This window comes from Melozone crissalis, unplaced genomic scaffold (assembly GCF_028551555.1).
Source record: "Melozone crissalis strain CALT ecotype California unplaced genomic scaffold, PUWL_Pcris_2 ptg000061l_1, whole genome shotgun sequence".
Lineage (NCBI taxonomy): Eukaryota > Metazoa > Chordata > Aves > Passeriformes > Passerellidae > Melozone > Melozone crissalis.
In genome coordinates this window covers 20,021,580-20,092,752 of record NW_026535839.1, presented here as the reverse complement: position 1 = coordinate 20,092,752, position 71,173 = coordinate 20,021,580, and the positions used below count along the sequence as shown (strand labels likewise).

At 50.1% G+C, this 71,173-nt stretch overlaps 2 pseudogenes; one reads left to right on the top strand and one right to left on the bottom strand.

Moving 5' to 3' along the window:
• Window positions 1–23,312: 23,312 nt before the first annotated feature.
• Window positions 23,313–28,847, bottom strand: LOC128944498 (cell division cycle protein 20 homolog; annotated as a pseudogene).
• A 24,337-nt stretch (window positions 28,848–53,184) lies between these two features.
• LOC128944497 (PHD finger protein 7-like) lies at window positions 53,185–55,808 on the top strand (annotated as a pseudogene).
• Window positions 55,809–71,173: the final 15,365 nt, after the last annotated feature.

Below are 71,173 nucleotides of genomic sequence, written 5' to 3'. Positions count from 1 at the left end.
TCTTCCTTCCATACAGAACAATTGGCAGGTGCAGCTGCTCTCCATACTGCTCTTCCGAACACTGGTGACTCTTCCAGAAGGGGAAAAGGAAAAAAAGGCCCTGAAGACACCCCTGCACCAGAGCCTGCTGCCCCTCTTCTTTCACTGCCACGATGAGAAGCGGCTTGTGGCACAGGTGAGGGCTCGTGGGCTGCTGCTGTCCCCCTGGCAGGGGGCTCGTCTGCCTCCTGCCCTGGTACCTGCCGGGCTGCAGCCTCCTCCAGGCCTTGGCACAGGGGACGCGGGCCTTGCACCCTGGGCTGTGGGGCCATCTCTCCATCTCTGCGTTTCTGCTCTTCTCCAGGCTTCTCAGGAAACTCTGCTTTGTGTGGCCGAGTTCCTGAAGAGGAGGAATCTTGAGAGACTGGTGAAGAGGCAGAATCTGTGGAAGTTCAGCGAGTGCCTGGTAAGGAGGGCCTGCAAGCCCCAGCCTCAGCCCGGAGAAGCCCCCTGAGCGCGGTGCTCAGTGTGTGGGGCTGGCAGCTGTGCCCCTGCCCAGGGCTGCACCCAGAAGCCGTGAAGGCTCTGCTCCAGGCTCCCTTGGGCCCGAACCGGGGGCCGATGGAGCCCCGGCCCGGTGGGGCTGCGGGGCTGTGGGCCGGCACCGCGGCTCCCCGGCAGCAGCCGGCCCTCTGCCTCTCCCCTCGGGAGCCCGGCGCCAGCGGCTGCTGGCCGCGCCTCAGGGCTGTGCGGGCAGGGAAGGCCGGCGCTGGGCGCAGGCAGCGCCTGGCCCAGGGGCTGAGCCCGCGCCAACCCTTCCCTCCTGCCGCTCTCTGCAGCGGGCAGAGGACAGGAGCCGAGCGGCCGAGCACCTGCGCCGGGTCCTGCCCTACCTGCAGAGCCCACAGGAGCCCCTGCGAGCGGCAGCCGTCAGGTTCGCGGGTGAGTCCCGAGCCCGGGCTCCCTCCCCGGCCCGGCCAGCGCAGCTCGGCCCCGGCCCCGCCTGCTGCCCCGGCAGTGCCAGCGGGGCCTGGCGCCGTGAAGCCCCGCCTGGCCCGGGCATTGCTGCTGCCGCCCTCTGGCAGCCGTGCCCTGGGGCGGCAGCGTGCAGCAAGGGCCCAGGCTGAGCCCTGCCGGGCCAGCAGCCCGTGTGGCCACAGTGCCGGCAGCGCCGCTGGCAGGGAGCTGTGCCGCTGGGGCCATGACAGGCTCTGTGTTCACAGGCATGGCCGCGCGGCACCTGAGGGGGAAGAAGGAAGAACTCTGGCTCATCTGCCACGGTGAGGGCAGCGGGCTGGCAGCGGGGGCTGCCGGGGGAGCTGCAAGCCCTGGCCTGGCTGCAGAGGGCTCTGCTCCCTGTGCAGACGAGGGGCGGCGTGGGGAGAGCACACAGAGATTTCAGGGCCACCTGGGCGATTCCTGGCCAGCAGCTTTGGGCTGGTCCCGTTGGTCCCTGCTCCCTCCTGGCCATGGCTAGAGCCGGCTGCGATGGCCCTGGCAGGGGGCTCTCCTTGGCTCCCTGCAGATCCGCCATCTGACCATGGCTCTGTTCCCTTCTCTTTCAGCCCTGGAACACCTGACAGAGGACATCAGCAGTGCCGTGTCAGATCTGGCACTTGAAACATTGTATGTCCTCCAGGCACTGCAGAGTGAGCGATATTCCGTCTTCCAGAGGCTGCAAGATCAGCTCCGCAGGGCATGGAGGACACGGCCTCGTCTGTCGGGGCTCGGCTGGCTGCGCTGCTGGAGCTCTGCAGAGAGCTGATCCCAGAGGCTCTGTCTGCTTAGGCCACCTGAGCCAGCGGGAATTTTCCATTTCTGAAAGAATGTTCTATTTCTTTTCTTCTATTTGTTTTTTCTTTAGTGTATAAATATAGAGTATGTTATAATACACAGACTCCCAGGGGCTTTCTTTTGCTGCCCAGGGTCTGCAGGGCATTGGGGAAGAGGGGGAGAAGGGTGCCATGGCTCAGCAAGCTGCCCAGGCGTGCAGTGTTGCAGGGAAAATGGCCAGAAGCCCCTTGGCCTGTGGTGGTTCTGCTGAAGCCTTTGTGCTGGTGACAGAGCGGCTGGGCAGGGGCCGGGGCTGCGGGGATCCCTGTGAGAGCAGTGCCTGGAGATGGCCACAAGCCCTGTGCCGGGCAGAAAGCGCATCCGTGTCCTCCTGCCCGTGTGCTGCTGGCTGCCTTGCTGAGGGCTCCCAGGTGCCTCTGGATAGGGCTGCTCTGGAGCTGCTGTGGGGCTGCGGCGCTGCTGCCGGGCAGCTTGGCGGGGCTGGGGCAGCCCCTGAGGGGCTGGGGCGCTGGCAAGCCCTGAGCAATGGGCTGTCAGAGGCCACAAGCAGCCCCCTGCCAGCCGTCTTGTTCCTACCAGAGTTGACTTGCAAGAGGGATCCCGGGCACTCTGGAACTAACAGCATCAGTGTTGTTGGAAATCCAAACGCAGGGAAATCTCAGACCTTTGGTCTTGTCAGCAAAGCTTTGAATTAAACACAGGATTTGAAGGGAGACCTTGGAAAGGGCTTCCAAAGCTAGGTGCTAGAAGCGAGAATGTGGATTTCTAGTTTATTATAGCAGAGACACGGGGAGGAACGTTGAAGTGGAGGAAAGTTTAGAGTTTTAGGGCTGAAGATCTAGAAAAAATAAAAGTAGTAACAATGGTAAACAAGAAGCTTAGGATGCAGTGCTTTGAGTTTGTGTGTCATAATTGGCTAAGGAAGCTTACACTGTAGCATGAGTCCCTAAGACGAAATATTGAAGGATTGGTGGCAAAACATAAAGATTATTGTTGGCAGTGTCTTCTTGGCCAAGAAATCCTTCAAAGCTCTTGTAACTACAAGTCTTGCGGGCCTTGTGAGCCATGCAGTGCAGATGTGAGCCAAACTCACCTTTCCTGTCTATGTAGAAGAGAAGAAAAAGCAATGGCATCATCTAAAAAACTCGGAGGTCTGCTCTCTAGCTCGTTCCAAACTCCCTCAAATCCCCCAAAGTGGCATTTAGCTACAAAGAGATGACAAAGACCCTTAGTGCTAGCTCTTTGACTCCACAGCAGCTGCTTTAGAATCTTTCACTTAACCCTGTGTGGTCATGTGCCAGAAATGGATCATTTGAAGAAACTTTCCAAGTGACTTGCATGGAGGTTTGTTTGAAGGGTATTTGAGGAGAAAGGCTCCCAGCAGAGGCCTGGGCTTTGGCCTAGCTGTGTCCCCTGCTGATTGTGAAGTGTGCCATCAGCTGAAGGGCTTTCTGGGCTAAAAATATCATCAAGTCACTTGGACTTGCTCTTTTAGGCCTCTAAGAGCTGGACCCAATTTCGGGCACATTTGGAGACCTCATCTGTGGGTGGATGGACCACCTAGGATTTTCCCAATTGCTGGGAATGGTTCTCCGGGTCCCTGGTGTAAAACGGGGCTCCCCAGCAACTGCGCATCTGCAAGATGATAAACAATTGTCTTGGTTTGAAGAGAGAGGTGCCTGCTAAGGAAGGCAGAAGCCTTCTCTGAAATGGAAAATGTAAATGTCCTCCCTTCAAATGATTCTCATTTAGTAATTCAAATGCTCTCAGGGAAAGATATGGGGATAGGACTGTGCCCGCAGAGCCGGGCAGCGTTTGCTGGTGGTCTGAGCCCTTCCCAAAGATCCTGTGCGGGCTGTCTTAGACACCTGGGGGGGCCAGGCATTCCTTCCAGCCTGGGCCACTTTGGCTGGGCTGGGGGCGGCCCCAGGGCAGAAGGCAGTGTGTGCAAGGGCCCTGGGTGGCACACTGCAGCACGGTCAGGCACTGGGACGGGTTCCCCATTGATGCAGCACAGCGGAGCCCGGGCTGGCTCTTGGGAAAACTGCGGCGCTGCGCCAGGAGTGTGGAACGGCCAAGGCGTGGGTCCTGCCTGCGGCTGACCCTGCTGAGCCACTGCTCAGTGGTTCAGGATCTACTAACTGCAGCACGGAGCAGCCAAAAAGAAGGAGGAGGCTCCTCAATTGTGAGGTTCCACAGGCAAAGGTTTATCCCAAGGGAAGGATTCAGCAGCATAGAGCCACCAGCACTTCTGTGCATGAGATTTTATTGGGGTACAACTCAGGGGGGCGGATACAAAGGATTGAGCAAAAAGGAATCTGCAGGGGAGGAGCGAGGGGATTCCATCAGTTGCTTGGCACTTATTAGGACAGATGAGAGGAAAGGATAGGTCACATGGGCCAGAGGGGCTTCCAGCAATAGGGAATTCCAAAGGGTTGTGGAGTCAGGGTTAGGTCCAAGGCAAAAGTGACAGGGAAGGTTCAGGAATAAAGAGCTGGATTATCTTGAGAGGCAGGGAAGGAGCTGGAACAAAGAGCGGGGAATGGCATGAGGGACAGCTTTGAGGGAGGGAAAAACCTAGGGGTAAACCAACTTGGGGAAAATACGGGGTACATGAAAAGAAACCATTCTACCATAACTGATAAATAAACACGAACCGGAACACCCCAGGGAAATGGGCACAGCATCAATCCCGTCTGAGTTTGAGAAGTGTTTGAACAACTTGGAGCAGTCACCCAAGCTTTTAGACACTACATCCAAGGTCAAGTGTTGTGACCTCTAGGTTTACATGATACTCCTGAGTATGACTTTAGGCAGTGTTTTAAGAAACTCGTTTTATGTCCGATCATACCCCAATTCCTTGTAGATTGTGTGGAATGTGGAATCCTTTTGTTTTCACTGCTTGTTAGGACTATAAAAAACAATATTCATGCTGGGTGAGTCAGAGACAGCCTGTGTATGTTAAGTGTAGTCTACAGGGGATAAAGAGAAGGAAACAAGAAGTACTAATACATCCGGCTAAGTTTGGAAATTTAGATAGCATGAAGAATGAATAACACAAGAAGTAAAGATGATATTAAAAAGAGTCCACTAGAATGTAATTTAGCAGATGAGAAAGATTTGGGAGGAGTCGCAGAGGGTAATTTTTCATGTAAGGTAATCTGATGAAATACTCTTACCCAATGGTAGGCTTAGTATCAATTAGAAAGTGGTGAAAAGTGACCCCCTAATGGAACGTTATGATCCATTGTTACAGTTGATGTTATTTTTAAGACAAGGAGAAAAATGAGATCCAGTGATATATGCAGACGTGGTTTTTACCCTGAAGAATAAAGCCAAGTGTCAGAAAGAATGTGGCTTTGATTTGGCCCCATGGGACCTTTAGTCCTAACTTTGGAAAGAGATAAGAGGCAGAAAAGAAAGAGATGTCATTTAGCACTCAGCATAAGGCAGAGATGTTTGAAATTGGCTGAAATACACCAGGAAGATTGTGTTCTAGGTGTCCAAGACTTAGAGCTGAGTTAGCCCAGGCCAGCACGGGTACACTCCACCTCAGGCAACCACTCCGGCCCCTGAATGAAAGCCAAATGGCCGTGAGGATGAGATGAATAATCCAGGTGAGGGGACAATTTCAGGGACCCCCAGTGACAACCAACCCAAGGAATAAAACCAAGAAAGCTTGGCCTTTAGTCACCCCCTTAAGGCAAGTCTTGAGTTCCCCAGGAGAAGCCATGTGGGTGAACATCTGCTTTTCTACTAGTGACCTCAAGAGTTGGTGGCAAAAAGTTGAAATGGATAGAGAAAACGCTAGCAAAGCAGCAAAAAGATTGGAGTTCATAGTCAAGAGTCAAGAGCCAGACTGAGGTGATAGTGATTTCATATTGACAGAGCTAACCAAACCAGCAAGAGAGTTGGTGATCAAGGTGGCCAGAGCACGTGTGCAGGGACAAATTGCTAGTGGAGCCTCGCAAGGTAGAATGGACCAGCTGCGTCCTACTGCAAGCCCTTTGTGGGACGTGAACAATGCAGGCAGCTGTGCAATGTTAACCAGATACCAGGACATAGTCACATTGGAATTAAAAAATGCCATTCCAAAACCAATAACTTGGTCAGTAAGAGATAACGTTACACAGGGACAGCACAAGTCACCCACTGACTTTGTGGACAGGCTCTGATCAGCTGCACGTAAAGGCACAGCCCTGCATCCCTGGTCGGATATGGGAAACAGCAGTGGGTTTCCCTGATGTCAGGGCAATCTAGCCCAGATGTCAGGCAGAAGTTTCAGAAGCTGAAAGAGCCTGTCAAGAGAGACTTAAAGGCATGAATGAGAAAAGCATAGAAAGTGGATGATAATCAAGAGAGAGAAAATAAAAAAAGAGCTCCCTGCAGCCATGGTGGCAGCTCTGGATCGGCACCAGGGAGAGGCCGGACGTGGGCGTGGATGAAGCAGAGGCAGGGACGAAAAGAGCAGAGGCAGAGGAGGTTCAAAGCTGCCACAGAGCAAGCTGGGGCCAAATCAATGTGCATCTTGTAAGAAATCAGGACACTGGAAATAAGGCCAGTGCCCAGAGTTAGCAGACAAAGTACACTAAACTCTTGCAGCCACTCTAGATGATAAGAAATGACCGAGACTGGCAGTTCTTACCCTAGCAGGTTACCGGTTAAAATACAGCTAACGAATAATAAAGAAGTTGAATTTTTAACTAATTTTGGAGACACATTTTCACTCTTGAATCAAGCACTGATACCCAAAAGTGAAAACTATCTTCAAGCACTAGGAGCCACTGGCCAGCCAGAAAATGCATTCTTCCTGAAACCACTTCAATGTAAAATCAAGAAGAAAATGGGAATACATCAGTTTCTTTATTTACCAAACTCACCCAAATCTGTCCTATGCAGGGATTTTCTTGAAAATTTAGAAGCAACAGTTCCGTTTAGAAAAAGAAAACTTCAATGGAAGGTACCTGAACACAAATGAGTGGTTTTAGCAGTAGGACTGACAACTGACACCAGACCAACAAACAAGAAGAACTAGTTAGAGGAAGTATTGAATCAGGTATACCCAAGATAATGGGATACTGATAGCCCAGGAAAATCCAAACGAGCAGACCCTATGAAAATGGAGCTACAGACAAGAGTTAAGGCAGTAGTCAGAAAGCAATACCCTTGAAGATTAGAAGCTAGGAAAGGAATAGAGCCAACAATCAATTAAATCCCTGACATCAGGACTATTGGAAGAATGGCAGCCAAAATTTAATACTGCTACATCAGCAATAAAGAAACCTAATGGAACTTAGAGACTAGTGCCAGATTTCCAGGCAATTAATGGTTTATACCTTACTGGCTTACTAGCTAAGCTTGGAGATGATTTTATTTGGTGCGGGGAAGGTCCATGGGCAGGTGCTGTCGAGAGCCGTTTCCTCATGGTCTGAGAGACCAGATCTCCCAGGCCACCTTGCTCTCAGGCCGGAGGTTGTATTGTGCGCTCGACCGGCAGCGGAAGGAGGGCTCTTGACACCGTGTCTGATGCAACAGGGTTTTTTGAAGGTAGGTCAAAGGGTGCAGGTTGGGTGAGGGTGAGAAGAGGGACAGGAAGAGGCAGGAGCACAAGCACTGTAACATGACACATAAGGCACCTGCAAACTGCTGGGGAAGCCTCAAGTCTGCTGAGTGAGCCACGCGTGCCCTCAGCATTGGGACAGCCACCTTTCCCTCAGTGAGCCTCACATGCCAGGGTCAGCAAATCAAGAGGCACCAGCCATGTTGTAGGTGACTCAGAGCGAGTGCAGAGGGTCATGGTGGCCAGGGGCCAGAAGCAGGCAGAAAGCCATCGGGGCTGGGGAAAAGGCTCTGCTCTGCTTACAGCGTGGGCTGAGGGCTGGGAGAGCTCCATTTCCCCCTTGAGATGTTGGAGACGGGGCCTTTCAGCCTCCTGATAGGGCTGCAGGCAGCCAAAGGAGTACGACGACACAAGGCCGAGAGCAGCAAAGCAAAGAGCCAGCCGTGCGCAGCACAGGGAGGTGGCCCAGTGCAAAGCCAGTGTGGCACCCTGAAGGTGCCCGCTGCATTCTCATGTGTCCCTGGCCTGGGAAGGACAGGAATGTCCGTGGTCCAAGAGGGCCTTTCTGTGGCCCCTTTGGGCTCAAAGCTGCTGCTCTTCTGGCTCAATGGGGCCTAAAGCGACTGAGCTCAGCCTCCCCCACAGCAACAGGAACAAGACTTGGATATCAGGCAGTGGAGCTCAATGCCTAAGGCTCAGGGGCAGGGGCCTCCAGTCTGGAGCACAGGGAGGGCACACGCCCAGCCCCACAACAGCTGGCCTCACAGCCCTGAAAGGCCAGGACCAGGGTTCCACGCCTGATTCCAGGGGGTCCCTCCAACAGGCCACCGACCTGGAAGCGCCAGAGCAGCCGGCTGTCGGGATCAAGGCGGCTGCCAGGGGGCTGCTTATGGCTTCTGACAGCCAATTGCTCAGGGCTTAGCAGTGCCTCAGCCCCTCAGGGTCTCCCCCAGCCTGGCCAAGCTTGCCGGCAGCAGCGTCGCAGTCCCACAGCAGCTCCAGAGCAGCCCCATCCAGAGGCACCTGGGAGCCCTCAGCAATGCAGCCAGCAGCACGCGGCCAGGAGGACACGGATGGCCCTTCCTGCCCGGCACAGGGCTTGAGGCCATCTCCAGGCACCGCTCTGGCAGGGATCCCTGCAGCTCCGGCCCCTGCCCAGCTGCTCTGTGGCCGGCACAAAGGCTTAAGCAGAACCACCAAAGGCCGAAGGGGCTTCTGGCTATTTTCCCTGAAACACTGCACACCTGGGCAGCTGGCTGAGCACAAGCACCCTTTTCCCCCTCTTCTTCTATGCCCTACTGACCCTGTGCAGGAAAAGAAAGATCCTGGGACTCTGTGTATTGTAAGATATTCTATTCTATTCTACTCTAAGATATTCTGTACTCAACAAAAAGGAAAATACAAACAGAAAAATCTCAAAGAACAAAAAGAAAATCCCTGCTGGCTCAAATGGCTCCAGCAGACAGTCGTGCAGATCATCTCTCTGCGGAGCTCCAGCAGAACAGCAAAGCAGTGCCGCACAGACGAGGCCGTTTCCTCCATGCACTGCGGAATTGATCTCGCAGCTTACGCCATGGGGAGTAGGAAGCTCTCTGTACGGCCCGGAGAACTAAACAAGATTCAACTGCAGCATCTCTGATTGCAGGACTGCTGTCATAGGCCATTTCTTCAAGGGCTGCAAGAGAGAGGAACAGAGGCAAGGTCAGATCCCGCATGTGCAGAGAGCCGAGGAGATCCCCCTGCCAGGGCCATCCCGGTCGGCTCTTGCCATGGCCCGCAGGGAGCAGGGACCAAGGGGACCAGCCCGAAGCTGCTGGCCACGAATGGCACACGTGGCCCTGAAATCTCTGTGTGCTCTGCCCACGGGTGCAGATCCCTCCGCAGCCGGAGCAGGGCTTGCAGCTGCCCAGTCCAGCCCCCGCGGTCAGCCCGCTGCCCTCACTCACTCACCAGTGCAGATCAGCTGCAGCTCTTGCTGCTGGCCCCTCAGGTGCCGCCCGGCCATGCCTGTGAACACAGAGCCTGTCACGGCCCCAGCGGCACTGCTCCCTGTCAGCGGCGCTGCCGGCGCTGTGGCCCCACGGGATGCTGGCCGGGTAGGGCTCACCCCGGGCCCTTGCCGCACGCTGCCGCCCCAGGGCACGGCTGCCAGAGGGCGGCAGCAGCAATGCCCAGGCCAGGCGGGGCTCCACGGCGCCGGGTCGGGCTGGCGCTGCCGGGGCAGCAGGCGGGGCCGGGGCCAAGCTGCGGTGGGCCGGGGCGGGAAGGGGCAGCCCGGGCTCGCGACTCACCCATGAACCTGACGGCCGCCTCTCACAGGGGCTCCTGTGGGCTCTGCAGGTAGGGCAGGACCCGGCGCAGGTGCTCGGCCGCTCGGCTCCTGTCCTCTGCCAGCTGCAGAGAGCGGCAGGAGGGAAGGGTTGGCGCGGGCTCAGCTCCTGGACAGGGCGCTGCCTGCGCCCAGCGCCGGCCTCCCCTGCCCGCACAGCCCTGAGGCGCGGCCAGCAGCCGCTGGCCAAGGGCTCCCGAGGGGAGGGGGCGGAGGGCTGGCTGCTGCCCGGGGAGCTGCGGTGCCGGCCCGCAGCCCTGCCAGGCCGGGGCTCCGAGGCCACCCGGCTCGGGCCCACGGGAGCCTGGAGCAGAGCCCGCGCGGCCTCTGGCAGCAGCAGCGGGCACAGCTGCCAGCCCCGCACACTGAGCACCGCCCCCAGGGACCTTGGCCATGCTGAGGCTGGGGGTTCTCGGCTGCTCTTACCAGGCACTCGCCAAAGCTCTGATCCAGGTGTAGCATTTGTTTGATGTCCCTCCTCTTCAGGAATCTGGCTGAGGAATGCAGCGTTTCCCGGGAGGCCTGGAGAGCAGCAGAGACGCAGAGATGGCCCCACAGTCCAGGGCACAGGAGCATCCCAGTGCCACAGCCTGCAGGAGACTGCAGCCCGCAAGGTGCCAGGGCAGGAGGCAGCCCAAGCCCCTGCCTGGGGGACAGCAGGTGGCCACAAGTGCTCACCTCAGCAACAATCTGATTCTCATCATGGCAGTGGAAGTAGAGAGGGAGCAGGCTCTGGCGCACGTGGGACTTGAGGGCCTTTCTTCCCTCTTCTGTTAAGTCCAGCATCTCTTGAAAGACAGCCATGGAGCTCAGCTGCACTTGGATATCATCCTGGATGAAAGGAAAGGGCAAAAGACCTGAGCATCAGCTGCTTCAGGCCCCCCAGGGCACAGGCGTGCATCTGCACAGGGCACCAAGGGTCCGCACAGCAGCCAGTGGCTGTGGCTGTGGGCACAGAGCCTTACGCTGTCAAAGAGTGGCAGGAGAGCGCCTCAGCCAGCTGCAGGGCGATGGGGGTGGCTATTGGGGCACCATTATCCAGGAGCAAATATCTGAGTAAAAGAATGCTCATCCTGATCATGTCGCTGTCATTTTCCTCCAGGAGCTCCACAAGACTTCCAGTCAGGCTCCGCAGTTTTTCAGCCTGTGTGGAACACCACTTTGTGAAAGGCCGCCCTGCTGCCGCAGGGCCCAGAGGCCAAAGGTCTGTCCCGAAGCACTGGGGCAGCTGAAGCGGGAGGCAGGAGAGCTGGGAGCAGCTGCCCCAGCGGCCGAAGCCCAGGCAAGGCCAAGCGACTGCGTTGCCCAGCCCCACGCTGCCTGCACGGCTTCAGCCACTGCCCCCTTCTCACCATCAAGGGATTCTTGCCCAGCACTACGAGGCCTCGGAGTGCCAAGTAACGCCTGGCCATGTGCTCGCTCCGCAGGTTCTGTGCCAGGATCTCCAGAACACTGTCACTGCATTCCCTCAAGTCCAGGCACTCGAGGACCTGAAAGGCACAGGGCAGTGACAGGGGAGCCGGCCGGCAGGAGCCCAGAAGCGCACAGGGCCGGGCCCAGGCAGCAGCACAGGGCACGGGCACTGTCCTGGCAGCTGTGGCTTCCAGAGGCCAGAGGGCTGGGAGGCTGCTCAGCCAGGCAGCGCTGGCCTTGAGGCTCACCTCCACAAGGAATGCCAGGGCAGGGAAATCCCAGTATGGCATCTCTTTGCCGAGCAGGGCGAGCAGGCAGAATGCAACCACGGAACAAAAGTGGATGGCTAAGCGGCAAATTTCTCTGAAGAGGGGAAAAAGGAAACAAGAGCCTGATGCAGTGGGGCAAACCTCTCCCAGGCGTGACTCATCCAGTTCTCATCTTTTCCCAGCACCCTTCCAGCAAGGGGACGTGGGCCATCTGGGAGTCGGTTGCCCATGGGCAGCCTCCTCTGCCAGCCTTTTCCAGCCTGCTTGGCCATCCCTCAGTGCCAAGGCCCTCTGACCCATGGCCACCACGGACACTTTGTGGGGCACCTGGGCACAGAGCAGCAATGTCAGAGGCAGTGGGGAGAAGGGGGTCTCACCTGGCAAGCAGAGCCACGGCAAAGTGGTGAGTGTCAAGAGAGAGAAGCGTGTCCCAGGCACACCTGCGCTCCATTGCCAGCACCACATCCTCGCAGCGGAGAAGGCAGAGCAGGGACTTCAGGGTGCGCACTGCAAACCTGCGTGAAGAGCAAAGCCCAGGTCACACTGGCAGCACTGGCTCCTTGGCAGGCCACGTGACCTGGAGCCATTTCAGGCTCCGTGCTCCAGGAAGGACTGGATCTGGACTCCTTCCTCTTTTCTTTCCTTCTTTCCTTCCTTCTTTCTTGGGATCCTGCTGCCAGGAAACTCCAGATTGGGCAGTGCTGGCGACGGGAAATTGGCAGGTTTTAGCTTTCTTTGACAGCAAATTCTGGACTTGGGTGCTGCCAGAAGCTGGAAATTGCCAGATGTTGGCACTGGCAGTGCCAGCGCACACCAGGTCTGGGTGGCGAATGTGCCAGCACCACGAAATTTCCAAATGTGACCTTTCAGTGCCAGAAAATTGCTGGAATTATGCTATGCAGGAACCTGAAAAATTCTGGATCTGCGCACTTGCGCAGTCAGCAAATACAAGATTGGGTTGCTGTAGGTACCAGGTATTTGCAAGGTTTTGGCTTTCTTTGCAGACAGTACTAAACTTTGGCTGTGCAGGCAGCAGGAAATTCCCGCATCTGGGCAGTGATGGTGCCAACAAACACCGGATCTTGGCATTGCGAATGACAGTATCAAGAAGTTGCCAGATTGTGGCTTTCATTACCAGAAAATTGCTGGACTTGGCTCTGCCAGAACAGGGAAATATCCAGATCTGAGCACTGGCAGTGGCAGCAAACACCAGGTCTGGGCAGTGCTGGTGGCAGTGCTGGGAAACTGCTGAGTTCTGGCTTTCTTTGCCAGAAAATTGCTGCATTTACTTTTGCTGGCACTGAGAAATTTCCAGATGCTAATTTTCTGTGCCAGCAAACTGCTGGAATTAGGCTGTGCAGGCATCTGAAACATTCCCGATCTGGGTAGTGGCGGTGTCAGCAAACCCGAGATCGGGTTGCTGTAGGTACCAGGTATTTGCTTGGTTTTGACTTTCTTTGCCAGCAAATTGCTGCACTTGGGCTGTACCAGAATAGGGAAATATAAAGAATTGGGAACTGGCAGTGCCAGCAAACACCACATTTCAGGAAGGATTGGATCTGGACCCGTTCCCTCCCTGCCTCCCTCCCTCAGCAAGGTGCCAGAGGGGCTGGACAGCAGCCAGGCAGAAAGGGACCTGCAGGGACTGATGGAAAGCAGGCTGGACATGAGCCAGCAGTGTGCCCGGGTGGCCAAGAAGGTCAAAGGCTCCTGGCCTGGATCAGGAATGGTGTGGCCAGCAGGAGCAGGGCAGGGATTCTTCCCCTGTGCTCAGCACTGCTTGGGCAGCACCTCGAGTGCTGTTTGCAATTCTGGGGCCCACAATTTAGGAAGGACATGGAGGGGCTGGAGCGTGTCCAGAGAAGGGCAACAAGGCTGGGGATGGGTCTGGAGCACAAGAGCTTTGAGGAGAGGCTGAGGGAGCTGAGGTTGTTTATCCTGGAGAAGAGGAGGCTCAGGGGAGACAAGGTGGTGTCAGGGCTCAGGTTGGACTTCATGATCTCCATGGCCTGTTCCACCCTTGCTGATTCTGGGATTCTCTGAAGCCACCCTTGGAGCAGTTGCAGGATGAGCCCTGGGCCTCCTCTTCAGAAGCTTCAGCAGCCCAGGTCCCTCAGCTTCTCCTGCCAGCCCCAAAGCCCATCCTGTCAGTCCTGCAGAGCCTCTGCAGCTCCTCCTCCACTGCCCAGAACAGGGAGCCCCAGAGCCAGACACAGCAGCCCAGATGTGCCCCCCTGGCCTGGGGTGCCTCTGGCAAGGGAGCAGCACCAGGCACTGCAGGAGCCTGCAGACAATTGATCTGAAGGCCAAACCTCCTTAGCTCCTTCTGAAAGAGCAGGAACAGTTCCTCATTCGAGTGTGGTGGAATGCTGGGCACCACAGCTCCAGGTGAGGACTGGACACAAGTTTGCTCCCACTGAGTGCTGTGATGGGTTCTCCAGGAGCTCTGGGCTCCTGTGCTTCCCAGGCACAATGAGGAGAGAAGGAGCCAAGTGCACTGATGTAGGAAATGGATTCGTAGAAAGCTTTTAGGGCCTAATAGAAGGCCCACACAGTATGCATCTGTATATAACCCTTGAGACAGGAAATGCTAACTTAAAAATGCCATGGAATAGGACAGATATTGTTGAGAGAGAAATGGAGCGGGAAACAAGTTTCAAAAGATGGCCTTGCAAATAAGACTTTGGAAAAACAGAGCTATGAAAGATGCATTGTAGTGGGACACACAAGAGGTAGTTTTAAATAATTGGCTTTAAGGCATCTACAACATGGCATGGCAAAAAGCTGATAGACCAAGAAATACTGTAATTAGGAAATAGTTGGCTTCTTAACTGTGATGGCATGAATAATAACATCTGTATTGTCTCACCCGTCTCATGAGACTGAAAATGGAAGAAAAGTTTTTAAAACACCTCTCAGTTGCCCCATCTCTAGGTCAAGAAAAGAGTATTATCCAACACACTGACACACCTTTGCCCTGAGCATAACCCAGCCTGGACCAAACACACTGAAAGGTTTCCCCTGTGGCCCATGTCTCAAAACATCAGGTCTGCTGTTTGACAACTCGGGTTGGGTTGCTGTCAAGGAGTTCCCTCAGAAATACTGGGTTTGTCTTCCTCTGTGCCTTCCCCTCAGCAGCCTTGGGGATGCTCCTGTGTGAAGCCATCTGTCTCTCACAGTTTGAGACAACTTCAAACAGGATATTGTGCAATAAATTGTTTCCTCTAAAGTGTTCCAAAAATCCTTTTCCAGCAATAGGAAATTATTACTAATAGATGAAAGTGAAAAACCCCAACAGTTTATTAACAAACAGAATCCCCCCATGACACGCGTTAGTTACAAGAAGGTGCCGGGGTCTCTCTTGGGAAGAACAGGAGCTGTTACGGAGCAGTTCCAGCAGCTGATGGAAGCTCGGGGGCTCGTCCGGCGTCGGCTTTCTCCCATGGCAGAGCTCCATGGAGCGGGCAGGGCAGTGAAGCAGCTGGGCTGGAGCCCCTCGCTGCCTTTTCTCCCCGGCGTGGCTCAGCTCACAGACTCTCGGGCTGGGAGCGGGGCCGCTCCGCTCCTGCCGGCACCGTGTCCCTGGGCTTGGACAAACAGTTTCCTGCCAGGAGAGCCCTGCACACTACTCCACAGATCTTTCATAAAGGCCCAAACCAACTCCAAACACTCTGTCTGCAGCAGCTTTTCACAAAGGGCTGCAGAAATCCAGGACAGCTGCAAGTGAGTGTTGGAAGGCTCTTGTCTTGTTCCTGACAGCAGAATTCTTGATGATTTGATGCAGTTTTATTCAGGTGTAACATGAGAGCTGAGGTTTTTTGTTAAAATATTTCTTGATGAATAACAAGCCTGGGGAGCATGAGGTACAGGACTGACCTGCAAAAGCATGAGCATATCCTCCAAAGTGGCCAGTTTAATTGCCCATTTTATTACTCTTGTATTTACTCCACACTAATAAGGAAAACCAAGCTTTGCTTGGAGGCAAAACAGGCATGGGATACACTACAGTCCCTCGCAGGCTCACCAGGGCTGGCAGTGACAAAGCAGGCAGTCTGCTTCATTGTGAACCACTACAGAGATACATCCCAATCTGGTTTAAGTAGCATGGGATTATTAAGAGCTCCTTTTCTGCATGAGACACAAAAAGGAGATCCCAAATGATCTTCATGCAAGCATGCAGTAAACAACTGCTCCTGCTGTCCTAACAAAGCGTTTCCTTTGGCAATTACACTCTTCCCATTCATCTTTTGATGCAGACACTTCAGGTTTTCTCCCACACCCCTGCAAGGCTGGCAGTCGATGATTCCCATTTCCTGTTCTTCCCTGGAGATGGTGCAGAGGCTGCTTTGAAACAAAAAGCCCTGAGATCTGGACAGCTTGAAGGAGCATGAAATGCTAATTAAGTGCTCATATTGGTAATACCCAGGTCTGCACTGCCCAGTGCTCTGCAGCAGCAGCAGCAGGACCATGCGTCATTCCTGTTGGTGGATGTTCATGCTTCTGGTGTTTAAGAGCAATGACTTTGAGGAGGGACAAAAATGCCCCTCTTCAAACAGTGGCTGTGCAAGGAGATGTGATGTTTCACAGCCTTTTCTAGAATATTGCAGAAAGATCTAAGGTAATATTGTGGCATGAAGTAGGTCACTAAATTTGTCCCCAGAGGAATCCCCAAAGGGCACATTCACTCTGCTGCTGATGGCAACCCCATAAGCTCATGGACCAGTTTTCCCTGCAACGTGCCACCCTGCCTGGGCTTTACTAGGCCGGGACTAGACCCAGAGCTAAGCAAGCACATGCAGCCAGGTGACATTGTGTGACAACAAAAGCTGGCAACCATGAGGACTTTGCTGTCAGAAGGTTACAGCTTGCACTGGGCCCAGAAGTGTTTTACCCTAAAGCAAAGCAAATTAAAATGTGAAGTTTCAAAGCTTCAAATGACTATGAAAGGAAACTGCAGAATAATTTCTGGAAATGCAGCCTTGTCAATGATCATGCAGCCCACCAAGAGCTGGAGCTGAATCCAGAATTGCTTCTTCCAGCTGTGCAGGAATTCATTCCACTGGCAAGCACTGGTCCATGGGAACAAATGATCCCCTAGCTCGGGGCTGAATGGCACCCAGACTGCAGTGCAGATTGGAGGAACCCTTGTCACTTGTTATTGGCCGCCCAGTGCACTCATCCTTCTGCAAACAAGGGGCAAACAACACAGCTGCACTGCTGTCCCCAGTAATATACATACAGGTGGCTTTTCCAAAGCAGTGCATCATTTCCCAGTGAAATACATGACCTCTTCTTACCTATGGAATTGTGATTGAAGACACCTGCGAGCCAGATCTGTGGGAGATTGCAAAGGAGCAAAGCTTTGGGATTTGGGCACACTTCTCTTGGTTTCTTTGCTAGGCCTTTGGTGAGCAGAGAACATACCTAGGTAGAAAACCTTTGACTATACAGGATCTTTTGGATCCATTGTCCCTCAAACAGGTCAACAGGTGACTCTGTTGTAATGCCAAGTAACAAAGAGCAGCACACATGACACAAAGAAAACATGGCCAAAGAGGAGGAGGAGAGGCCCAATACAGAAAGGATGTGGTGAGACGCTGGCACATCGAGTGAGCTGCACTCCCATAATCTCTAGGCTAGCAGGTCCTGGTCTCACATTCTCCTTTTGGTTTTTTCAATTTTGTTTATTTATTTACTTTTTTTCATCATCAAAAAAAAATAGAATTAAAAATATGTCATCAAAACTTAAAGACAGAATCAAAACACATTAATTCAAAACTACATCTAAAGATGTAGTTCTAAAGATCTGATCTAAAGATCAGAACATATGTACAGCTGTAACTGTGAAGCTGTTATGTTTGCCCAATTATCCCATCATAAAAAACCTCAAACAATATTAAAAGTAGTCGCAATTTTTTTTTGAATAGTTAAAATAAAAAAAATATAAAATTGGATACAATATAATTTGATTAAAATAAGGGATAATTTGGTTCAAATAATAGCACATAAGCAAAAACAACCGCGGGGTACGGAGTGCAGGGTTCAATGACCCTTGCCACTTCACGTACAAGCTTGCCAAGTGAAAATCACCCCTTATATGCTATGTGTCAATGCCATCTCCTCCCATTTTTGGTTCGTCATATCTCTATCTCCGCCTTCATTACCACCTTTACCACGCATGTGCCACCACTCGGTTTGGTGGTCGCACAAGTCTTTGGGGGTCGTCACTGATGAAGGCTCAGTAGTCTTCTTCGTTGTCCTTTAATTCACCTTTGGGTTACACATGCGCACCAAGCCAGTACAATGTAAGCCAAGACTAACGTATCACTGCATCTACATATCAAGGCAATAAATCCCTTATAATTAGCATTTTCTGGGATCCAACCAGGTTCTTGGTCATTTTTAGCAACTGTATCTTCAGCTTCTTTCCTGTGGTCCTTGAGAACATCTGCTGGGAAGGGCAGGTGGAGCCCCTCCTCTCCCTCTCTTCTTTGGCACTACAACTTTAAACTATTTTATTATTCTCAAATATTAATTGCTGTATCAATATTGATTACTGTTTCAATATTTATCAGCACAAATCGTACCTATTTATCACAGACTGATGTCACTGGAAAAATTCCCTCTTTTCCAAAGGTTTTCATTTGCTTTGGCTGTACTTTGTATGGCTGCAGGTCACATTTCCTTTGGCTTAAGGAAGTATCTTGGCGGTTACTCTTGGTAATATATCTTGCTAATTCTGCCCTTGGAGGAATTACTCAGTTCTGCAGTCCTTATTACACGCCCTGTTCTAAAAGACTTTTATATTGTTTTCCCTCTCTCTGTGTTTTCACACTTGTTCAACAAGGTTTTCTTTCTAAGAATATTAGTCACAATATCCCATAGGATTAAAAATGCTTAGGTATTTGTTCCCTAAGTATTTACTAAAGAAAAATAATAATAATAAAAAAAAACCTGTATGCATGCTGGATGTAAAATACAAACAGAAATAAACTTGAGAGTTCTCCCAAAAACCTTAAGAAAAAACCCCATGTATTCTATAAAACCTGGAGTATTTATCTACAGTATACAAAAATGGGCATGTTCTAGAAGAGAAAATTTGTGCAACGGTTCTGCACAGAATTCTATGCTTTCAAGCTTTTTGCCCTTCAAGGGCAGTGCCATTCTCTGAACTGTAATGCTCTGAGCATGTTCTGCTCACCACGGCAGCTTTCTGCTCTCCCCTGGTACAGATCATCCTCCCAGCAAAGGGGGAGTGCAGCCACCACAACTCGCAGCACCTTCCCACACAGCAAGAACCTGAAGGACAGAGATGGCTTTCACCAGCTGCTGCGGGTTCTAATAGTGCCACCTCTCAGCTGCCGAAACAATGAATTTCTGTGTTGCAGTGTGTTAGTTTATTGAGCCAAATGTTCTGTTATGTAGTGGTATGTTCAAGTGTTCCCCGAGTTATTAGAGTTAGTCTCTCCCCTCTGTTATGCCTTCCTACCCAAGTGTCCCTCAAGGAATTCCCTCCCTCCTCACCAGATTTTTCCCTGTCTGTCAAGACAACCCGGCCCCTTTGCCCCATCCATCAGCCCAAACCCTACCCTTTGTTCCGGAAAGTTCCCTGTCCCTCACCCTAAGATCCAATCCCTATCCCAACGCTCTCTCTTCCCCTTGTTCTGCTTTGTTGTAGCCCTCAAAACTACACCCCAAGAGTTGCTTATTGGTTACTATATGGTGTCCACCCCCTGTTTTGAAAGATTTTAAAAACCCGCGCACAAGGGTGCTGGGGCTTCTTTGAACATCTGTTCCCTTTGGGAATTCTGACTTGTAGAACCTTCCCCCTGCCTCTCCTGATGAATTTGCTGCACTTTACACCGCAGAAGAGCCTCCTCTGCTTCCTTCACTTGGTCCTCCAGGGGTCTCTACTGCTCGGCATTTGGCCTAGAGGTTCTGGCTCAGGCAAAACCCCAACCTAGCCAGATCCCCACTCTTGCTGTTGTCCCTGGAGCATCACAGAGCTAGCCAGGGCTGCGGAGGGCAGTGACAGTGACCCATGCCCTGGCATGTCACAGCCCCCAGAGCCACACCTGCCAGGCCACAAGCCCAGCCCTGGTCCCCACTGCCGGCCTCAGGGGCTCCTGGGCATCCTCACCCTGAGTGCAAAGGCAGCCTCAGGAGCCCCCCAGGGCGCTCTGGATCCAGGCTGCAGACACCCTAAAGCCATCACTGAAAGGGACGTGGATGGGGACTGCAGCTGGATCTTGCAGTGCTCACCAGCCCTGACTACTCTCTAAGTGAACCCAAACCTCATTGGCAGCACCTTGAGCACATTGACCCTGCTCGCCCCTCCTGGAACGTGGTGTTCCCACATCCTACACCAGCCCTTTGCAGGGAGTGACCAGCTCCCAGCTGCTCTGCTACCCTGGCCTTACTTTCTGTTTGCCGGCAATGAACTTAACGGATACACTCCTGAGAAACCTAGCCCAACCTTTGCTTCTCAGGAGCTCTGTGGCAAAAAGACTCCACCAGTCCCTTGTTTTGCACAGAGAAGGAGGTCCTGACAAAGCATGAGGCACAGGCAGGCTCTGGCATACGAATTCCTGAGCCACAGGATTCCACCCATTGTTGTTGCCAGCTACTTTGCTGATATTTTAGAGCCAGTTCTGGACAGGGGCTGCTGCTGACAGGGTAGGAAAATTTGGAGGAAAAAAGGTGCAGGAGACAACCAAAAAAAACCAAGGGGGGAAACCATTAGAAATACAGAGCACAACAGAAGTCCTTGGAGATGGTTCAATAGAAAATGCCAGCAGCAGTGAGCAGAGCCCGAGGTTGCTCACTGCCACCCCAGGGGCTCCTCAGTCCCCTGCTGGTTTGTGTCTGATGCAGCCCTGCCTGGAAAGGGCTCCAGGCTCTGGTGTTCCCAGCTTGCTCCAGGCTACATTCTTAGCAGCACTGAAAGAAGAGGTGAAACAAAGAGCCATTTTCTGTGCTTCATTGAAACTCTTCTCTTTCAGCGCCACTGCCAGAGATCATCCCTCTGTCAGCTTGGCACTGTGCCTGCTGCATCCTCGTCCCTGTCCCTTGCATCAGCTCCTGCACATCATCAGCACTCACTGTCCCACATCATGAACAGAGAGAGCTGTGTCAGAAGAGCAAGGAGTGCATTTTCTTGGCTGTGAGATGCAAAGCTGTGTTTTGTGTCAGGCACAAACAGGCGATGTGTGTATTTGTGAATGCAAAATGTGTGGACCCCGACAATGGGAGAGCTGTGAATTCTAATAATAACTGAAGAAAAACAAAGCATGGAAAAAGGCCTTTGAACCTATCTTTTGTTTGCAATTAACCCTTGTTGATTTAGGAGCATTGGAATTAAGGTGTTGAAGATGTTGCGTTTTCCTTGCATTTAATCCATAAAGTTCTGCAATAATAACCTTTTGAAGTATAATTTTAGAATATTACTTGTATCCTTGAAACTGTAGCTTTGGAATATATGTAAAGGAAATATGTTTATCTCACACCTTATTGAAGCAGAGAAAAACAGCTTGAGAAAGGAAGATGAACATCACCTCAAGGGTTTATGGTTTTGACCAAAGGGAAGCTGGACATCACTGTTATGAGATTTAGAGTCTCTGCAATTAAAAGGTGGACACACATCTGGGGAGCGGGACCCCACCAGATGGGAGTCGTCTTTCTTCTTTCGGAAACTGGACCATCACCATCTGGGGATACTCCTTTGAGATACATCCTGAGAAATTAAAATCATAATAGTGTATAGATTTGTGATCTAATAATTTGGAATAAAAATTGCTGATGAGTAAAAACTGGAAATAGAAACTGTTGAAAAAAACTGATAGGTACCCCTATAAATACCCGTAACCCTCAATTATTGGTGTGCAGTTGGAGGGAAAACTTCCCCCACCGTACCCAGCGCTGTATTGCTCATACTTTACCATATTAAATAATAAATTGATTGCTGCTTGAATATTGGCCTAGTCAAGCTTCTTATTCATAACACTGTTAGCTGTGCTCTTCTTTGGGCTGGCCATGGCACTGGGTAATTAACACGCTGTCATGCTGTGAACTGAATTCACACCTTACAGGGCTGTGTTTACTGGGCCTGCTGGATCAGTGCCCACTTCCTTCCTCTGCTCCTCCTCACTCCAGGACTGTAAGAGACCAGCATGGGGTCAAAGACCCTGCAGTATCATTACCCTCTGGTAATGCTCAGAGGTCCTCTAAGGGCTGTGTAATGCACAGCATCTGGGTGTGGGGCATGTGCTAAGGAGAAAGAAAGAGTCTGTGAGAAAGTTGAGCTGCTCTTACATGGGACTGCAAAAATGACAGGAACTTTTTGGCATATAAAGCTTTCCTTCCAGGTCAGGGACCAGGGAAGGCCTAATCAGCTGTGGCCCCACAAAGCAAGTCTGTGCTAACTCCCAGCACCAAGTGCAGGGGTGTGGGACAGGGCTCCTACAACAACAGCACAGCTCTGTGTGAGAGCCCAGCCTTGCATCTGGGTTCCTGCCTGCTTCCCCTTTAGAGACAGCTGTGGCCTGAGGATTTGTGTCTGAGGGAGAGCTCCATCCTTGGACCTCCTGATCTTTCCCAAGAGTCCAAATGGGGATGCACCAGCAGCACTGCTGGGAATGTGCTGGCTCAGTGGCTGTTTTTTGAGACTGTGCCCCCCATATCAGCTTTATGTGTGTGTGGGGGGGGGGTGCTCTGGTGGGTGTGGTTACACACTCACTGGCCTTGGCAGAGCACAAGTCGGAACCTTGGAAGGTTCCAGCTGCTGTAAGGCTCAGGAGGCAGAGCTGGTGCTAGGCACAGTGTGGTACTGTGCTGAGGGAAAGGTGAAAACAGTTAATAATCCACCCTCAGCTAATCACTGAGGGCTGATGGGAGGCACAGGCTTGGTGGAGCTGCTTTGTACAGGCCAAGGTGCTTATCAGCTGTGCAGCGTCCCCAGCAGCCCCTGGCCATGCTGGTGCAGCTGAAGGACAGGCGTGATGGGTCTGGTGCAGCCCCACAACCTCAGACACTGCGGCTCCATCGTGCAAAGCAGCATGGCTCAGCTGGTTGTTGGTCAGGTGAGGGCTCAAATATATTTCCTGCAACTTGCTCCAGCACAGTTCAGCCTGGAAAAAAGGCATTTTTCCAAGTGTAGGGGAGTCAAGCTCCAATAAATGTCAGCTGAGCCCTGGTGCCTGCTCCCCTGCATGAAGCCTCGGTGAGGCACCAGGGCCTCCTTTCAGCAGGAGGGGAAGGGAGATCAGAGTTGTTGGAAGAATACGTGACTGAAGGCTGAGCACAGGGTTGGTGGTGCTTTGCGTGGCTCTCGCATGACATCCAGGCTGGGCGTGGCAGTGTAAGCTAACCTTTTGTTTTGCATCAGGCTTTATGCCAGAGCCAGCCCCTTTCCAGCCTTTGGGGTGATTACAGCTGTTGCTCTATATTTCTCTCCCTCCTTTTTTTTCCAACAGCTATTCTACTCCAGCACCATAGGCAGGCAGTGATGGCTGCCTGTAGCTAACAAGACAAACTGAGATCTGCCTGCAGAGCCATAGGAAGGTGTCCCTGGGCTTGTGAGAAATGCCAGGACAACACAAACTGAGGCCACAGCCATGCTGTGCTTTCAGTTGAGCCTGTGGTGGAGCTGCTGTGCTTGTAGTCAGCATCTAGATGGGGCAGGTGACATATCTATCTTAGTTGGGACAGAAACAGAAGTACAGCCCTTGCACAGCATCCTTCTGCTAGGCTGTGCTAAGCTCAGGGGCCTGCAAACTTGCCCTTAAGACCTAGGTCTCCACTCCTTGCCCAGATCCCCAGCCTCAGGGAGAAGGACTTGGGTTTAAGAGCCATGGCTTTTTCTTCCATCAGACTCCATTAAGAAAAAGTCAAGTTAAGCAGTTCATTAACATTTAAAATACTGTACAGCATGTAAACCAAATATCCCCCTCCCCACAACAATCCCGTGCTCTCAGTGGATGCTATGGTGAGGAATACTGCTTTTGGCACTGTTTGCCTTCTGTTTCTCCTTCTTCTTTATGGGATCCATCTCAAAACAGCTCCAGACCTGCACTGTTTCATCAGCAGCTGCTGAGGCCACTGCTGTACCATCAGGGCTCATGGGCAGGTTCAAGATTCTATCAGTATGAGCTGAGGAGGAGAAGGAATGTGCAATCAGGGCTGAGCTGATCAGCACATGCACATTTACTCCTGTATGCTCCCATGAGCCCTGCCAGCTTGCATAGCTGTCTCCCCAGTGGCTGTGGCAGTGTGATTTCAGACCCCAAGCATACACTTGGATCAATGGTATCTCTTCCACAGCCCCCTGGGCATGCTTTACTCCTAGCAGCATGGCCCCGGATACTGTCCTGTATCAGTGATGCTGCAGGCTCAAACCAAGGAGTGCAGCTGTCTTCAACCTCTAACAGCACCCCCCCACCCCCAGGCCCTGTCCACCTACCTGGCAGCTCTGCAACCTTGTTCATCCTTGGATACTTCCATATAATCAACTGATTCTGTGCAAAGCCATGGCCTGAAATGAGCTCCTTGTAGGTTGTGGACCATAGGATAGAAGTCACCTGCAAAGAGGCAGTAACACAGGTGAGACAAGGTGCATGTGCTGATGCTCACCACTCGGAGGCGAGCATGGTCCCCCTCCTTCCCCGTGCCTCTGGGCCTGAGGAGCCAGCAGCTCTGTGTAGGTGTGCTGCCAGAAGGTGTTTGTCTCCAAGCTGATGTTCATCTCTCACCTGGGAACGGGTATCAACAGCACTGAGGCAGGCGCCAGAACACACGTTCCAGATGCGGATATGTCTGTCATTAGTGCCACCTCCAGTGGCTAGAACATTCATCTGCCATGGGCACCACGCCACGCCTGAGAGAGGAGAGTTCATTTTAAAACATACAAGAGGCAACCTGCACCCAGCCAGTGCTGCATGCCTGCCTTGCACACACATACCTGCCCGTGGCAGCTCTGTGCTCACCTTGACAGCACCCTGGTGCTGAGTGAAGGTCTGTAGAGGAGCAAAGTCTCCATCCCCACATTGGGTGCATGGCCAGACGTTCGCCAGACTGTCAATGCCACCACTGGCCAGGTAGCGGCCATCCAGAGACCATTTGACCATTTGAGTCCGCACACCTTGTGTGTGTGGCCAGCAAGAGTGGCCACGTGATGCTCAGCCACTTGGACATCGTGGTGATGGATGTGCCCAGTCCATGCATCACTGCAGAGAGAAGAGAAGGCTTGCAGGGTCCAGGTGCACATTTTCACCCAAATCCATTTTTGTTGTTGCAAGACTGCTATAGCTGCCACTGGGTTTCAACCAGTGTTACCAGCAACACAGGTCTGTTGGTGTGAGTGAAACACCCACACAAGCTCTTTACAGCTTCAGCACAAATTGCAATACAGGAAAGAGGCCTTCTCCTCACAGCCCCAACAGATAAGGCTGAGTAAGAATCCCAAGCCAAGACAAATTTCTCTCTGCCATCCCTAACCCATGCCACACGTAGATTGAGGGATAGGAGTTTGCAACAACTGGAAACTGCCCTTGACCCACTGCTTTACCTGGAGAGGATGCATCTGCTCCAGCTGAGGGTTCCCACAGAGCCACAATGGGTGGTCATGGTTCAGAGACTTTTCTGCTGCTCAATGTCCCATAGCTTATAGGGGCCTTAGTAAATATATGTATTGCAGTAAAAGATCTCTGTATTGTATAAGTGACCCTGCCCTGATTCTAGTTATTGTAACTGGGCTGCAGCTGCAATGTCCTTGATTGGGCAGCAGCTGTAGCCCGTGGAGGTAGCTGGGATAAAAGGGGGTGGGGCATTCAGGGAGAGCTGGAGAGGAGCCCTGACTGAGAGGCAACAGCAACACTGCTGTGAAGAGCTGCTGTGAGAAAACCACCCAGAAGGTATGAGACCCTAGAAATATGATGTACAACAATATAAATGCAACAATAGCTGGAGAGGCAAAGCAAAAAGTTCTTCAGAAGAAACCCAATCCTCTTTCTATGCCCTAGGAACCTCACTGCACAGGCTCTGGCATTCAGCTTTCTCAGTAAGGGAACAGAGAAAATGTGTATCTCATGACTATAGCACAGAAGGTAATGCTGCTTATCAGAAAACCCCCAAACCAAACCCTGCCTTGCACACTGGGCAGTTCCACCCCACACCAGGAAAGACAAGTCAGGTGCATGGCATCCTTCCCCTGCCAGCCAAGGTTTTTTCCCCAGGCCCCACAGTTCTGTCAATCCCTAGAAAACACCTCTAGTTTTAGTCCTGCATTCACCTGAACCTCAGCACTACTTGTGCCAACAGCAAGGTAGTCTCCATCTTTAATCAATGACGCAGAGGAAATGTAAACATCTGGATGCTCCATCTGCAGCAGGGGGATAATCCCCCTAGTACTGTAATTCCACAGATAAACAGCGTTGTCCAGAGCCACTGCCAGGAAGTTCTGGGAGCTCCAGTCTACGAGATTCAGATCTACAATTTGAAAGAGCAATGCAGGTCACGCCATGCTTGGCTAGAGAGCATGCCCTTCACCTGTGCTGATGCAGCAGGTGTGGGTGCACATGTGCACACACACACGTACAGGTGAGGGGCAGCCTTTTGAGTGTCACTGTGCCCAGCTGCTGGGGCCAGGTACCCTGCTCCAAGGCATCTGCACAGTGCCCTAGACCACTGTCCCTGTAAGGCCACACAGGGACACTCCAGAAGTGGTCTGTGCTAGCCTGGGTACACAAAATAATACAGACAGCCCAGTCACACTGTCCTAGGAACAGCAATCCAGTGCAGAATGTTCTGGATGCCCAGCACTCAACTCTGTAGCCTACTTACAGTAGGTGTTGCGGGTCGCTGGTGCATCCAAGACCCGTTCTGGCTTTGAGGGAATATATCTGCTATTCTTCCTGCTGGATCCAAGTCCCATTTTCTGACTGTAGAGCACTTTCAGGTTATTCTGATAGTCTGTGTGCAAGGGAACAGGTTTGTTAACCGAGTTAGTTTCCTCCCAGCTGAGTGCTGCTCACCCAACTAGGAATCCCTTGGAGTGAAAATAAAGTCCTAAGAGAAACACTCACAAGCCTGCAGTACACTAAAATCACTGGCAGAATGAACTGCTGAGCAGGGGTGAGCTACAATTTGCTCATTCATGGAAACAAATTTAACAAACACTTGGGTTTTTGAATGCCATTATATTTAGTTGCAGTTTAAGCTAGAAAGTGCACAGCAGAGAGTTTGATGCTCTTACAGACGTCATGAAGGTTTGGAACCTGCAGTACAGGTGACTGTCACCGACATCTTTTCATAAAAATCCTTTCTTTAGGATTTTTCTCCCTTCTGAGAAGCTGTGGCCTCAGCAACAAAATGTAAACAATGGTTATCTGCTGCTGTGGAATGCAACAGGTGGATGCAAGATTGGTCTTGGGTGAATGTTTGGATTTACTGACCACTCAGAGCAGAGCTGGGTCTCACTCTCTGTTGAGACAGAGAACTTTGTTTATTCATTCTTTTTCTATTCTTAGCTTAGCTAGCTTCTGAGAACTTTCCTTCTATTTCTTTTAGTATAGTAATGGTGTAATATATATCATAAAATAATAAATCAAGCCTTCTGAACATGAGGTCAAGATTCTCATCTCTCTCTCCACCCTGAAGACCCTTGCAAGCCCTGTAACAGGTGACCAACTGGCAGTCATAGCAACTCTCCTAAATAAATTCACTGTAACTGTTATGCCCTCCCTCGACCTCAGGAACCGTAAGAAAGGAGACTCCAGCCTGTACAGCTCTCAGAAACCAGTTGATTTCTCCTGTGACCACGCAGAGAGCCTCTGTGTTGCTGTTCCCCTGACCTGATCTCTGCTGCTGATTCAGCTCACACAGACCCTGCATCATACCTTCTGGAGCATTCTGTGGATTTCCACTGAGGTGGACGATCTTTGCCTCTTCTACATCAAAACCATTCAGATTCACTGCCCAGGCTTTCTGTTGCTCCTACAGAGACAAATCACCCTCAGTGCAATGCATTTAAAACAATTCCCACACTGCAATTTAAATAGACATCTAAGTCCCCTTCTCCTAGAATCTGAAGATGTTTGACTCTGCTGCAAGGGTCAGTCACACAGGGGCAGGTCAAAGCAGTTTTCCCTCAGACTTTCATACATCGTCCTGCTCACATTTTCAAACAATGGCAAATTCAGTGTCATTGCCAGTGGGAAAAGCCATAGCCACAAAGCGACCAAATGCTTCATAAACAGATTTCAAAACACAGTGTAAAACATTCCACAAGTGTTCCCTGTGGAGACATTGTCCTAGAATAACTATCACCAGCAGTTTCACTTTGCATAGGCTTACAGCTTTGTATTTTTGTTGCCTGCTACATTTTAAAGCCTCATTAGTCAAAAGCTAAATTTTGCTACCAGAAGCAGCATGGGCTTAGAGTGCATGGCAGTCTCTACAGCTTCAATCTCATCCTAGGCTCCTGAAGCCCAGAGCTGCAAGTAGTGATGGCTGGGACTTGTCAGTCCCATGTGCCCACTTGATAGAACCTATAGTTTACTGCTCTGTAAAGGGGCAGGAAGGAGTAGCGGTTGTTGAAGTAATTGTAACTTAGCAACATGCTCACCTTCTTGGTAGGGGAATCCTCAGCAGGGTCATTCTCTTTGGTTAGGAGGAAATTTGCCATCTCCATCTGCATAGTGCTGTGTTTGGGAATGTAGCGATCCCCCACAGGCTTTGTGGGGGTGCTTTGAATTCTGGATCCAGATTTACCTGCATTCACATATGAAAATATTGTCTTACAGCTATTTAACAGCCTGTATTAGAGCTTTCACGGGAGCAAACCTAACACTCTTCCACATCACACCCACCAGACAAGTAGGACTCTGAGGTCTCATGCCACCCAGTCACAACTAACTTATATTTTCCTCCCTGCCACCAAGTTGGTTAGGGACTGTGTGGTGCAACTCCTTGGGTCTAGTGCAACAATTCCAGAGTCCAGAGATAAGGGGAAGATACAAAAATGCTCACAAGATGTAAAGCTGTCAGCTGACAGTCCTGCCCACACTCGTCCTAGCATACAGCTGTGCCAGCAAGGCTCAGCTGGGCGAACAGCAGCTCGCCAGCCCCAGTGCTCAGAGCTCTGCTCCTTATGCTGGCAAGGAGGTGGGTGGCTGTCAGGAGCACAGCCCACTTCCTCCTGCCTGAGCAGCAGCCGGTAGGGCAGCGTGGCAGGGAGCCCCGAGCCCCATGGCTACAGACAAGCAGCCTGGGCGAGGCTCCCGCACTCAACCTCTGCCGCTGGTGGCCGGCGCTCACCGGGTGTCTTGGACGGCATCTTGCTTGAGCTGTGGGAGCGACTGGCCGGCTTCATGGGCGACACACCGACGGGGCTGGGCCTGGGGCCGCTCTCCTTGGCCTTGCACTGCCATCGCGCAAGCGGCGCGTTCGGGATCAGCGTGTCCAGCTTCAGCAGCCTGCGCAGGTCTGCCTCGAACAGGATCTGCGCCATGGTCCTGTGGGCGGGTGGCGTTGGCCGTGCCCACTGGCCGGGCTGAGCCTACTCCGACAGGCCCCGCCGGCCTCCCCACCACTGGACCGTGCAAGCGCTCCGGCCGCTCCTCCCCATTACGGACACCCCTCACTCTCCCCAACCGCTCCTTGGGACACTCCATCAGCCGATACGCCCTCCCTCCACTCCTCGGGGGTCCTTGATCAGCCGGCACCCCTTCCAGCACCTCTTTGGGGCTCTCTCGGATAAGCGACATTCTCCCGTCCCCTGCCTTTCAAGGGCAATCTCGTCCCTGCTCTTGCTCCTCCCCACCGTGCTTTGCCTCTGCCCTGTGCCCCTGGGGCTGCTCTTGGCCAGGCAGCCTCAGTGGGAGCCAGCACTGGCTGCAGCCCCAGCGGGCCCCCCAGGACAAGGCCCAGCAATTAGGAGGCCAATGAAAGCTCTGGGCAGCAGCAGAACCCTCAGCAGAGTTCTTTGGACAATCATGGACTGGCCACACCTACACTGCAGCCTCACTGGCAATGTTTCCTATGTACAGTAGACTTTCAAAAGAAGCTCTTTGAGGGAAAGGTGAACTAAACACTCACCCTTTTCTCTTCCAGCAAGTCCAAATTCCGACAGAGCATAAGATGAAGATAAGCTCCAAAACAAGCAGGCCTGCCAGGAACCCTAGCCAGAAGCCTATTCCCTGACAGAAACCCCTTCCAAGGCCCTTCTGGGCATCAGGAACACATGCCATGGTTCCAGCAGCACCTGTGGGAGCAATGGGGAGCGTCAGCCCGTGCTGTGCTGCACTGCTGAGCTGGCAGCACGGTGGATGCGGGCAGGACGTTCTCCGTTTCCCCCAGAGCTGGGGCCTGCAGGCACCTTGCCGCCCCTTGGCACAGGCTGTGCCACCCAACAAAGCCCAGCAGGCCGGGAGGAGAGCCTGGGGGCAGCGCAGCTTCTTGGGCAGTCGCTGCTTGGAGGGACACGGGCCAAACCCATCCCTGAGCAGCCACTGCCAGCCCTTGCCCTCCCTGCCCTGTGACAGCTCCCCATGCCCCGGGGCACAGAGTCAGGCCCTGTCAGGACCTGGTGCAGCCCTGCCCAGTTGGGAGCCAAGGTTGGCTCTGGCCATGGGCTCGCGGCAGGGCTCCCGCTCAGGGCTGCTCCTGTGCCTTGGGCCTCTGGGCACTCAGGGCCAGCTCTGGAACAGCTGCAGTGGGAGGGATGTTGGTGCACGAGTCCCCTTTCCCCGGGGCTGTGAACGAGCTCCAGAGGTGCCTCCAGCTTTGGCTGCTGCTGAGCCGTGCAAGGGCAGGCCCTGGGGGAAGAGCTGCAGCCACACAGCCCCACCAAGGGCTGAGCCCTGGTCAGCCCTGCCGAGCCCGGCACAGCAATTACCTTCTGAGCCTATGCCTGTGCCCATGCCTTTGTTTGGCTTGGCGTTCCTTCGGGCCGGAGGGGCTCCCACTCGGCCTCTGCTTTGTTGGGGAAACACCTCCTTCTGTCCTGACTTTTGGCCCATCACTTGAGAAACAAAAAGTACACCTTAACAGATGGAGAAATTCTCCATTTCTTTAATGGCATGTTCAGGACGTCATGCTTATGCAAAATCAGATAAAATCAACAAATCATCTGGTCTTTTTCAGCTGGGCCAGGGCCCACCTTCCTCCAAACAGCTGCCAGTGCTGAGCAGAAGTTGTGAGGGGATCGTGCAGGGCGAGGGCACACACGTGCATGGCTCTGTCCTGGCACCTGCAGCGATGCCCCCCTGGCCGAGCTTTGGGCTCTGAGCTGGCAGCTCTCCCAGGGGAAAGGCCTTGACGTACCCTCACCATCTCCCAGAGGCTCAATCCTGAACGTGGACTGGGAAGCCAGATCACCTTTAGCAACAGGCTCAGCTGCAAAGAAAGGCAGGACACAACAGTTCCAATGGCACTGCTGAAGATTCTCCTTCAGGCCCGAGTGGCAGTGAGGGCACCTGGGTGATTGGTGCCCTCCAAGGCACACCCTTGGCTCTGCCTTCCACTATGGAGCAGGGCCAGGGGCACCTCGTGCCTGCAGTGGCCCCACACTGGGATGGAAGGAGCCCGATGCGGGGCAGTCGGGGCAGAAAGGACTCCCTGGAGCTGCCAGCAGCTACAAACCCAGCCCCAGGCAGGGCCAGGGCTTGGCAGAGGCAGCAGGAGCAGCTCAGGCTCCCTGGGGGCAGCAAATGAGCTGAGAAAGGCTCAGCTCCGGGGCACAGCCCTGGGCCCAGCCCCTTCCCTCTCTGCTCTTCTCTGTGGCTGCACAGAGCACACAGAAGGACACACTGGCATTGCACATGGGAGGAGGATGGACAGCTAAATGCCCCTTCCTCCCACTGACAGCGACCCTGTGGGATCCCTCAGGGCTCCAGAAGGGAGCAAGGCAAGGTTTCCAGAACTGATCATCCTTCAGAGGAACTTAAGGGAACTGGCGCATGAGTGAGCTCTTGCCACACTGACACAGATTATTCTGTCAGGAAAGGTACATTCAGACCTTGTCTTCAACATCTGGCAAGGTCTTTAAAGCACCATTCGGCAGCATTTCCAAGTAATCCAAGTCATGTGCCAGTCGAGAAGGGAGTACAGATCCTACTGAACCATTTCCATGGTGTGCTGGGATCCCCTTCTGCCTTGGGGAATTGGGCACTGCAAGGGGGTGGGGTAAGGCTGTGGGAGCCTGTGCCTCCTGGTCCCTCTCCACGCTCTTTGCAGGTCCTGTGCAACATGCCTGGAGGGGCAGCTGGAGCAGCCCAGGGCCCTGGGGCTTTCTCCCTCCCACACAGGAAACCCTCACTAAATGCTTGGGGAAATCTGCAGTGCCACAGCTGTCACTCCCAACCTCCGTCCCTCCCTCCTACTTGCCCACCTGCCCATGGAACAGCTCCCACAGCACACGGGCACATAGCCAGGCTCTCTCAGGACACTCTGGAGCCTTGCTCTCCCCCTCTGCCCTTTCCCCACCATGGGCACCCCGTGCAGCCGCTCCCAGGTTTCAGGACATGTCTCCCACGGAGGGAGCCCAGCAGGACAGCTCAGTACCTGAGTGCCCTGAGCCTGCTCGGGATAATTCCTCTGGGCTGTGCCCATCTTGTCTGGGCTGTGCCCGCAGTGCCAAGCAGCAGAGAGGGCAGCTCAAGCATCAGCAGGGCTCAGGCCCAGAGGCACAGCAATTACCTCCTGTGACTGCGCCTGGCATCGCCTCCCTTCCTGCAGGAAATGCCACCTTCAATAGAGCCTCTCTGTCCATCCCTTGAGAAAGGAAGAAGCACAGCTGGATCAGATGGAATCATTGCACATCCAGGAGGTGGCCTCTTCAGGAGGCAATACTTATCCAAAACATGGATAAGGATCCGGAAAATCCTGATCCCCGTTGGCCTTTGGGGTTGGCTATGGCCCTCCCTCCTCCAAGCAGCCACACCTCAGGATGTGACTGGGGACCGGGAAAATGCAGGGGATCCCTGGTGAGATTGGACTGTGTAGCAGCTGATGCCCAATGCCTTCCTGCAGAGGCTGGGGAGAAGCTGCAGCCAGGCCAGGCTGGGAAACAGCCCTGCAGGGCATGGAAGCAGCAGCAGGGCAGCGAGGCTGCCATGGAACCCTTCCCGCTGTTCCGGGCACGGCGTGTCCAGATGTGCAGCCAGCATCCTCAGCTGCTGAGCCCCAGGACAAGGCTGAGGGAAATGCTTTCACCATTCCCTTTGAGCAGTTCTCTCACCATGTGCTTCAGGATGTCTTTTGGCCCTGGTGGGGAAAGGGCAGAGGGAGAGCGAGGCTGCCATGGATCCCTTCCCGCTGTTCCGGGCTCTGCTCTGACATGGGGGACCCTGGCTCACTCTAGGATCCCTCCCAGGTCTCCTCCCAGAGCTTCATCCCACAGCTCAGTCCCAAGGGCCAGACAGGTATTAGGAATTTCACAGCCTACCATTGGTGACTCATAGTCAGAATGCACAGGAAAACTCTAGCTGTGTTTCTAAATACCAGATGCTGTGTTGTTTCCTTCCCACTGCAGATTTTCCATTGCCCCAGCCTCAGCCCCTGGCAGCCTGTCTGGATGTTCTCCCCGCGCCGCTTCTTCAATCCCACTCGTCCAGGTCCTGCTGGTTCTGTGGGCAGCTCTTCGGGCCACTGAGGCCCTGTTCCTCCTTTGTTTGTGAGCATGTCCGAGTGAGAGATGATTCAGGGGCTCAGCAGCAAGGCCTCCAGCAGCAGTGGTCAGTTTCTGAGCGCGCTCGGGGGCCACAGGCAGCTGCCCATGGCTCTGGCATGGATGTGAAGGGGAGGCCATGCAGGGGAGCAGCCCCCACGCCCCAGCCCTGCCCATGGGGGCCTGCAGCCCGTGGGGATGGAGCAGCAGTTTCTGGGGTGACAGAGCCAGCAGCTGGGCAGTGCAGCACACACTGCACACATCTACTGCAGGGATATATTAGCAATATTGTGTATACATACACTCCGGACTGAAAATGTTCAGGCTAAGTGTAGCCTAACTTCAGAGGCCTTAGGGAAGAATTATTACAGCTGCTTTCCTGGCTGAGTTTTGGAACATTATACTTTTTTTTTAATACTTTATAAAAACAATCTCTGAGTCTGGAAAGGGAGTTTTTCAATCACAAGGGTTCTTGCTTCACTCCAGGAAAAGTGTAATTCAGTGTACCAGGGAGATTTTCTCTTAACATATTGCTGAGTTCTCATGCTGCCACTCATTAGTAGAGATGAAATAATTTCTCACTGTTTATGTTTGATTTTTGTTTGGAAACAGTAGGGAAGAAATGTACCCACTGTGAAGATTTGGTTCATGTGGATCAGTTATTATTTCAGCTGCCTAAGTTGAGGGAGGAATTCACAGAGGTTATCCCAGGCAGAATCTGGTGCTGATGCTTGTGCCATTGGAGTCTGGAGTGGGCTCTTTCCTAGCACAACTCACCACACTGAGCTGCTGGGCATATCTCGTTTGTTTTCTGGTTTTTACCACTAAGAACAGCCAGCATCATTTACCAGTACCTAACACAGATTTGTTGGTTCCTCTGAATCAACTCGAGCTGTGGGTTGGAGTTTCTCCAGGTTTCAGCCTGGAGAAAAGGAGGCTCAGGGGGAGCCTCGTGGCTCTCCACAAGACCCTGACAGGAGGGTGGAACCAGGTGGGGCTCTGCTCCCATGGGAACAGGGACAGGACAAGAGGAAAAGGTCTCAACTTGCACCAGGAGAGGTTTAGATTGGAAATTAGGGAACATTTCTTCTTGGAAAAGGTTGTAAAGCATTGGAACAGGTTGCCCAGGGCACTGGTAGAATCACCATCCCTGGAAGAGCTCAGAAGACATGTTGATGCGAGACTTGGGATGTGGTTTAGTGGTGAACATAGTGATGGTGGTGCTTGATGGTTGGAATTGATTTTTGTGAAGGTCTTTCCCAACTTTAAGGATTCTCTGATTCCATGATTCTAAACAACCCAGTGATAACATAATCTAATCTCTCTTGGTGTACATGACTTGGTTCACTCTCTGATGTTTTCTCCACATCCATGTGCCAATGCATCTTCCAGCACATGGAAGGAACAAACCAGGTGTGAAGACTGGAGAAAGAAAATGAGCCCACATCACTTCCTTGGGAAGAGAAGAGAAGATCCGGCAACTTCCAGAGGGGAGGAGAAACAGAAAAAAAGGTTTGAGAAGCTGAAGTAGTGGCAGAGGTACCAGGGAGAAGAAATAAGAGGTGAGAGAAATGGTGGCTATGAATTGCAGGGCAGGCAGAGGACACCAGTGACCCAAACAGTTTGGCACCTCCTGGCCATTAGGCAGCTGACCCCAAAAGTTCATCTCTGCTCAAAGGGCATGCACAGCCTCGCTCACCCACTTCAGGTGCAGGAACAGCACGAGGAAATGGCAGGGGAGTGTCATAAACAACCTAAATACTGTCGTGCATTTCCAGCAGGTTTTGCAGCCTGTACTGAGCATCTCAGTCCTGGCTGCACTGTTCCCAGACACCAACACCATTAGATCAGAGGGAGCTGATTTAATCAGTTGTTAAAATTTCAATTTGAAGTCAAGTCATTTGAATGATAAGGACCATTTAAATTTTGCTGCTCAGAAGGCAGAAGATTGGGCTGAAGCCAGAGCTTTGAGGAGCAGCCAGATAGTGGCAGGTAGAGCCAGGGAATGATAACAGGCACCCACCTCAGTTTGGGAAAAATCATTTGCCCAGCAGGAGCCCAGCTCAACAGCAACATCCCTGGAAACTCTGCATCATAAACAGCAGGGAGTTCATTCATAGAGCAAAAGATTTCCTGGCCTTATTTACCCTTCCACATTTGCTGCAGCTCTTAATTTCAAAAGCCATGGGAGTACCCTGTGCTGGAAGGCTTGTCCTTCCCCTGCTCCTGGCTCTGCACCAGGATGTTCTCTGTTCTGCTGTTGACCAATGCATCTCCTGGCTCCCTACCACTGAAGGAAAAGAAATCAATTTACAAGACACAAACAGCTTTGTGCAAATCACAGCCATGGGCTGCCAATTGTGTGCTCTCCCAGCCCAGCAGTGCCTCCTTCCCCCAGCACAGAGTGCTGCACTAGCGCAGCCCCAGGGACGTGTTGCTATTAGGTCATGTCACCAGGGACTGGAAAGCACCAGACAATGCTCTGTGTCTTAAAAATCCAGATGTGGGATGATTATCTCATGATAGCCATCACAGATCTTGTGGTAATGCTATTTCTAATAATTTAGCCTTCAGGAGTTCTTAGGCTGGGATGAGCCCATGCTCCGAGCTGGAGCAAACTGTGTGCTCAGGTCTACTGTGTGAAACAATCACTGTGGTCCTAGTGCTGCCTCCTCCCTGAAAAGATGGAGCCGTTACATTCTCCTCAGTCCACATGGTGGAACCAGATAATTTCTAGTTTGGAGTGTGGTAAATAGGTATGATTCTGCTGATAAAAATTGAAACCGTAATCAATATTGATACAGTAACTAATATCTGGAAATAATAAAATAAGTTAAAAATAGTAATGCCAAAGAGGAGAGGGAAAGGAGGGGCTCCACCCCCCCTTTTCCCAGCAGATGTTCTCAAGGACCACAGGAAAGAAGCTGAAGATACAGTTGCTAAAAATGACCAAGAACCTGGTTGGGTCGAAGAAGATGCTAATTATAAGGGACTTATTGCTTTGATATCCAGATGCAGTGATACGTTAGTCTTGGCTTACATTGTACTGGCTTGGTACGCCTGTGTAACCCAAAGGTGAATTAAAGGACACAGAAGAAGACTACAGGGCCTTCATCAGTGACGACCCCCAAAGACTTGTGCGACCACCAAACCAAGTGGTGGCGCATGTGTGATAAGGGTGGTAATGAAGACGGAGACAGAAAAGTGACGAACCAAAAATAGGAGGAGATGGAATTGACACATGGCATATAAGGGGTGACTTTCACTTGGCAAGCTTGTACGTGAAGTGGCAAGGGTCATTAAACCCTGCACTCCGTACCCTGCAGTATGTCTTGCTTATGTGCTATTATTGGAACCAAATTATCCCTTATTTTAATCGAATTATATTGTATCCAATTTTATATTTTTCATTTTAATTATTCAATCAAAATTGTTACTACTTTTAATATTGTTTGGCTTTTTTTAATGATGGGATAATTGGGCAAACATAACAGGAGGATGTACAGCAATCCTCAAACCACTAATATCACTAAATATAGTTGCATGAAATTAAAGAAGAATACCCTTACTTTCAATTACACTCCCCTTTTTTACCACCTGATTACATGATAATATGTTGTTATAGTTCTTTCCCCATATTTCTTCTTTCTATATGTGGACCATCTCAGGGCTGCAGCAGGAGTGGAAGCACCCGGGCAAATGACTCATCTCCCTCAGGCCAGATGTGGATTTTGACCCAGAAAACCAGAGGAACACTGACATAAAGGTGGAGTTTTGTGTTATTCAGGGAAAAAACATCACAGCAAATGACTGCTTGGAGTTTGGTGTGTTTCCTAGAAGACTTGCAAAGTAAGTATGAAGGAAACGTCCTTACTGTTTATCACAAAAGGTCAAGTGTACGAACACCTGCAGCTGCAGACATCGCAAGGATGCTGTGTTTACAGCAGGCACTGCCCCATTCTGCTTCTGGGAGTCTCTAGCCCCAAAGAGAGCTTGTTCAGGCTCGGGGAGATTTCAAGAGACAGCAGGAGGTTCCCTTTTTCTCTATGCTCCCCTTTTCTTTATGCTTCTTAAAAATCCCTCCCCTCTTCCCACTAACTGTGCAGGCACTGTTGGGTGCAGCTTCCAGGGGCAGATTTCTTCTTCCTGTGATAGTGCCAAGCTTGCAGGGCCCTGCAGGAGAGACCTCTGTGAGCAGTGGGATTTACACTCTTTAACAGCAGCGTGTCCCAGTGAAGCGGTCAAGCTGGGCAAGGACTGACCTTCTCGGACGGCCCGGCCAACTATCCAGCACCGCTAGCAGCAGGGCAGCACTGTCCCGATCTCCGTGGCTCGGGACAGCGCCTGAGGCAAACGCCCTGTGCTGTGACAGCAGCCACACCTTGCGGTGGGACGTGGCACGGCTTATGGCTGCAGCCAGCAGAAAAAAGAGAGGGCTCTCCAGCTGTGGGGAATCCAGGTTCACTGGGCCCCAGGGGAACCGACAACCGGACAGGGAAGGCAAGAGACACTTGCAGCAGCTTCTAAGGAAGGAGGGAGACAGGGGAGGAGTCGACCCTCTGGCGAATAGAGTTTTAGAGGGGAGCGGGATACAAAAGATTGACTTAGGGAGAACCCCAATGGGGATAACTTGAGGGTGGGGCCCTGGTCCCTGAACCAATCACTCAACGCTCTGGCTGGAAGTTTCTAGAGAGAAGGGTGCGAGTGCCGAGTGACGGACAGGGCACCGGGGAGGGATTTGAGAAAGGATACATTAGTCTCCAAGGCAACTGGGAAGGAGTTGGGATAACTGGCAGCACAAGGGAAGGAGAAGATAACCAGCGCAGAACCATTACATGTTAGGGGGAACAGAAAAGTCCAACTTCTACAGAAACAACACAACATCCCAGGACAGTCCTGGCACTGCAAACATGTTTTCCCTCTGCAGTTTGCAGTAACAGTCAAGGAGCATCCAAACTCTTGCAAAGCAAAGCTTGTTTAAAGGATGGGTTTAGTGCCGGTGAGCTTCCAAGGACTCCTCCTTTGAAGCAGCCTATGCAGGGGGACTCTGAAGTGTCCCTGTACCCTCTGAGTTTCAGACAGAGCTGGGAAAACATGTAACCCTCCACTCACCGTCCCCAAGAGCAGACAAGATGCCGCCCCCCTTTCCCGGAGCTGGGGGAGGGAAAGGAGGCTGGAATGGCAGTGATGGGTGGGTTTGTGGCCGTCCCATTTCCAGCAGTCTCTGCGTTCCCCCACTGGCCTGGCAGGTGCTCTGCAGCTTCTCCCCGTGAGAATACCCTCTGCCCCTGTGCAGAATTCAGGAGTAATGCACTTCTCTCCCCTTCCCAGAAAGCAGGCTGTGTAAGTGTGTTTGCATATGGGGACATGCCAAGTTTTAGCCCAAAGAGAATTTTATAGCTGACTTACAACCCACTGAAATAATTTTATTATGGAAGCAGTGGCATAACTTGATAGTAATGCACACGCACCATTTCAGTGCCGGGGGTTTATAGGGCGTTTACGAGGTGTGTGTAGGAGGTGACATCCTCAGCACATGCAGAGCTGGCAGTACCTGGCTGGAACCCTTCCAGCGAGGGGCTGGTGGCCCCAGGGTGTCTGACAGCATTGTAGAGGTGGCTCCTCACACAGCAGACCTGGGAAAGGGACAAGGACATGAGTTCAAATAGCTCATGGCAATGGTTGGCAGGAGCTCCTGAGAAATTCTTCTTCTTAGTTCAGATGGGCAACAACAAAACAAATTTGGTGGGTGCAGCTATTGATCATCTTCAGGTGAGTTCAAAGCAGAACTCTTCCTCCAACCCCTGCTGGAGATTATCTGCTCTGAAGTGCGGCCCACTGGTCTCAGAGCCTTGTAGCAGTGTGTTTCTGCTGCCACGAGCCATGAAATGAGATGTCCTGGCTGGTGCAGTTGTGTTTGAGGGAGCTGGGACACCTCTGAACAGCCAGGACACTCAGGAGCATCACTGGGGACCAAGTATTAATTAGAATATAAAATTTCATCTGCAGTCATCTTGCATTACTGCTGTTAAGAGGACAAATTTTTCATTGCCCTGTGATTTCTGAGTGTGCAGAGTCATGGCTAAAGCTGGGCTGGAGACAAGAAAGAGGAGTTTTGGCCAATTGGCCACTAATTCATGTGTGAGTGGTATTCAGCACCCAATTTGCTTTGCAGAACCAGTAAAGGTGAGAGGCTATTTTAAACCTGAAGAAACATGTTTGTGCTACAGCACTTTATTCCAAAACTGTCCTAGAAAAGAACAGATACACCTCTGTAAAAAACATTGTGTGGTTTCTATTGCCCATCCCTCTACTGTGTGAGAAGCTGCTTGGAGAGCAATACTTGTTCAGCTGATGTTCTGAAGGGATTGATTCAGAAGCTATGACAAAAATGCAGTATGAGCAAAACACCAGCTTCAGTTTATAGAGTCAGGCATCACAAAAGCTGGAAAGGATCTCCAAGGCAAGTGAGTCCAGTCTTTGACCTGATATCTGCACTTAGCTGATCTGCAGGGATCTCTGGGATGCCATTTTTAGTGAGTTCACCTATGGAGTTTATGGGGTGAGCACAAGAAACAGAGCCCAGATTTGACACATGAACAAAATATGTGGGATTTCAAACTCCTCACAGACCTCGGGTCACCTGTGCAGCTGCTCACCTCTTGCCTGGCACCAGCTGCTGTGAGCACCACAGAGACACAGGATTTTAGCCTCCAAAGACCTCTGTGGTTTGACTCCCTCATCTGTGTGTCACAGGGCCCAGAAGATCAGCTCTCTGCTGCAGGGAGCTGGCAATTCCTCTATTTAGCACTTTCCTGGCAGTGCAAGAGGTAAGAAGGGGAGAGGTGGACAGCAAAGTCCCGCTTCATCATTTCTGGTAAGATCAGATGAAAATACTGAGGAGTTATTTTAACGTGAGAATAGGGAATAGTTTTAATATTCAATATGATTAATTTACAACAAATTCTAAGTAGATTAGCTGTACATACACCATGTTTCTTTCCCCGGATGATCATTTATCCACATAACATTGCAAACCAACAATTAGAGCAGCATTCCCTGTGCTCTGATAATACTCTCTGGTGTTCCCAGGCTCAGGCTGCTCAAGTGAACGATGCATGGGCTGTGCAGCAGCTGAGCGTGGCTGTAACAGCATCGTGGAGTCACAAAGCATCATGCAGGAAAGCCTGGGGCTCCTGTGCCAATGGAGTTTCAGGGCAAAACTTGTAGTAAGATGGTGTTTTCTTGCTTCCAGTCTTTTCCTCCTGGCTCTTAGATAGTGGCCAGAGGATGAGGTTGGTTGTGGCCTGGTTTATCTGCAGTTCCAAAGGAATGCATCACTCTGCAGTCCTGTGAGGGAAGCCTTTGGTATCTTTCCAGTCTTTAGTTTTCCTCAATTATTCATCTGAAAGTTGCTTAATTGCTAAGTCTCCTACTTTTAGATAATATGGGGAGGCGTGAAGGAATGCTGTTCAGACACAAACTGGTCCCTTCTCAGCTTCAAAGGGCAAATAGAAATTCTCTCCCTGTTCTGTCTCTCGGGCTGCGGTGACACCGATGGCTCTTGCTGAGCTCTTGCCAAGGCTGTAGCCAGGACGCAGCCCTTTCCCATCTCCTCCTGGGCAGCAGGAGCACTCTGGGGCTGGTTTTGAGAGCTGTGTCCTGAGAGGAGTGCAGGCAATGCGTGCAGGCGGAACCTGGGGTGGATTCTGTGCGTCATATTTCAGCAGACATTGACTGCTGCCTGCTGCAGAGTGAGACAGTTCCTGGTGTCTGTGTAACCAGGTACTTGGTTAGATGTTAAGAAGAAATTCCTCCCTGTGAGGGTGGGCAGGCCCTGGCACAGGGTGCCCAGAGAAGCTGTGGCTGCCCCTGGATCCCTGGCAGTGCCCAAGGCCAGGCTGGACATTGGGGCTTGGAGCAGCCTGGGACAGTGGGAGGTGTCCCTGCCATGGCAGGGGTGGCACTGGAGGGGCTGGGCTCTGAGGTCCCTCCAGCCCAAACCAGGCTGGGATTCTGTGATTCTTCTGTGTTTATTTTCACTTGTGAATTGATTCCAAGTCTACAGTGGTTTCAATGCCTGAAACCCCTCACTGGGGCTGCTCCATCCCTGTGTGCACCTGGAAGACGAGATGATGAGCCCGCACCTTACAGTCCTGCTGCCCTTTCTCCCAAAACTATAAACACCAGGCTTTTCTCAAGTTTTCTATTTTCATTCCACTCTCAGCCCTCAAAGTCTTGCCTATTTTTCAGTCCTTGAATAAGCCCCATTTCTCTCTGGCATGGTGGGAATGTGCAGGATTTCTGCTGGGTGCCTTGATGCTTATAGGTTTTGGGGTCAATGAGTTACTGCAGAGCTGTGCTCATGCTGAAAGTTAAACTTTGTCTTTAAAGAGTGTGGAAGAGCAGTAAGGAGGATTTTAAGCTCCTCACAGCAGAAGCTGTGTCCACTTGGCACCTACAGCCATTCCAAGGCAGACTGTGAAGTCTTCAGAACAGTTTGATGATGCAATGTTGAAACAACTTTCTGCCAGTGCTGGTAAACTGCCATGGCTTGACTGAACTACCTATAGCTGAAGTTTTTTGCATTTCATTTGAATTTGCATTTTCAGAGGGAATTTCCCGTGAAGTTTGAATGCGCTTTTTTAATGACAGCAGCCTATTCAACACTGCCTTGGCTCACCTGAAGCACTCTTGGCTTTCACTGAGTGTCCATGTTCACATTGTGGCTGTTGAATTATCAGAGAATCTGTTCCTTGTTTTCCAAGAAACTGTTCTGAATTCTCCACTAAATGCTAAGCAGAGCTCTGTTGTGCTGCCATTTTTGGTGAGGTTTCAAATGGTTTATTTTTGTGCTATGATAAATTTTAATAATTGCTATAAGTATGCTATTAGTCAAAATGAGGGAGAAAGAAACCCAGTTATTAAACTAGACTACTGTGACTGGAATCTACAGCTGATATATTAAAGCCCAACTGTCATGCTTAATAATTTACTCAACCCGCTGGCAATACTGGAAGAGAAAATGAACATTATTAATGAGATAACTGATCATTATTTCTTTTCCCTCCCACCATTAGAACAATATGTTGCAGTGTATCAATAAACAATAATTTTACATCATATACACTGTGTGCTTTCAGCAGTGCTTTGCTATCTCCTGCTTTCCCAACACCACTTTTGTGGAATTAATGCTTTTTTCCAAGTCTTCCTTTGCTGCCATGGGCTGTGTAAGGCCTGAGGGAGCCAGTACAGGCTGCAAATGTTACTCAAAATGCCCTGTTTGCACCTGAACCCAAGAGGAATGATCCACATCCCCACTGACAGGGACCTATTTGTGAGGACTTTCTGAGCACTCTGAAGCTTCTGATTCAGCTTCTCACTCAGCACAGCTCCTCCTCCTGCTGCAGCCGAAATCTTGGCACTGTGGTAGAGTAAATGCCCCTCAGGCCCAGTGGGTTGGGAGACAGTTCTCTGCAGAGTAAGGCATCTGCCCACCCTGAAAGGTGTGCTGATATCACCTGGAAAGGCCCACCTTTGGTGGAGAAGCTTCATGACCAAGACTTTCCCCAAATTATTTCAGAAACCTGGTGTCTTTCAGTGATAAATGTTTTTGCAGAGAGGATGGATAGGTTCTGCGGAAGCTGTGCCCTCAGTCACATGTGGGAGCAACGTCACAGGCTGTGCCACCCAACAAAGCCCAGCAGGCTGGAAGGAGAGCCCGGGGGCAGCAGGAAGCTGAGAGAAGGCCCTGCTCTAGAACTACAGGAGTTCCACCAGAAGCAAACAAAGATGGTAACTTGAGGAGATTCCCACTTTGCTCAAAGTTTGTCTGAGAAGACTAAGACGGGAGCTTGTCAAACATCCCAGGAAATACCCTGGGAAATGGTTTTATGTATGTTGGTTGTGACCAGATAAAAAGCTTCTGTGGGAAAAGAGCCTCTGCAGCAGACTGGCTGGATGAAGAGGTCTTACTTCTTCCTAGAATAAAGATTACCACTGAAATGCAATTTTATTTTTCATTGTATAAGGGGGAAATATTTTCCATAACTCTAAAACTAATTTCAAAAATAGAGATGTGTTGTGGAAACAGGAAGGAAACATTTGGGGATTTCTCTATACAAAAGATATTTCTAAATATTTCTAAGAATGAAAAGTGAAGACAAAATGAGGTCATTTTTCCTGGATTCTAAAACTACTTAGAAAAATCTTTAATGACTACAGCAATTGGGAAGAAATATTTGGGGATGTCTCTCTACAGAAAATATATTTTGAAATATTTCTACAAATTCCTAATTCGTAAAACTAAAAACTAAAAAAATGGGGTTGCTTTTTGTCAGGAGCCCCATGCTGCTGCCTGCCCCCTGGGCTCCCCCAGCCCTTGGGACCCTGCTGCTGGTCACAGCAGCCCCTGCCTGGCTCCTGCCTGCCCACACCGTGGGCATCCATGGCTGCTCCTGGCCATGCAGCTCAGCCAGTGCTGCTGTCGGCCGGGCTTTGCTGCTGCTGCCATCCAGACACTGTCTGTCAGCTCCATCTCTTTATTGCAATAGAAGATGGGGCCATCAGCTAGTCCTGCAGAGGTGGGTCAATGTCTCTGTTGTTGAGAGGGCATGGCCAGGGGTCTCGGGGGCAGAGGAAACTACATGTTGGTCTCAGGAGGGGCTGGAGGGTGCTAGGCTGCTCCTGGGGTCTCTAAAAGAACTCAGGAATGGGTTGAGATGGGACAGAGGAAGATCAAAAATGAGATAAAGGCAGCTCGGGGATACACATGGGGAGAGGAGGTGGCAGTGGGATCTACAGGGACCTAGGAGTTTTCCTCATAGAGGGCTCTTCTGGCGTCTTCAGCTCAGAACTCTTGAAAGGGCTGCCCAGGCCCTCCGGGTGTGAGGTGCAGCCGCCTTTCAACTCCTGTCCAGAGGTGGAACTGTGGAAAGAGGATGTGGCTGAGGCCCCAGCTGCCAGTGGCACAAAGGTACCCTCCTGCACAGCATGGCCCAGAGCTGGCAAGGCTCCCCAGCAAAGCTGGAGCTGCTGGCACAGCTTGGCCCAGCTGCACAGCTGTCCCTCAAGGCCACGGCCAGCAGGGCACGGCTCTGGGCAGGCTCCCTGGCCAGGAGTGGGCCCCAGAGCACCTCTGCCTTTCAAGGGCAATCTCGTCCCTACTCTTGCTCCTCCCCACTGTGCTTTGCCTCTGCCTTGTGCCCCTGGGGCTGCTCTTGGCCAGGCAGCCTCAGTGGGAGCCAGCACTGGCTGCAGCCCCAGCGGGCCCCCCAGGACAAGGCCCAGCAATTAGGAGGCCAATGAAAGCTCTGGGCAGCAGCAGAACCCTCAGCAGAGTTCTTTGGACAATCATGGACTGGCCACACCTACACTGCAGCCTCACTGGCAATGTTTACTGTCTGAAGTACAATTTCAAAAGAAGCTCTTTGAGGGAAAGGTGAACTAAACACTCACCATTTTCTGTTCCAGCAAATCCAAATTCGGACAGAGCATAAGATGAAGATCAACTCCAAGAGAAGCAGGCCTGCCAGTAACCCTAGCCAGATGCCTGTTCCCTGACAGAAACCCTTTCCAAGGCCCTTCTGGGAATCAGGAAGATGTGCTGTGGTTCCAGCTGCTGCACCTGTGGGAGCAATGGGGAGCATCAGCCCCTGCTGTGCTGCACTGCTGAGCTTGCAGCATGGTGGATGCGGGCAGGACGTTCTCCGTTTCCCCCAGAGCTGGGGCCTGCAGGCACATTGCCACGCCTTGGCACAGGCTGTGCCACCCAAGAAAGCCCAGCAGGCCGGGAGGAGAGCCCGGGGGCAGAGCAGCTTTTTGGACAGTCACTGCTCAGAGGGACACGGGCCAAACCCATCCCTGAGCAGCCACTGCCGGCCCTGGCCCTCCCTGCCCCATGACAGCTCCCCCAGCCCCGGGGCACAGAGTCAGGCCCTGTCAGGACCCAGTGCAGCCCCTGCCCAGTCAGGAGCCAAGGTTGGCTCTGACCATGGGCTCACGGCAGGGCTCCCGCTCGGGGCTGCTCCTGTGCCTTGGGCCTCTGGGCACTCAGGGCCAGCTCCGGAGCAGCTGCAGCGGGAGGGATGTTGGTGCACGAGTCCCCTTTCCCCGGGGCTGTGAACGAGCTCCAGAGGTGCCTCCAGCTTTGGCTGCTGCCAGGCTGTGCAAGGGCAGGCCCTGGGGGAAGAGCTGCTGCCACACAGCCCCGCCAAGGGCTGAGCCCTGGTGAGGCCGGCACAGCAATTACCTTCTGAGCCTGTGCCCGTGCCCATACCTGTGTTTGGCTTGGCCTTCCTTCCTGCAGCAGGGGCTGCCAATGGGCCTCTGTTTCGTTGCGGAAACACCTCCTTCTGTCCTGACTTTTGGCCCATCACTTGAGAAACAAAAAGTACACCTTAACAGATGGAACGATTCTCCATTACTTTGATGGCTTGTTCAGGATGTCATGAGAGAAATCCCCAGCGCACTCAGACACAAGTACTGGCAGTGTCACAAGAACAGACAGGGCAGTCATCAGTGAGCGACAAGCAGATACCCTCAACAAAACCCTCAGTCGATTCCACAGCGACCCAGACCTCCTCCCACCAAGGGCACAGTGTGCATTGGCAGCTTCAAAACTAATGTGCTTTCTAGATGAAAGTCATGCAGAGATACCAACAAGTATCCGCAGAGACTCATACAAGAAACAAGATTTCTTGATAATTAGACAAGATAAGTGCAGTATTCTTAGACTCATTGTTTATCCAACAGTTGTCTCAGCAGACAAAAATACAGAGTTAACAGTTTTAGCAAGAGCGCTTCGTCCACCATTGACTGTGCCAGAAAATACTGTAGTTGCGAGAGCCTTTGCATTGCCGCCACACGCAGTTGGAGAAGTCATGTCAATCTTCGACGAAGAAAGTCTCCCTATGAAAGAGCATGTTGAAGTACATACAACATGAGTGAAGCACATAAGTCGAGACCGACCAACGCTCACATGCCAATTGACATGTAGAGACAAGACAATATCAATCAGAAGTATGCTCGACACAAGAGCAGATGTAACAGTAATATCGTACATCTTTTAGCCACGCAATTAGAGCTTGGTCGCGCCATTGAGCTCTCTCTCAAGCATCGGGAGAGCATCTCTGTGTCTGCAAAGTGAGAATTCCGTCGTTGCCACGAGACCAAGAAATAAGACAGCGATCATTCGTCCTTTTGTCATTCAAAAGCCGATCACAGTCTAGAGTCGAGACCTTTTAGCACAATGAAGCGCGAAGATCGAAATAGATTTTTAATAAGAGTCACTGCAGCACTCGCCACACTGAAGCTGACATAGAAAACAGATGATCCAGTTTGGGTAGATCAGTAGCCCCTTGAGCAGAAAAAATTGAGTGCTTTGAAAGACCTAGTCCAAGAACAATTGCAGAAGAGACACATCAAGCCAACAAACAACCCTTAAAATTCTCCAGTGTTTGTCATCAAGAAAAAGCTGTCGAGCAAATAGAAGTTGTTACACGACCTCAAAAAGATCAACAAAGTCATAGAAGACATGAGACCACTTCAATTGAGACTTCCATCTGTCTCGATGATTCCCAGAGATTGGCAGCTTGTAGTCATTGACCTCAAAGATTGCTTTTTCAGCATCCCACTCCATCCAGATGATGCTCCGAAATTTGCCTTTTCAGTTCCGAGTATCAACAGAGAAACGCCTCTGCAGCGGTACCATTGAGTCTGTCTTCCACAAAGCCTGAAAAATTCTCCGACGATCTGTCAATAGTACGTAGCGCGAGCTTTAACACCAGCACAGAAGAAATTTCCGAAGGCGAAGATCATTCATTACATAGATGATTTGCTCATTGCAGCATCAACACGACAGGAGCTGCAAGAAGCTCGTGACTGTGTGATCGCAGAAGTGCAAAAGGCAAGTCTAAAAATCAGCATTTCGAAGATTCAAGAAGTTGCACCTTAGAAATATCTAAAGTAAAAAATCTCAGAGAAAACAATAAAGCCTCAAAAAGTAGAGATCAGCACAAAAGTCAACAATTTGCATAATCTGCAACAGCTTTTGAAAGAAATCAACTAGATGAGACCAGTTTTAAGAATCACAAATAGCGACATTCCAGCACTGCTTGATCTCTTGAGAAGAGACACAGACATTCGTTCTCCCAAGACACTCACACCAGAAGCAAAAAAAGAGTTAGAGAAAATCTCGAACGCGATACAGAAAAAGCAAGCACATCGATTTGTTCCATCGTTGCCTTTTCAGTTGGCAGTGCTGAAGAAGAAAACGCAGTTCCATAGTTTGATCTTCCAATGAGATGAATCACAAAAAGACTCTTTGATAATCATAAAGTAGATTTTCCTACCGCACAAGCCCGCAAAAACGATTCTCACAAATCTGGAGATAGCAGCACAAATCATCATAAAAGCGAGAACAAAGCTGCTGACAATAGCAAGAAGAGAATTCTCAGTCATCAAGTTACCTCTGAAACGAGACTACTTCGATTGGGCAATGCAACAATCGAAAGACCTGTTAATCGCATTGTTAGCGTTCCCAAGAACTTACACAATCCACTTTCCCCAACACAGAATACTGCAATCGCAAATATACTATAGAGCAAAACCACAAATAAGTGAAGAACCTTTAGACGAAATCACCGGGTTCACAGATAGCTCAGAGAAGACACACAAGTCAGTGATCACGTAAAAAGACTCAACGACAAGAGATTAAGAATCAGACGTGAAGATGGTTCAGAGCTCTCCACAAATTGTAGAGTTAGCAGCCGTTGTCCGAGCATTTCAGTTGTTCAAACAGCCTCTCAATCTAGTGACAGATTCCGCATATGTTGCAAGTGTAGTCAAAAAATTAGAAAGTTCGCTCTTGAAAGAAGTCAGTAATGAAGTTTTATACTCATACCTGACAAGCTTGAAAACACTGCTAGAGAGCAAAAAAAGAGAGTATTTTATCACACACATTAGAGCGCACACAACACTTCCGAAGTTTTTAGCAGAAGAGAATACTCAAGCAGACAAGTTAACAATGCCCATTTTGCAAACACTGCCAGACATTTTTGAGCAAGCAAAGTTAAGTCATGCGTTCTTTCATCAGAATGCGCAAGCACTAATGGAGTCCTTTCGTCTCACAAAGAGTCAAGCAAAGGAGATCATTAGTGCTTGTCCAGACTGTCAGCTTGTGCAGCCACCTTCTTCTACCGAGGCCATCAATCCGCGAAGGCTACAAAGTCTTCAGTTGTAGCAAGCTGATGTCACAAAATACCCATCTTTTAAGAAGCTCAAAAATGTTCATGTTTCTGTAGATACATTCTCAAGTGCAGTCTTTGCTTCAGCACATGCTAAAGAAACAGCAGACCATGCTTGCCGACACTTTCTGCAGGCATTTGCAGCATTAAGTGTGCCTCAAGAGATAAAAACAGATAATGGTCCAACATACACAAGCAAGGTGCTTGACAGATTCCTGAAAAGATGAGGTGTCAGACACACGTTTAGTATTCCGCATTCACCCACAAGTCAAGCAATCATTGAGAGAACACATCACACCCTAAAATCCCTTCTAGACAGACAGAAAAAGAGTGAGCCAAAAGCAACACCTCACATGAAATTAAATAAAGCACTGTATGTGCTGAATTTCCTAAATAGCTCATCCTCAGAACCTGATCCACCGATCGTGAGACATTTTCTAAACAACACACAAACAAAGCTAAAAGAAAATCCTTTAGTTTTGATCAGAAACCCAGAGACAAAACAAATAGAGAGTCCTTTCAAACTAATCACTTGAAGAAAAAGTTTCGCTTGTATCTCCACAGATCGAAGTCTGAAGTGAGTGTCGACACGGCACGTGAAGCCATTCCAGACGCGAGAGCACGAAAACGCTGATCCGAAAAACAAAGAGACGAGTACTCAGACAGAAGTTGAGACTCAAGCTGCGAAAAATGACCCAAAAGAAAAATAAAAAGAAACTAAAGACTTTAAGAAGTTTTCACATAAAAGCGAAAAAGATCTTTTTAGTGCAAACAGAAGGGGGAGATGTGAGATCTCAGTCTCTCAGAACTGGGGTGCAGGGTGAACGAGACCACCCCTGGGGGGCTCGGGAGTCCTGGAATGTTGCCAGAAATGTCTGGTGGCTAAACTTTGATCCCACAAGAGAGATGACATCAGTATGAAGACAAGAAGATTTCACCGGAGTGAATGGTGAAAAGATAAGTTAATTGGAGTGTGAGATACAGAGTTTAAGATTTCTGTACAGGGGGGTCTAGAGAAGTAAGATAGAAGAATTGAGGCGTGCCCTTCTCCTTCTTCTTCTTCCTCTAAGCCTCCATCTTCTGTGGTAGTGTTGGCACTCTGAGATTAGACCTTACTAGGGAGACACTAGTTAATAAGGGTAGAGGGTATTGGAGAAAAATAATAAATATTGTATACGTAACTCCGGGTATAAAGATAAGTGGCCGCCCCAGGGGCTCTCAGTGTGTGCCCATGGCTGACTGCTGAGCAGAACTCTGTCAAGCCAAGAGAAAATCTTTTAGATAAGCAATTAATAAACACCGAGACCGAGAAAAAATCTGAAGTTTCTTCTCGTCCTTTGGAACGCAAGCGACCCAAAGCCATCTTGGGCTTTTCCCAGACCATCTAAACAGCCCCAAAATCCGACATGGAGGGGCAGCTGGAGCAGCCCAGGGCCCTGGGGCTTTCTCCCTCCCACACAGGAAACCCTCACTAAATGCTTGGGGAAATCTGCAGTGCCACAGCTGTCACTCCCAACCTCCGTCCCTCCCTCCTGCTTGCCCACCTGCCCATGGAACAGCTCCCACAGCACACGGGCACATAGCCAGGCCCTCTCAGGACACTCTGGAGCCTTGCTCTCCCCCTCTGCCTTTTCCCCACCACGGGCACCCCGTGCAGCCGCTCCCAGGTTTCAGGACATGTCTCCCACGGAGGGAGCCCAGCAGGACAGCTCAGTACCCGAGTGCCCTGAGCCTGCTCGGGACAATTCCTCTGGGCTGTGCCCATCTTATCCGGGCTGTGCCCGCAGTGCCAAGCAGCAGAGAGGGCAGTTCAAGCATCAGCAGGGCTCAGGCCCAGAGGCACAGCAATTACCTCCTGTGACTGCGCCTGGCATCGCCTCCCTTCCTGCAGGAAATGCCACCTTCAATAGAGCCTCTCTGTCCATCCCTTGAGAAAGGAAGAGGCACAGCTGGATCAGATGGAATCATTGCACATCCAGGAGGTGGCCTCTTCAGGAGGCAGTACTTCTCCAAAACATGGATAATGATCAGGAAAATTGATCTTGGAAGGGCATTAAACCAAGAAACAAGTACTTCAAATCCCCTGGAGGTGGCTGCCTTGGTGAGTTCCCTGAGGTGTCAAAGGCCGAGCCACACCCATGGCTGCTTTCCCTGAGGTGTCACAGCTGCAGCCCCAGCCCCATGGCCGGTTTCCTGAGGTCTGGCAGTCCCAGTCCCACTCCATGGCCTGTTTCCCTGAGGGCTGACAGCCACAGCCCCGCTCCATGGCCGGTTTCCCTGAGGTGTCACAGCCCCAGCCTCGCTCCATGGCCAGGTTTCCTGGTCACTTCGAGGTGCTGTTCCTCTCTCTCTGTGGAGAAAGTAGAGGCCAGGGAGCTTGCAGAGCAAGCCCAGAGCCACGAGGGCTGTACTCCCCTACTCAGCCCTGTGTGAGCTCTGCTCCTTCCCGCCTTCTCCTCCCGTTGTCAGGTCGCACTGACACTCGGCCTGAGCCCAGTGTTCCCTTTTGGGGCCAAGGGAAATCTCTGCTCCTGCCTCTGGCACAGGGTGCTTTGCCAGCCAGTCAGGGAAGGAGACAGCCCTGGAGAGAGGCATGAGCAGTGGAGGAAAGCCAACATCACTGCAGTCTTGCAAAAGGGCACCAAGAAAGAGCCAGGAAACTACAGGGCCATCAGCCTCAGCTCCATCCCCAGAAAGGTGACAGAACAGCTCCTCTTGGATGCCATCTCTAAGCCTGTGGACTAACAGGAATGGAAACCATGCTTGACCAATCCCATGGCCGCCTGTGCTGCAGTGACTGGCTGGGCTTGTGAGGGGAGAGCAGTGGTTGTTGTCAGCTGGGACTTCAGCAAGGCTTTGTCCCTGCCTCCCATAACAGGCCCCTGAGCAGCTCAGGGACAGTGGGGCAGAGAAGTGGACAGGGGAGCTCCAAACTCAGGTAGCTGTGAGCTCAGGGGGTCGTGCTGGGGCCAGCCTTGTTTGCCTTATTCCCCAGTGACCTGGCAGAAGGGATGGAGCGTTCCCTCAGTGTTTGCTGATGGGACAGAACTGGGAGCAGGGGCTAAGTCTTCACAAGGCTCTGCTGCCCTTCAGTGAGACCTGGACAGACTCGAGAGTTGAGCAGAGAGGAAACTAATGAAGTTGCACTGGGAAAAGCCTCTAGAAGAGCTCCAGGTTTTGTAATTACCAGGCAACAGAAGTGTTTTAGTATAGTGGAGTCTATAACGTTGTCTTGTAATGTCCAGTCAGGAAAACCACTGCTTCTCTCTGTATCTTATAGGACCAGTCGCTTGTATGTATGTCAAGAAAGTCTTTGAGAGAAACATGAATGAATTCAGAAACTTCCCCTGATATTATTTTGGATTTTCATGATTTTCTGGAATGCCGGGTGAAGTGTAAGGATGACAAAAGGAAAGTGAAAGCAAATCAATAAATCATTAAAAACTCAGAAGCCTCTCCTGTCTGTCCCTTGAAGAAGTTGCCAAACAAAGTCACTTTTGCAATCCTTTGAAAGATCTTACAGGAAAAAGCATTGGCCAAAAGTGCTGCCCTGTGTTTCTGAACAGCAACATGCATTGTGTGTTGATGCAAGGTCTGTACCAGGGTTTGGGGGTTTTGTGTGTGTATGCTTTGAATGTGAGTCTTTGCAGGACTATTAATAATTAGACCATGTACTGAAGAGAACATGTTACTGTGTTGTGCTGTCCAGTGCTGAAGAGGGTTGAGACAGAGCAGGTACCTCTGTGTCTGTGTGTAACTTGCATGAGCAGCACGGGAGCAGTGCCCAGGGCCTGGAGAAGCAAACGGCTCCCGGTGCTGAGGACAAGGTGTCCAGAGCTCGGGATTGTCCGGCCAAGCTCTTCTGGCTCCTTGTGCTTCGAGCCCTGGCCGGGAGCCCTGCACAGCACTGGGTGCAGCTTCCCAACCTCCCTCCTCTGCCTCCTCCCTGCCTCCAGGGTAAAGGCACTCCCTGGCATTGCACTGGCTGTGCCTCCCTCCAAGACCAGTGAAGGGATCATTTCACAGCCAAGGTGGCTCTCCCATGGATACAGGAAAATGGGCAAACTCCTGCTGCCCCAGCATCAGGCAGGTGCAGGGTGTCCCTGCCTGTCAGCCCCTGCCCTGCTTCCCAGAGATGCCACTGATTGTTCTAGAAGTCATCGATCTGGATTTCCAGGAGCATGTTTGCAGAGACACGAAAGAGAAGAATTGACAAGAATTGTTTGTGCTTCTCTTCCTGAGTTTTTCCAATGTATTTTCTAAAAGGAAAGCATAGACCAAACTGGCAAAGTTCCTATAATGTAGGAAAAGCATCTTCCTGTATTTGACTTGAGTTGAGGACAGTTGCAAGCTCTCCTGTCAAATGTACACAGAAAATTATCAGTGCATTTTCTGTCTTTCTGCTGAGTCAGTATAAAAGATGACCTTTCTCAGAAACTTAATACTAATTTTTCCATTTATATGAAATGTCAAAGTTGTTAGTTCATAGGATGACAGATAACTGAGGTCTGGAAGCAGCTGTGGTGGTGTCCAGGTTTATCTCCTGTACCCAATGGTGATCGGCAGGAGCATCAAATCAGGTTCATCTTAGTTTTCTGCAGACAGGTCTTGAGGAAAGCATCAGTTCACCTAGAGCAGGGTTTGAATCCCTGCAGTGCAGTTGACTCCGCACGGGCTCTCTGGGCCACCGCCTGCCAGGGGCAGGAGCAGAGATTTCCCTTGGCCGGGGGTCGGAGCCCTGGCGTGGCAGTGCCTGAACAGCACCTCTCTGCCTACAGTGCCATCCTGGATGGCTGCCCCAGGGCCTGGCATTTGACCCTGCACTTGCTGCAGGAGGCCCGGCCCTGCTTCCACCCTGAGCAAATGCTCAGACTCATCTCAGAAGCACGGTGCCTGAGGGGGCCGCCACAAGTGGTTATCAGGGACCTGAGGCCATGGCTGCCCCGATTTTGGGTACACGGTGCTGATGTCAGAGTGGCCATTGTGACCTGTGCGACCAAGGCCACAAAAGGCAACTCTGGGCTCATGCTGAGTGTCAGTGGGACCTGACAACGGGAGGAGAAGGTAGGGCGGGCATGTGGCTGCCCAGGGACCAGAGGGGCCCCACATCTTGGGGCTCTGGGCCTGTGCTGCAGGCTGACCTGCCTCTCCCTTCTCAGAATCAGTGGAGGAACAGCCAGAGGACACTGCGGTGTTCCTCAATGCGGCAACGGGAGGAGAAAGCGGACAGGAGCAGGGCTCACGCAGGCCTGAGCAGGGAGTAGAGCCTCGTGGCTCTGGGCCTGCTCTGCAAACTCCCCCCCCCCCTTCTTTCTCCCACAGATGGAGAGTATCAGCACCTCAAAGTGACAACGTCCCTCGAGGACAGGGACTCACCGCAGAGTGACGCTGCCATGTCTGACAGCAAGCAGGAGGGCCCTGGTGCCAGGGAGCCAGGTGAGAGCAAAGAAGCCCTCTGACAGCCTGGCCCAAGGGCTCTTGTGGCAGCAGGCAGCATGGGGATCAGAACAGAGGCAGGGGGAGGCAGGAGCTTCTCGGCCATGCCAGGACTGGGAGCCTCCTTCCTGCCCAAGTGGGGCCCAGCTCCTGGGACAGCTGTGCCCACAATGGCCCCTGCTCTGCAAGGCCTCCAGCCCTGCCCATCAGCCACCAGAGCAGGGACAGAGCAGCCTTGGGGCCGATGCTGCTGCTGGCTCAGAGCCCCGCAGAGCTGCTCATGCCTGGTGCCATTGGCTCTGTCCCCTGCAGCCTGCATGCTGTGTCGCCGTGCCGAGGCTGACCTGGACATGTGCGGTGACAAACTGCAGAAGGGTGGGCTCTGTGCCCACGTGTTCTGCATGGTGAGTGGCTCCAGGCGCTCCCTCCACCATTGCAATGGGCAGCTCCTGCCACCCTCTCCTCATCAGCTCCTCCCCTTGCCTGCAGCTCTTTGCCAGTCTGCTATTTCGGCAAGAGAAACGCCACGTTGGACTCATGGAGTTTCTCCCACGAGATCTCCTAATTGCGGTGCGGCGGGCGGCACAGAAGGTGAGAGCCTGACAAGAGCAGGGAGATTTGTGCCTGGCGAGGTTTGCCAGAGCTTAGCCCGGACAGCAGGAAAGAAAGGCCGGCCCAACAGCTGGACAAAGTCTGGCTCCCAGCAGCTCTGGCACAGAGGCCCTGGCACTGGAGCCTCCCTCCTCCAGCAGGCGGCTCTGTGGACTGGGAGCTGGCAGCGGCCACGTCCTGCGCCCTGCCCGGAGCCCTGCGGCTGCCCGGGGAGGCCTCGAGGCTGCTGCTGCTGCTTCTGCTGATGCATCTGCTTGGCTCTTTCCAGCTCTGCTGCATCTGCAGCCAGAGCGGGGCAACTATCATGTGCTGCACAGAGGACTGTGACAGATGGTTCCACCTGCCCTGTGCCAAGGAGGGTGGCTGTGTCAAGGTATACCTTATTCCGTTCAGGTACCTCATCTCTCTTTATGGCCACCCCTGGGGAATGATCCAGCATTTCTCACTTTCCCCATACATTTTCCTCCAGGTCCTTCTGCCCTGAGCACCGTCCAGAGCAGAAGGTGGAGGCGACTCCTGAGCCGGACACCGTTTGCCTCATCTGCCTGGAGCCTGTGGAGGACAGAAAGACCTTCACAACCCTGGTGTGCCCAACGTGCAAAAGGGCCTGGTTCCACAGGGACTGCATCCAGGTCGGAGCCCTCCCCTCAGCCCCAGGGCACAGCAGGTGCTCAGCAGCAGCAGCAGGGCCTCGCTCACCTTGCCTGTGTTTGCCCTGCAGGGACAGGCCTTGCGCGCTGGTGCTTTGTATTTCCAGTGCCCCCTGTGCAGAGACAGTGGGGAATTCCCTGTTGAAATGTTCATCTTGGGGATCCGAGTCCCCTTCAGGTTGGTGTCCTTCTGCCTGGCCCACCAGGCAGGAGGGTACAAGTGCTGTGCTGTGCCAGGCCCTGCCCCAGGAGCCCTGGCCCTGCCCTGTCCCCTGAGTCTGGGCTTCAGCTTCACCCCCAACTTGGAAAAGCGCTGCAGAAAGAGCTGGGACACCCTGGACCTCCGTGAGGGAGAGCAGCAGAAATTCATCATCTCTTCCTTTCTCCATCAGAGACCCAACATGGGAGGACAACGATGCCTTCGCAGATCTAGGAGTGAGGCATGGCCAGTGCAACGCCAGGGATTGCCTTTACCCTGGAGGCAGGGAGGAGGCAGAGGAACAGGGGTAAGTTGGGAAGCTGTACCTGGGGCTCTGCAGGGAACCTGTGTCTCGGCAAGGGCTCAAAGTGGGAAGAACCAGAAGCGCTTGGCCAGACAACCACGTGCTGGTACACTTTGTTCTCAGTGCTATGAGCTTGTTTGCCTCCCCAGGCCCTGGCAATTGCTCCTGTGCTCCTCCTGTGCTGCTGAGGGCACCCACAAGCGCTGCTCTGGCCTGAGGAACAGCACACAGAGATGGGAGTGTGACAGCTGTGCTGGACTCGGAACATGTATGAGTCTAAGTCCCCGCTGTCCCTGGGCTGGGGGCAGTGCCCAGGCCGGGCTTGGCAGAACGCAGCATCCACTGCTGGAGGGCTGAGGGCACTGCTCTGGCCTGGCCTGGCCGGGGCCTGGGTGATCTTTGACATTCCTGCTTGCCCTTACAGCCTCCAGGGATGAGACAGAGCTCAATGGCCCCAGGCCAGCCAGACAGTCAGGACTACAATCTGCTCATGGCTGGTCAGAATCTGAGGCCATCAGCCCCAGCTCCCACAGCCCTGTGCCATTGGTGCTGGTTTCCCCATCTCCATCTCCAGAGACGGGCAGCCACAGCAGGCCCCACCACGCAGCATGGCAGCAGGCGCTGCCATCTTCCTCACTGGACACCAGCAGCATCAGCAGATCAAGGGCAACATGCAGCACGTCCTCTGACCTTGAGGACAGGGTCCATTCCAGACGTGCTGGGCCCGGCCGCAGGCGAAGCTGCTCTCGCCGGCAAAGTCGCGCCCAGAGTCCACCTGTCCGGTCCAGGAGTCGCCGTGACAGGAACAGTGGGACAGGGCCAAGGCCTGAGGGGCCCAAGAAAAGGGAGACACCATCATGGACATCCCCCAGACGCAGGTGCTCTCTCCAGCAAGGCTGGGCCCAGAGTCCACCTGTCCGCTCCAGGAGTTGCCATGACAGGAACAGAGGGACAGGGCCAAGGACTGAGAGGCCCAGGCGAAGGGAGACATGGTCAGGGCCATCCCCCAGACGCAGGTGCTCTCACCAGCAAGGCTGGGCCCAGAGTCCACCTGTCCGCTCCAGGAGTTGCTGTGACAGGAGCAGTGGGACAGGGACAAGGGCTGAGAGGCCCAGGCGAAGGGAGACATGGTCAGGGCCACCCCCCAGACGCAGGAGCTCCCGCCAGCAAGGCTGGACCCAGAGTCCACCTGTCTGCTCCAGGAGTCGCCGTGGCAGCAGCAGGACAAGGCCAAGGGCTGAGAGGCCCAGGCGAAGGGACACATCATCGGGGACACCCCCCAGACGCAGCAGCTCCCGCCAGCCGCGCCGGGCCTCGACTCAAACTGTGAGGTCCAGGAGTCGCCAGGACAGGAGCAGGACAACAGCAGCGAGTGCTGAGAGGCCCAGGCGTAGGGGGACATGGTCGGGGACATCCCGCAGGAGCAGCCGCTCCCACCAGCAACGTTGGACCTCAGCTGGGACCTCCAACAGCAGCACGTAGCGTCGTCATCTTTTCTTTCTAGGCCGTGTGTTCCTTGCCGGAAGTGAAGGTGAGGACGGTCAGTGCAGGGACCCTGAGATGTGCAGCTCTGTGGGCAAACCCTATTAGCTTAGCTCTTGATGTTTCTACTGGCAGGAAGAAGTCTGGGCTAAATACCTTGATTTCTGTGTAACGGTGTATTCAGTGAAAAGTCACTTAAGGATGTGGCTAATTAAAAAGGACTCTTGTTCCTGCCTTTAGACTTCAACCTCAGATATTTCCCCCCTGCTCACCCTTGATAATGAACCACTTCTTAATGGGCTTGGATATGCTTAGGGAAACATTCAGAGCAAGGTGGCTCTTAGGGAAGCTGTGTCTGAAAAGGATGTGTGCTGTGTTGCTATCCTTGAACAATCTCATTTCAGTAAAGCCAAAAAAAGAAGAAAGAGAGTGAGACACTGCCTCAAGTGTCTGAAGACAACTTCTACAGTATTTCTGCGGATTTGAAAGAGGTCTTTCAAAGAACAAACCAGAATAGATGGTATTTCCTCTGTCTATTCTGGTTTGTTCTTTGAAAGACCTTCAAAGAACAAACCAGAATAGACAGAGGAAATACCCTGGGACAAAGAGGATGCACAGGACTCTGCCCCAGATGACCATTTGGGACCTTTGCCTGAGGACGACGCAACTCAGGAGATGAATTCCTTCAAGTTTTCCTTCTTTGGAGGCACAGAGGAGTTGGGCATCAAAGAAGGTAACAGCGGAACCCTTCTAACAGTGCCATTGCTAAGCAAGAGCTTCTGGCAGGCACTGTAGGGCAATATGGTGTAAAGAAGGTCAGGATGCAGGGGATTTTCAGCAACAGAAGTCAGTAATTAGGCAGAAGCATTTTGATCTTCATTTCTGCTTGCCAGGGTTGTGGTAAATTATTGAGAGGTCCCTCATGCTTGCATCTCAGGAATTCTGAAAGGCATGCTTTGAGAAGGCATTGGGGGTTTTTGCTGAGTGGTGAAAAAGCTTGTTCTCATGCCCTGAATTCCTCAAACAGGGAAAAAGGTGACACACCAGTCATATCAAGTTTCCTAGAACCTCACAAGGCTTTTAAAGAAATGTGCATTATTGTAGAGGGAGGAGCAAAGTCCGAGAGCTGGCCCCAAGATCCATGAACATTCTGTTTGTTACTGAATTCTACTTTTGGACATTTAGAAAAAGGAAATGGAAAGACACATGATCATTGGGGTGTCCTAACCTTAGATAAAATGAGGCTGTCTGAAATGAAGATGAAACAACATTAACTCAAATCCCAGTCATGTAGGAGAGAAAAGAAACCCCATGAAGTTATCCAAAATATTAAAAAACCCAATGCAACAGCACAAAGCAATGAGCCCCCCAGACTTGTGCTGAACTGAGAAGGTATTCAGTGTCTTCTGAATGCAATGAGAAATGTTTAAGAATACATAAGGAATCCCTGGAACAAAGTGGAAAATACTGGAGCCGAAATGTAGCTTAGAAAATCTGGCAGGGTCAGATTCTGTCCTTCCTAAATCTCTCTTCTCCACTGTAAGTATTTCACGTGAAAGGAGGAATTTTTCCTGACCAGTAGAGGAATAATCTGGTTTTGGCTTTTTTCTCTATTGGTGCTGTCATTGCAGAGCCTCACGCGCATGGGACAATAAAGCCGGTAAAAGCCACATGGCAAGAGGATCCACGTTTCCAGGACAGCAGTTCTGAGGGTGACGATGAGCCTGAGATGACAGAAATGGAACAGGACCAAGAAATGCAAGTTGCATTTCTCTTTGTTGTCTACTTGGTTGTAGTAGTTGGATGCTGTGGGAATATTAATAGAAGCACTCAGGGAATGTGAAACTGACATTGCACACCTCTGAGCAATGAAAGTCATCTTGGAAAACCGTTTGTGCTGCACAGAGCCAAAACTCCCAGCAGCCCATTGGATGTGAATGTGAATATGGAAAGAAAGAGCAGAGCACAGGAAATTAACTGGGTCATTTTGGTTTGACCAACTCAAAACTGTGTTTGGCCAAAAGCCAAAGACACAGACAGTTTTCTCTTTAAAAGAGGGTTTTGTAAAATAAAAAGCTCTATTCGGTTCCTAGGGAATAAAGCTTTTCAATGTACAGCATTTCTCTGAAGCACTACAGGTTTAACTTGTGTTCATGGAATTTGATGGTACAATTTAGGATGCTCAAATCCCTTTGTCCTTTTCTAGGTTTCTTTCTTTACCACGCACAGAAAGTGCTAGAGTTTTTTTTCTTCTCCAAAGATGATGAACGCCTAAGAGGTATGACAGAATTTCTTCACCCTCTTTTGTATTTTTTTCCTTTTAAACCCTTCCTGTAATTCAGTGAGGAGGAAAAAATGCTGCCTAGTTATCAAAGTTTTCTAGTCAAAATTTGCCACCCCCACTTGTGATCCAAGTTGTGGCAGAATCCCATGAGAAAGTCCGGGCAAAATAAAGGTCAAGCAGATTTCTGGCTTCCTTTTCTTTCAGACAATTACCGAATAGGAATCTGGACTTTTAGAGTTTACCAAAAACTTAGTCACTTGACAGGTTACGTACACATTTTGGATCCTTTCAGGTATTTAAATAATCTTTATCTTTTTCCTCTCTTTCTGGTGTAACCATTAGGTATGTTGAGTGTTCTTGTCAGCCACATATGTCCCTGTGGTTCTTTGTCCTAATGAATCTGGGGCTTTCTCTTCAGAATCCAGTGAATTTTGTATTTAGAAACAAAGAAAACAACATCCAAAGGAAACATGCACAGTCCCCAAAACCTGCAGAGGCCACCAAAACAATTGCTGATTAGATTTTGTAGAATAGAGTCTTAAGCTTAAAGGATGTGCCTTCCATGAGACTGATTCAATAACTCTGCTGAAATGCACTGCTGTGTTCACACAGTTACCAGCCTGCAATCTTCCAGGCAGCCTGATTTACAGGGTATGTTGAAATGGAGAGCGCAGGCCTCAGCAGGCCTCAGTTCTGGGGGAAGATGTGGGGTGCTGGTGCTGAGCTTCTAATGCAACAGCTGCAATTTCAGTGCAATTCAGATTGCAGCATGTTGAGGAAAAGTGCTGCTGCCTTTGATTGTTCTTAGCACACCAGGCTGCAGTAGGGAACATTTCTGCTGGAGCCAAGGTGTGGTGGGGGCAGGAGAACAGGAAGGATGTGAAGAATTGATTTCTGATTTTAGTGCTGTGGTGGTCAAGATTGTTAGAAGCAGCAGCACAATCACAAGGGTTTAAGGCTATTATTGGGTGTTTCTTTTGTGCAGAGGGTCCACAGTTATTTTGTAGATTAGTAGAAGCCAGTGAAGAAAAAGAGGGTTAGGAACATAGACGTAGATTGTTGCTTGAGGTGAGTATGGAACATCTGTTCCCTGGTAAGTCTAGGTGAAAGCTGAGCATGGGGAGGGATTGCAGGTATGAATGTGCATGTAAAATAAATTCAGGACCTCGAGAAGAGCTTTAAATTTGTAATGAACAGGGAAGAGAAGTTTTGTAGTGTAGCGGTGTGTATAACATCATGTTGTGTGGTCCAGTCAGGTAAACCACTACATCTTTGTGTGTTACAGGAGCAGCTACTTAAGTGTATGTAAGAATAGTGAATGTAGAGACTTCTCATCAGAGTGGATTCAGGAACTTCTCTGAAGAATTTGTTAGATTTTCATTATTTTCTGGAACGCCAAAGGAAGCATTAGGATACCCTATAGGAAGTGCAAGCAAACCAATAAAGTTTTTACTGATTTGAAGTGAGTTACGTTTGTTCCTTGAAAGTGTTGCCAAACAAGGTTACTTTGAAAATCCTTTCAAAGGTCTGACAGGGATCAATATCAGCAAAGCCTGTAAGGCCGTGTTTGGGAGCTGGGGCTGAGGGTCTCGTGCCCTGGGGAGCCATAGGAAGGCTCCAGGCCTGAGTGTGGGCCAGGCTGGGGCCATTGAGCTGCAGCCCATCCCTGGTGGATGCAAGGGCAAGCAGGAATGCCAAGGGATCCCAGGGCCAGGCCAGGCCAGGCCAGAGCAGTGCCCCCAGCCCTCTAGGAGCAGATGGGCTCTGCCAAGCCCAGCCTGGGCACTGCCCCCAGCCCAGGGACAGGCGGGTGCTTTGCCCGAGGGCTGGGCCCAGAGCAGCAGAGCTGTCACAGCCTCAGCTGGTTCTGGTCTGCGTGAGGCCCGAGCAGGGCCCGTGGGTGCCCTGGGCAGTGCAGGAGCAGCACAGGAACAGTTGCCAGGGCCTGGGGAGGCACAGGGCTCAGCCTCGGCACGGTGACACAGCATGCAGGCTGCAGGGGACAGAGCCAGTGGCACCAGGCATGAGCAGCTCTGCGGGGCTCTGAGCCAGCAGCAGCATCGGCCCCAAGGCTGCTCTGTCCCTGCTCTGGTGGCTGATGGGCAGGGCTGGAGGCCTTGCAGAGCAGGGGCCATTGTGGGCACAGCTGTCCCAGGAGCTGCCCCCTGGCCCAGCTGGGCCCCATTTGGGCAGGAAGGAGGCTCCCAGTCCTGGCATGGCCGAGCAGCTCCTGCCTCCCCCTGCTTCTGCTCTGATCCCCACACTTCCTGCTGCCACAAGAGCCCTTGGCCAGTCTGTCAGAGGGCTGCTTTGCTCTCACCTGGCTCCCTGGCACCAGGGCCCTCCTGTTTGCTGTCTCACAGGGCAGCTTTCTGTGCTGAGTCTCTGTCCTCGAGTGACGTGGTCACTTCGAGGTGCTGATCCTCTCTGTCTATGGGAGAAAGAAGAGCGGAGGGGTGGGGGAGTTTGCAGAGCAGGGAGCAGGCCCAGAGCCACGAGGCCTCTAGTCCCTGCTCAGGCCTGCGTGAGCCCTGCTCCTGCCCGGCTTCTGCTCCTATCATTGCGTTGAGGAACACTGCAGTGTCCTCTGGCTGTTCCTCCGCTGATTGTGGGGAGAGGCAGGTGAGCCTGCAGTACAAGCCTAGAGCCTCGAGGTCTGTTTCAAGTTTTAACCTGCATGGAACTCTTTTTAGGATAGGTGGACAAGAAGGAGCAGGCTGCTTAGGTTGCTTCAATTTCTTCCACACAAAGCAGTGTGTTTGTACCAGCTACCAGTAGAAAACACCAGTTTTCCAACAGCCCATTACTAAAAATTCGCCTTTCCATGGAACCAGCATGAACACATCAGGGATCAGCATCCATTGGCAGAATGATGACTTCTTTTACTAACTACTTACTATAGAACTACTGAAAAACACAACACTACCTTTATTAACTTATGGCTTTCCATGGAATCTAAGCACTCAACTCTCTTTATTTGGGAATTTGAGGGACAACTGTAACAAATCCCATTAATAAATTCATAGCACTGGACAAAGGAATACCTGACTGCTTTTTAAGACTTTAATGTACTAGCAAAATGACACAGCTGAACCTTTCTATTGTCAAAACTTTTAGAAGGTTTTTTCACCCTCATGTTTCTCATTGTTATGTTTGCCCAATTATCCCCTCCAAAAAAAACCAAACAACATTTAAGGTAGCAGTAATTTTAATTAAATAGTTTAGAAAATATATAAATAAGGGATAATTTGGTTCTAATTATAGCGCATAAGCAAATGATACCATGGGGTACGGAGGGCAGAGTTCAGTGACCCTTGCCACTTCACATACAAGCTTGCCAAGTGAAAGTCACCCCTTATATGCCATGTGTCAATACCATCTCCTCCTATTTTCGGTTTGTCACTTTTCTGTCTCCGCCCTCCTCACCACCTTTACCATGCATGCGCCACCACTCGGTTTGGTGGTCGCACAAGTCTTTGGGGGTCGTCACTGATGAAGGCCCTGTAGTCTTCTTTGTTGTCCTTTAATTCACCTTTGGGTTACACAGGCGCACCAAGCCAGTACAATGTAAGCCAAGACTAACGTATCACTGCATCTACATATGAAGGCAATAAATCCCTTATAATTAGCATTTTCTGAGACTGAACCAGGTTCTTGGTCGTTTTTAGCAACTGTATCTTCAGCTTCTTTCCTGTGGTCCTTGAAAAAATCATCTGCTGGAAAGGAAGCGTGGAGCCCCTCCTTTCCCTCTCTTCTTTGGCATTACTATTTTTAACTTATTTTATTATTTTCCAGATATTAGTTACTGTATCAATATTGATTACGGTTTCAATTTTTATCAGCACGAATCATACCTATTTACCACAAACCCCCCATTTCTCTTTTTGATCATTGATTCGTGCTGTATTTAAAAGGCTGTGTCCTGATAACCTTTATATTCTTCAAAATTTTGATTCTCTCGTTGTCTCCTTTCAGCTTCAATCTTTTCCAGCATTTCTGCTGCTGGCTCTAATTTTTCACACTCTTTTTCAAATTAAGTTAACATTTCTTAGGCTATTTCAATCTCTCTAGGCTCTTTTACCTGGGTTGATTTAGCTGTTAGGACCACTATAGATTTTGGTTTTCCTTTTTCTGGGGATTCTGAATCTTGAGACATAGTTGTAATATGCACCTCCTGAATCACTGAATGAATTAACCTAATAAAACCTGGAATCATACAAGGCAGAAACAGAAGTCCCAGAACTGAACACAACAACATGAACCCTAACTTTTTCCACCAAACACCTCCAGAGGTTATCCCACCAATCTGCTTTCAAAATTGAATTCCACTTTTGTACCAGCACATGAGCCACCCTCTTAATTTCTTCTGCAAGTTCTATGATAGCTTCCCCATAATCATCAATTTCTACACAGCACCTTAATTCATTAAATCTCCCACAAACTCCTCCTTCTTCTGCCAACAGATAGTCTAGGGCGATCCTGTTTTGGTACACAAATGCCCACATTTGTGTATACTGCCTGGCCAACATTTTTAAGGCACCGGAGGTGTGATTTGATACCATCTCCACTACTGCTTGGAGCCTTATTAATCTATTCAATAGGTAAATTGGGGTCCTATATCCCCATGACCCATCCTGAGCCCATGTTGCTGGGTCATAATATGCTATAATTTGTTCTGCAGGCCATTTGTCCTCTCCCCATTTTTGATTCCCTCCTGCTGTTGGAAAATTTAAATTCAAATCTCCTTTATTCCACTGCAGGGTTTCATACAGTGGAGTTCTTAACACATTGCTCCTAGACCTCAGTAGAACAAAGAAGGAGGGTTGTATTACTTCCAAAGTACAGGTTCCTCCCCATTTTTGAGGTAACTCACTGTATACTCGTTGCTCACAAATCTAATATATCTTATCTGAGGCTTTCCACTTCTTATCAGTTTTCTCCAGTTGTTCTCAATAAGACCTCAGGCTGTCGATGGATTGGTAGGGGTTAGCTCCAGGACTTTTTTACTAGCATAAATTAATCTGTTCATCCCATTCACAATTTATTCCTTTTATTGGTCCCCAATATCCAATGGGGTTTTCAGGTCACCAAAATTTTGAAGGATTATCCATATTAACCACAAATGTGAATTTATAAGGACTATGCCCTACTACTTTATTAAATTTCCTTCCTTCTCGAGTTATACAAATGATTCTAATTACTTGATGGCTTAAAATCCATCCTTCAGGTCTCTTCAATGTTTCAGAAATTTGGGTGTGATTCCACTTTAGAAATTGCTCTGGAGCTAAGCTCTCACCTTTCCACAGCCATCTTTCAGCCATTTTTAGACCTCCACAAATCCAACATTTTGATAATTCCAATTCTGTAGCAATCATTTGCATCAATCCTACAAACAGATTCTTATTCAAGGCTGGCAGATCCCAATCTTTGCAGTGCTGTTTTAGCTGTTTATACAATTCAGGTAATTCTTTTGACTCTTTTTTCCTGTTCTTTTCTCTATTCCCTTTTGTTGTCTTTTCTTCCTTTATTTTCTCTTTTAATTTTTCTCTTCATGCTGGGCCTCCCATGCCTATACTTGGATCATCTCCATTATCATTTCTTTCAAAACAAAAGAACTTTTTGTATTGAGGGCCAATCTGATTACCATGGGGATAAGGAGCTCGTCCATAATATCCCAAATTTTTCCCTACCCAATACATCTTTCCTTCCTTAATACAAACATCTGTAACACTGCTGTGATTGTAGCAGGCAGAACTAACATACGGGTATGTCACAAACACAGATTCCATCTTGTCCTTAATCCACACAGAGTGATTGCAATAGTCACAAATGTTGAAACTGCTGGGACTTGGTTTTTGCCTTGTTTGCTTTTTCATTGCTGAAACTCTGTCCAGTGTGGCTCTCTGGCTTTGGCCAACTGCCAAGGGTACCAGAATGATCACAGCAAAAATAATCCTCAGGAAATCTACCTTTCTACCTTTCTCAAGGCCCCTTGGGTTGCAACCAAGGACCGAGATGCCAGTCTTCTCAGTAGCAAAGGTAATATCCCAGGATCTAGTCACTGGTGCTTTTGGTTTCCTTGGTACCCATAGCCCCACAGAGTTTGTTTGTCTCCTTTTAAATGCCATTTCCCAGTTCTAACTGGTTAAGAAGAAATAATTAAAACAAAAAGAACAGGGAAAAGATTAGGCCGGAATACCATAAACCTGTATTTTCCAAAATTTCAGGGATGAGCCAACCACAATAAGATTTTTCTAATTATTTTCTGCTTCCAGGGCAAGGAGTTCATTAAGTCGCCGTCTCCAATAGGCACACTCGCGGCCCCAATGTGCCCTTGGAATGCACCTATGTTGTGGTATATAGACTTCTTCTCTACAACGACTATCAATTATGAGACACTGGTTATAATGTTATGAATTGCTCGTTCTCTTATTTGTGCTATAGCCAATATAGCAAAAACCAATTGATGTAAGTTCTCTATTAATCTAATTGCTGCTGGAAGGGTCCCATCTCCCAGTCTCAAAGGCATCCCACAAAAAATCACTAGCAATGCGTTCTATAGTTAGCCAGCTAAATACATAACCACAGCAAAACAAGGAAATCAATTGTCTCTCCTTCTCTTCCCTCTTACTTTCCAGCATGAGTTAAAGCAAAGTGTGCAAACAATACATATCCATGGATGACACCCTAAACCATGTTTACTGCTCTCCCAACATTTTACTTGTCTCTGAGCTCTTTTAACAACAGGTGTTATCAATCTCAGTTTCTGAAATTGCAATTCTGTAATCAATTCTAATAATGCTGCTGGTGGGTGACCCTGGAGGAGATCTTTGATCCTTTTAGGCCGTTCCCACCGATTCAGAAAGTCTTTTTATTCTTTTCCACCGGTGTTCTTCTGCCTCTGAGCTCAAGGGAATTGCAGTCCACAGCCACTCCAGGATGCCTAGTTCATTCTTAATCAATCAGGGTTAATAAAAGCAACTTAAATCTTACTGATAGTGGAGACCTGGAAAAAGTTAAAGATAGTATCTAAAATGTTAGGCTTTGTGCTTTCCCAGATCAACTGCACCTGCGTAAGCTGTATGAAAAATTATATAATTGTTAGATGTGATGATTGTTTAGTAATTAAATGTAATTATTATATAACCATAAGAAGAATAATGAGAAACTATGTTGGAAATTCAGAGAGGGGTTAAATTTATGTATACAATAGAACAATATAAGTTTAATAATTAACGTGAAAGTTATATAACAATAGAGTATAAAAACATGATCATTTTGGATGTATGGTTGGAATCAGATTTGGGTTGAATACACCCCGATTCCCAGAGCTCTTCAATAAAAAGCACCACGTATAATCCCCCGTGATTATGTGTTTTTGAACACTAACACTAACATATTATCATATTATTGGAATTACATCTTCTAACAATATTTTAGTTACTGTTTGAACTGTAGCCTGAGCTGCTGGAAATGCTTCAACCCACTGAGTTAATTGATCTATTATAACTAACAAATATTTCCACCAACCCACTTTAGGCAATTCTATAAAATCTACCTGGATATTTTCAAATAGCCTGAAGGCTGTTTTGCATCCTCCAGAGGGAGGGCTTCTTAACGCTGTCTTATTTACCTTTTGACAGGTGAGACACCCCTGGGTAATTTGCTCTCCAATTTCAAATATCCTTATACACCCATAAAATTTTAAAAAGTGATCATAAAAGTTTCTTGTTCCCCAGTGTGTCCGTCTATTCAAGTTATCTAAGATCTAATGTGCTACTGATTTTGGCATCATAATCTTGCCATCAGGAAAAACTCACTTTCCCTCCTTAAATGTTACTCCTAATTTCCTTATAGCTGCCAGTTCTTCTAGTGGAAGGGAAAGTGTCTCTTGCTGAATTTCTGTTTTTTGTAAGGTCATGATTTCAGTGTCTCCCTTTCTTAAGGTCGCTCTTTTTTGCTTCTTCATCAGCCAAATTATTTCTCGGACTCTAATATCCCTCCCTCTCTGGTGTCCCTTTACATGAACTACTGCTATTTTCTTGGAGCCTTTTAAAGCTTCAAGTATCTGAATTATCAATTCCCTGTGTACTAACCCTTTCCCTTGAGTGTTTATAAGTCTTCTTTCCTTCCAAATTTTTCTAAAAGTATATACTACACTAAAAGCATATTTGGAGTCTGTATAAATAGTCCCTTCTTGCCCTTTTAGTATTAATAATGCACAGAGTAATGCATAAAATTCACAGGCTTGTGCTGACCAGGAGGGACTAAAGGGACCAGACTCCTTTACCCTAAACTTTTCCCACTTCACCTGAATGCCAACCCGTGTCATTAATTTCTAGATTATCTTCTTCAGTTAAAGAATAAATTTTAAGTTTTCCTTCACAGGGTTTTATCTGTAAATTTAAGGCTATTATTAGATCTCTGCCTAACAAATTATTCTCGGCCTGTGGTATCAACAATAAATCATTTACTCCAAATTTGTCATCTATTTCAATTTGCACTCCTTTTATTACTGGAACAGGGAAACCACCTCCCGTAATTCCGATTACTGAAACTCGCTCATGACTTATCTCACATCCCTGGGGTAATTTTGTCACTGTCGACCGAGAAACTCCTGTATTGACTAAAAATACAACTTCTTCACTCTGAGGACCTACTTTTAGTTTTATTATCAAGGCCTCTTCTGGTTGTATTTCGGTCCTCTTCATTAAACAAAACTCTTGACCTCTCTGATTCTCCTGAGTAGTTTTCTCATCTTGCTGTTTCTTTCTGCAATTTTTTTGCAGGTGCCCCCTTTTATGACAATAAAAACAGGTAGGTCCTGCATCCTTTAAAGTAGGACAAGAATTTTTTAAGTATCTTTTCTTGTGGCAGGAAAAATGCACAGGTCTTGTGTTCCTAAAATTAGATCCTGACATCCGCCGTTTGTTTTTCCCTGCAGATTTTTCTGTATTCAAAGTTGCCTGCATTTCTTGAACTGCTGCAACCAAAATTCTGGCATCTGTTTTCTGCTTTTTCTCATTTATCTTTACAAATGCTCTTTGTGCTTCTCTCAGTAATACTTGAAGTCCCCTGTCCTGCCAGTCTTCTAATTTTTCCAGCTTTTTCCTGATGTCACTGCAAGATCTGGTCACAAACTGAATTTTTAACAGAACCTGCCCTACTGCAGTATCAGTATCTACACCTGAATATAATTGCAAGTCTCTTTTTAGTATTTTTAACCATTCTGCTGGAGACTCATATTTTTTCTGATGCTCACTCAAAGCTTTTCCTATATTATGTCCCTTAGGCACTGCCCTCTGAATTCCTTGATTTTCTTCCCTTCAGGATTCCCATTCATCCCTAAACCGTATTATCATCCCCAGTGGGCTGTCCTGAGGAATGCTCCTTCCCTAAAAACCCCCCTCATGGTTCCCAGATACCTCAAACCACTGCGAATTTTTCCTACAATTCGCAGCCCCTGGGTCAAGGAACTTACTTTTTCCCTGACCCTTTCTGGCAGCAACAAACTAAGAAATCCCCTGTACCAGGAGAGTCTTAGTTTCCCACACTCACCTCGTGGCTCAACTGCCTCACTTACTACACTGTCACACTGCCTTTTCAATCTACCTGTTCCACTCCTATCTCTCCCTCTGCAATCTACTTGTTCCACTCCTATCTCTCCCTCTTTTTCAATCTATTAGCCCCGATCTCTCACCATCTAATCACATACTAAATTGCCTGCTACCAACCCCTCCAAGGAAATTGAACCTATTCATTCACTCTCTTTCTCAGTCTCCCTACTGAGTCAATACCTCCTGCTCAAGGACCTTCCCACAGGTGCCTGGACCAGGGATCCCCTCCTTCCCCCTGGGTCAAACCCTCCCGGGGTCCCCACTCATTCACTTTTCACTGCCCTCCTTTTCCGGCTGGTCTCCTCGCAGAGAACACAAAAACGCGGTACAGGGAGGTCCCACTTGCTTCGGGGGTCCGGGACTGCCCAGCCCCCGTCTCAGACACTCCACACACACTCACACATGCATACAGCTGCCCCCTGACCCAAAACCCCGTGATACTCACAGCCTGATCTTCTCACGAGGGTCTTCGTTCACAAAGCAGTTTTCTATGGGTACTCTCTCTCCTATAAGCCGGCACTCTGATGGGAGCCTCTCTTGCACGCTCTTAAAAACTAATTTGCTTATGTGTTATTGTAATAAAGCCTCTCTTTTCCCAAGGGAGAGTGGTCTAGCCTTGGGACCACTTAAAAGTCTGGTGGGGAGCTCCTTTCCAGAAACTATCCACCTCCCCGGAGTTGAGAGAGTCACGGATGTCGCCACCAAAATTGTTATGTTTGCCCAATTATCCTATCATAAAAAAAGCCAAACAATATTAAAAGTAGTAACAATTTTAATTGAATAGTTAAAATAAAAAAAATTATAAAATTTGATACAATATAATTTGATTAAAATAAGGGATAATTTGGTTCCAATAAAAGCGCATAAGCAAAAGATAACCACGGGGTACAGAGGGCAGGGTTCTGGGACCCTTGCAACATCACATACGAGCTTGCAAAGTGAAAATCACCCCTTATATGCCATGTGTCAATACCACCTCCTCCCATTTTCGGTTCGTCATATCTCTATCTCAGCCTTCATTACCACCTTTACCACACATGCGCCATCACTCGGTTTGGTGGTCACACAAGTCTCTGGGGGTCGTCACTGATGAAGGCTCTGTAGTCTTCTGTGTCCTTTAATTCACGTTTGGGTTACACAAGCGCATCAAGCCAGTACAATGTTAGCCAAGACTAACGTATCACTGCATCTACATATCAAGGCAATAAATCCCTTATAATTAGCATTTTCTGGGACCCAACCAGGTTTTCATTTTTAGCAACTTTATCTTCAGCTTCTTTCCTGTGGTCCTTGACAACATCTCCTGGGAAGGGAGGGGGGGGGGGTGGAGCCCCTCCTCTCCCTCTCTTCTTTGGCATTACAACTTCTAACTATCTTATTATTCTCAAATATCAATTACTGTATCAATATTGATTGCTGTTTCAATTTTTATCAGCACGAATCATACCTATTTATCATACATGTAAATTGCAGTTTAATGAACTTGACTTGAATTCAGTTTTGACTTCTGAAGAATTAAAAATCTGAATGACAATGACACAGCCTCACCTTCCCTTAGTGATATGTGAAAGGCCAGAACAAGAAGAGGGAATCTGGTGCCTGCTGAAATCAACATGTACTGAGAAATTATTGTTTTTATTGAAAGAACAGTTTAAATTACAGGAGGGTCTCTTGCTTTGGTGAGCCCTCATCCCTCTGTGATACACCTCACCTCAATGTAAACTTCAGGTGGTTTGGGGTTTTCTTTTTCTTTCTCCAAAACACGAAGAGATCAAAATTCTTGGTAAAAACAGGACTTCTACTTTCAGTCAAAGCTAAAGATAAGCTCTGCAGGGCTTCGTCCTAGATACAGATAAAATACCCTGGTAATCTTATCACATCCTCTTCTCAAACTTTTGGGACCAGCTTCTACTCTGGAACACCATGACTTCCTTGTAATCTGAAAGAGGGAAAAAATCAAACCTCAAGAGCTGGTCCTACCTTTAAAACCAGTGTTCCTCCCACCAGAAACTTCTTTTCCTGTTGTGATAGATGAGTCATGTGATGATTGACTCTCACAATTAATAGAAAAATATCATGTATATAAGTTAAGAAAAGTTTTATAGATTTATAGTTATTCTGCACCCCATCCCGTGGTTATCAAGGGACAGCTGGGGTTGGGACATCTGAGAGGGCTGGCTTGTCACTATGGCCACACTTGACCCCCAATCAGGATTTGAGGAAGAGATCTCCACCACTGGACAGCAAAGAAGGGGTTGATGGACAAAACTTTGGGAGGGGTTAAAGGGTTAAAAAGGGAAAGTCTCCAGTGTGAGGGGGCTGAGCACATGGCGAGGAAA